This window comes from Haemaphysalis longicornis, unplaced genomic scaffold (genome assembly GCF_048455015.1).
Source record: "Haemaphysalis longicornis isolate Haplotype H1 unplaced genomic scaffold, Haemaphysalis longicornis Haplotype H1 scaffold_29, whole genome shotgun sequence".
NCBI classification, from domain to species: domain Eukaryota; kingdom Metazoa; phylum Arthropoda; class Arachnida; order Ixodida; family Ixodidae; genus Haemaphysalis; species Haemaphysalis longicornis.
The window spans coordinates 1,131,137-1,203,225 of NW_027526331.1; the positions used below are offsets into that span (position 1 = coordinate 1,131,137).

The window sequence follows — 72,089 nt, forward strand, 5'->3', positions numbered from 1 at the left end:
AACTGCATGGAATGCTGGGGCATCACATCGACTACATGTAATTCAAACAGACTGCTCACGTTGTACAACTGCTACTGTCACGATCACCATGAGTCCGCACAAACCAGGAGGTTACCTGTACCCTCCAGTGCAGAGGTCGTTCCCACGAAGTCGAAACCGACGAGCAAAAGCATGCAGCGAACCGGGCTTCGTCTTCCTCAAAACTGCCTCAACAATTGGCAGTAACGCTTGTATTCACAGAACCTTTAGTTGCCCTTATATTTTGAATGAAATCCCCCCCCTCCTCACCTCCGTTAGTGAGTTCTTTCTATGGGATATTCCTGCGGTCAGGCGCAACGTTTCGCCTTAAGGCTTAACGGGGCTAACAGGATAGCGGTAAATTGATGCAACAGTTTGACTTTGTGCTAGAACTTTATTTCCGAGAGAAAAAAAAAGTAATGGCACATGGTGGTTGAAGAGGGCGATGAGGAAGGATGGCGGCGGCCGACGAGTTCTGTCTGTACTTGAACGTAACTAGAGTTGTTTTCCCTTAACGAAGGCGTCGTGGTCGGGGCATAGCGGTGCCAAAATCCCGCAGGATAACTAACGATGGTATCTACTGAACGGTCTCGACCAATGCCCGAAAATAACTCGAACAGTCGTCATCATATGACCGAAGAACGCCTGGAACGTACTGGAGATCAACTGTACCGCAAACGAAGTGCTTAACGTGCTATTATAACAAGAGTGCTCGTGCAAGCGAACGCTACCATTTTGAGTGCGGAGACAACGACTGAAGGTATTAGCACCGTTACTGACGGCCTGAACTTCGAGTGTAATATCGAGGACGCCAGAAATGCTGATGGTTCGTGTTGTGTATTGAGTTAACCTCAACGAATTGTGCGGCCACCAAAGCAGACAGCCGGCAATTTATTTATTTTTTTTTTTTGGGGGGGTGACAGTTTCCGGGAAATCGTGATTTTCCTAAAGGGTCCTTCACGCGTACAAGCTTCTGCTTAGGCCTTTTCGTTGGCACATATGGCGCTAAAATTGCAGATGTGCCAACGAACAGGTTTAAGCAGAACGCTTTTCTGATGGAGCCGAAAAGCAAAAACGCCCGTGTGTACGAGATTTCTGCGCACCTTAAAGATCCCCAGGTAGTCAAAATTAACCCGGAGCCCTCGACTACGGCGCGGATCATCGCTTTCGTTGCGTCGGCGTGTTAAATCCTACATTCAATCAATCAATAAATCAAGGTTTAAGCAGAAGCTGGTATGCGGGAAGGACCTATTAGAGAAATAAATATTTTCCCCTGAGTTGTCTACAAAATACCGTGCAAGCGTTGCGACGCATCCTACATAGGTGAAACTGGAAATTTCAAAAGAATTCAACAGCACCTCAACTATGTCAAAAAAGGAAATGCAAGCTTGAATGCCTCGGTGTATCGTCACCTGACAACTAACCACGTCATCCATTGGGATTCTGCAAACATTATCGTATCAGATAAGCGCCTATCGACACTACTTCTTTTAGAATCGGTACATGATCAAGCAACGAAAAACACGATTAACAGGCCCAGGGGTAATCTCCCCGAGATATACATGCGCACTCAGCGCCACACAACGTACAAATAGTCGCGCCCTTTCACATCCCTCTTCATTGTGAACGAGGGACCCGTACGGGCCCTGAAACATCTGTATTTATTTATTTGTTTTCGACAAGGCGAGTGCCTCTTTGTGTTTAATCTTGTTTTTAGCTTCACAGCAGTCCAGCGATTTCGGGTTGTCTCAGGCGGCACTGTCCGATTGGCGTAAGCGATTGCGTTTTACTTGACCACATTTGTCGAGGGAACACCATGTTTCAGGAAACCATTACTTTCTACCTTAACAAAAACAAGCCAGGTGCGAATGCGGTCAAAAACAAACCAAAGGCAGAAAACTGCACGCTACAGTATGGTGGCTGCATTCAGGAGGAGTGACGGTAAGTATAGATCTGTAGCCGTATTCGCCTGCCGAGCACAATGGCGCACTAGGTTTTGCTTGAAGAACTGTTCTGTGATGTGATTGTACAGTTAAGAAAGCACACGATTTGGTGAGGTAATCAAAATTTTAACTTAAATTGATTAATTTATCTGTGAATAAAGCATCGCTTGCTTCCGGACAAGCGCTGGGACTACAAAACACAAAACCTTTCGAATAAAACAAACGTGTATTTCGTTTGCATGGCCGCTTGAAGACCCCACTACTTGGTTTTTACGTATGTTCTATGCGAACACCAACGAGAGCTTTACTATCAGCCAATAATATGCGCTTTATTCGTTAGATATTGTCCTTTTGAAAACGAGTTGTTCTTGCGCATCACTAGTCATCCTTTTCAGGTTGAGGCCACCCCGGTGCCCTTGAAAAAGGAGGCGCTTGTCTTTATTACATCACGAGGTAACTAACTTGTTTGATACCCTTGGGCATAACAAACAGAGCATCTTGCTTCTAAGCCCCTACGAGTCCGAGCCGCAGAACGACCAGACAAGTTACAGAAGCTTTTAGTATGGCATTGGTAAGCTATGGCGCATGGTTCACTAAGCCATCGGTTCTTCTCAGGAACATGGAAATTCGACTTATGCAGAAAGACGAGCCTCGTGTGGATGTGAGCTTGAAAGAGGAAAGTGGGAGCGCGAGTGACGAGCTATGAGCGGCAGCAAGAGAGGAGGAGGTGACGATTATAATTAGCAAGATTAGAACACGGACCAAGATATTGTGTGGTGGTTTTGAGTGTTTTATCTTTCTTTATTTACGTTTCCCAAATTTTTACACAACGGTTGGAAGATAGAGCCAGTTCATAGTCGCGCTTTCGTACGCGTGCATCTCGTGTCCCGCTGTCCTTCGTCCATGTCAACGTAACGCATTCTTTTCCAATTGAGTGAACGGTCTCGCGCGAAAACAGACTTTTGCATACGCTGGTCACTATTGTACTCTACGGGGTCTCAATGTGCAGGGTCTCCTTCGATACGTCGACGCGGCCCAATCGACGTCGAGTGCCCGTTCGCTGATCCCGCCACCTGCTGCGTTTACGCGCTCCAAGAACTGGTGGCTGTGGAAACTCATCATGTTGGCGACGTGTGTGCTCGCCATCTCTTGGGGTTTGGCGATGGCCACACGACGCATCAAGGCAAAGGCAGCCTGGAGGCAGCAGCAGCAGTTGAAAACTACCGCCGCTGAGGCCTCGGTTGAAAACGCGCCTGCACGTAACCAAAGCGACGACGCCACCGCCCTCAACGTCACCCACTATGGAAACGAAACGGCCGCCCGTCCAGCTGGGGTTGAAAATTCAACGTCGTTTTATACGTTTTCCTCCCCAAGTGGACCCAACTGATTGCATCCATGCGCCGCCCGTTTTTTCACCGTACTATAATATTGAACGTCGATTATGTCTCAATATTTGCGGTGAAATTTATTTTTTTGATTACATTATACTACGCCTCTTAGTGCCGCATTGCGGAAAATATGGCCATTAATTATGATAAGCGAAGTGTCCGTGGTAGCTGATACAGAATACAGCGTATAGGCCTGAGAATGTTACGTGTTCGTGAAGGGTGGCCACCCAAGAGCTGGAAGGTCAGAACGGAATAACAAGAGATGCGTCTTCGGCAGCGAGCTAAACTCGAAGTATGACATGGTTGGAGCATGTCAACAGATCTGCAGTGCACATAACAATAATGCGACATACTCAGCCTTCATCGTTTCTGGTTAGTAACAATTTCAACGTATTTTGTAGGGTAGAAAGTTTAACCACACGTATACAGTCGATGTTGCAAATAAAGCAGATGTTGTCGCCAGCCACTATGGATCTGCGGCTATGTACAAAAAAATTACCCGCATTTCCCCGAAGGGGAGCATGGGGAAGTGCGAATGCACGGGTGATGCTATGAGGGGGAGTTATGTTGACTGTGTTGGCATTCGCCCGTTAGTTGCATTTAACACCCCCGCGTGATCAAGTGGGGATTCACACACCCCGTTAGTCGTTCTCTGGAAATCTTGGTGAATTAAAGTGTATGTTCGAGGAGATCACACACACACGCAAGTAAAGTGAAACGACAGTATTCTTTATTCAGCACTTGTTGGTGTTGTCATTGTAGTTGACGGTCATTATGACCGCCTTGTGGTCACTGAAATGTACGGTCAAGAGTTGTTGCAAGACCGCGCGTATCAGACAGTTCCTCGCAAAGGCCAGGTCGCTGTAGCTGCCGTTGATGGTGGTGGGAGCCTCTAGCGGTAGGCACGTCGTGGAGTGGTTGGCGAGCATGTATTCCATCAACCACTCGCCGCCCTTTCGCACGTCCACGTTAAAGTCCCCAACAACCACGACCGGGTCCGAGGGCTTTACGCGCTTGCCACACTCTCCATCGCCGCGTCCACGTATTCGACGACGTCGTCGCGCGAGATGTTTGGCGCGAGGTAGAGGGTGACGACCACGATTCCGTCGCCCGAGTACGCGTCGGTGTAGACGGCACTGTACGGCGACTCGTCCCTGACCGGCGAGGTGGACACGGCGTGCGACACGAGGTTCGCGTAGACGTGACCGACGGGGTAGACGCCGCAGTACTCGCCCCGACTTCCGCTCCTAGCGAAGCAGCAGTCGTCGATGGGGAAGTGGGAATGCACGGGTGATGCGAAAGAATTCTTCTTGGCCAATCGCCCTAAGTGGGTATGTGCTAAAGAAATTAGGGACTCTTCTTGGCCAATCGCCCTAAGTGGGTATGTGGTGCGGATGGACGGACGGCGGTGGACGCGTGATTCAGGGTCGCTTAAGAAGTGCATTCGCACTTAAAAGTAATTTTCTCTGCGAATTCTGTGAAGAAACTGCCGTACCAATCACGGAGCAACCTATTGTACTGAGAAGTGCTACAACAGCTGCTGTCGGTGATACTTTCGAAAATTTCCAACTTCATTAGCAAACCTAGAAACTCTTCGTCACCCGGGACCAGTATTACGAATTCGGAAACGTTAAAAAAACGTTCCGCCTTCTTTTATATTTCATGCATGCACACTCACTGTTTTTGGACCAGATTCCGGCTTCATCGAATCATTGAAGGGATATTTTAGCCCATAAATCAGGTGAAAAACAAACGGATGTCTTTGGCAACACTGCAAAATTGCTTGACTGGGACTTTATGCATTGAAGATGCTCCTCTTCTATATAAGCGATTAATCAATTTGTGCTTTCCACATATTTAGCGCGGCAATTGTGCGAGAACCTAACTGGCCTTTAATAGTCATGGGGTCTGTGTAAACCTACGTTCTGCTTTAGTAACAAGCCTTTCTTGCTAGCTTCAGGACGCGTACGACAAGCGGTCTCCAGATACAAAGTTCTGATAGTTTCTGAGCAAAAAAAACGCGAAAACATACATTTTATTCAATAATTTGTAAGCATCCTCTCCCGGGCTGTTCTTGTCAACAGTAAAACACCTACTACGCTTAGAATAATACTGGGAGTACCCCACAAAAGGAAACTTAAGTATTTATTCACGGTGACGTCGACGGGCACTTCACACCGTGGATGCAAAGCTCACAAACTTTGGGTGTGATCAAACGAGACGATGTGTTCAAAGGTGGAAAGAAGGAGGCTCGGAACGCTGATCAAGATCTGGTGGACGGGCGCCCTGTCTGTCTACCAGGAACGAAGGTCAGGGGCCTCATTAGATCTGAGTTCAAGGCTAGTGGACTACGCGCTACCCATTCCCTGCTTTTACAGCAAATGTTCTACTACGCCACAAACATAATTAAAGGACACTCATCCCGCCGCGCGCTTTTCTGATAGCTTCGCTTGCTCAGACCTTCGCCGCTGTGGTAACACATGACCGGGCGAGGGTAGAACGCCTTCTTCGCCTGCCCCTTATCCCCCCAACGGTGGTTGCGTCTTCTGTGCATGTGATTTAGCGCAAGCGAACCACGCGGTTACACGAGGGTTTAACCCCTGATATATGAAAACAATGGGCTGTATGCGTTTACAGGAACTAAAGCTTAAAAACTAACTATGCACGTACACGAAAGCACAGCTTTGCAGGCGGCTTCGGCGGCACTTGGTTACTCAGTTTCGCCATCGTATGACACAACTCCTTAGCGACCCCGAAAAGGGGCCTCACGAAGCGTCCTTTCCGCCATTTCCTGCCATTCCTTTCCAAATACCTCCCTCGGCCATTCAGTTTTATGACAAGACTAATCCAGTGACACCCAAATCCGCCTGATTGCTCATTTGATTGAAAGTGTCATAAGCAAAGACAGCCATGCCAAAAAAACTAACTTCTAGAGAAATCCTTGTTGAAGTAAACAACAATTTGCACTCACATAAGCTCTACAAGAGGAAGCTCATCAGCGATGTACCAAGTATTATAAAAACAGCCCACTTCAACTGTCCTTTGAAACGCCATTGGTTTTCTAATTGAAGCAAAGTTGTTCTGATCCCGACGTCTTGTCTTTGCCTGAAAAGGCCTGATGATTTTTGATGATGTGTTGTCACCCAAACCTAATCTTCCTCGTCACTAGTGCCAGGTCCTGAAGCTATAAGTGGATCAAACTGGCGAGCGATAGCCATTTCAGCAGGCGATATTCCTGCAATGCGAAGTGCACAAACTTTTCTTGTATGGTTTACCCCTGTGAAGGCTAGGCGATAGAGGACATCAAGCCAGCCCGCAAAGAAACATCCAAACCCTAACGTCGTGATGCGACGGCGGCAAGTCTCCCGGCTGGCCCCTCACTCCACCAGGACGTCTCGCTGCCTGCTGACCCACCCGTTTTCACCAAACAATCTCTTTCAACACAGTACACGAAACCGTGTCTGATTAACCCCATTACCCATGTGGCGGACCTATCCGACAGCTCCCGTGCGGAGAGCAAACACGTATTATTAGCAACCGACTCGGTCGACACGGCAGACGTAAGTAAGAAGCTGTGTCGGCCTCTTTCTTATGCCAGTACAAACTTGCAATTGCAGGGGGCATCAATGGGTTTCGCGGTCTTTATTGACGTTCTTTTTCTACCAACGTCCCTGCTATTCGCGCCCAATGGTGATGAATCCGGAAACACCTGACCCGGAGATTATACTGAATTGCGTGTGCATACCGAGAGTCGAGACACTTCGGATATTAGAACTGAGTCTCCAAAGGGATGAAGCAGGAGCAGCCATCTACGCGAATGCTGTGGCGCTTAGCTTCAGAGGAGAGGTTACTTGGGCCTAGAGCGCGTCGACTCCTGGACAGCAGCAGGCCGATGCAGTGACTCATATACCTCCCAGGACGTATCCACTGCCCTTATTCCGAGTCGACGCAATTTAAATGTTTGTCACCGACAAAGAAGACCTTCGGCACTGCACACGCACACGTATTCCACTGTGTGAATCAAACCTCCCTGGTGGGCTCACCCGCCGTGAGGAAGTGGCGCTACGAAGGATTGGCGTCGGGGCTGCTCTCACACCAGCTGTCACGCACACCTGGCGCCCGGATCGACGGGCCCCGTTTGGCCGGAAATGTCCATTTTGTTCCACGTCGGCGTCGACTTCGGACATTCGGCATGCTCTGTGGACTTTCTGTGGGCTCTAATGTTCCCGACAGCAAGTACTAAATAGCGTGGGGCTCAACGCAGGCCGGCCGCCCGACTACCGATGCTGGCTCTCTGGGCCGTATCACGGGAGCCTTCTAGACTTCCTCAGGGAAACTTCCTGTCTACGTACATTAACACTCACCCGCCCCACCGTTTTATACGGCAGAGCAAACTTTCGCAATTAAAAAAAGCTACTCTGCAAGAACTACAGAGCACCATCACCCAAGCAACGCACCTAGTCAATAGGGTAACGAGCAGAAATCGTAGACTCAAGGAAGCGGATACAATTAGATTGCTACAACCATTAATTATCAACCGAGTTTCATACGGCACCCCATATTCAGGGCTTAAAAATGCCAAAAGAGAGAATGTGAACGTCATAATTTTGCAAACGTACAAATAGTCACTGGGTGTACCAGCCAAGACATCGACTGAGAAATTAACTAGTGGTGCATAACACGTGGGATGAACTTGCAGAGGCGCTCAAAGTAAGCCAAGTCGAGCGACTAAAGCTCAAGGAAACTGGTCGCGCTGCCTTGCGCCGTCTCGGGCACGCAGCAAACCTGGACACTCAAAGCGAGAAGAAGCGCATACCCCTGTGCCTGAGGGATCGCATTATGCATAGTGGCCAACGTACCGCGCAACGTGCATCCCGTCTACCACAAAGGACGGAGAGAGGCCAGGGTGAGGGCACTCAAAAAGGCCTACGGCAACGATAGCAGAAAGCGATACGTTGGCGCCGCAAAGTACTCAAGCAAGGGAAACCGAGGACACACGATATACGTGATTGACAGCAAGGGAGCAGAGCTGTACTCGGAAGCAATGAGGACGGACGACACCGGCGCAGCTGAAGTGGCAGCGATAGGCCTCTCCACTTCAACAATTGCTAAAACTGAAAATCGAATTATCATATTAACGTGTTCGCAAGCGGCCTGCAGAACTTACCAGAAGGGCTGCCATTCCGCAGCGGTGCTCAAAAAAATTACGCCCACCTCAAACCAAAGGAACATGCCAAATTAGACGCCCTTATTAGGAAATCATACAAAATCGCCCTCGGCCTCCCCGCCTTCGCGCCTACTGTCCGCCTTCTGCAATTAGGTATCCACAATTCCCTTTCTGAGCTCCTCGAAGCACAGCGGGTCCAGCAACTCACTCGCCTTGCCCTCACCCCTACGGGTCGCACGGTACTGCATAAACTAGGCTACCCCACTCCTCTTCCTTTAGACACGCCCCAGCGTATCCCTCCGTCACTCCGCGCTCACATCTTCGTGTCTCCCATCCCCAAACACATGTACCCTTCCTTTAATCAAGGCAGAAGACAGGCCCGCGTCGCCCGCCTCCGGGCCGAATACCACAACAAACCGGACACCCGATACACGGACGCCGCTCCGTATACATCCCGCCCTGCTCACGCACTGGTTGTCGTCGACTCCAAATCTGTCAATGTTACCTCCCTCAGCATTCTCCACGCAAGCACCCGACGGCTGAAGAGACAGCCATCGCTCTAGCAGCGACCACGGCTCCCTCTAACTACGTGGCAATCCTCACAGATTCGCAACAGGCTTGCCGCAACTACTGTACAGGCCGCATCTCTCCCTCAGCGCTGAAGATACTATCATCAATCAAGGATCCACCCCACATCCAGATTGTATGGACACCAGGCCATTCTTCCCTCGAGGGAAACGAGGCGGCACACGCCGCTGCCCGCGCTCTTACATTCCGGGCGTTTTCGTCGACGGAAGAGGACCTTTCCGAACCCTCCATCTATCCCCCGGTCCCTCCCCGATACACTGAAATCCTATATCATTATCGCCAACTGCGGCTTCAATACCCTCCTCCTCACCCATCCCTCAGCACACAGGCGGCTCGCATTTGGCGTCGACTGCAGACCAACACATTCTACAACACCACAATACTCCACCACATATCTCCCTCCATTTACCCCTACAACTACCCTTCTTGCTCCGTCCCAAACACTACCTACCACCTAGTCTGGGAATGCCCCTACGCGCCAAACCCCCTCCCTTCCCCATCCCCTGAGCAGTGGGAGCGCGAGCTGGCCAGCTCACGGTGCGAGGACCAAGAACGCCTCATCACTCGCGCCCAAGCAGCTGCGCTAGCTCGCGGCTATCTGCACTGAGAAAGCCACCCACTTTTATGCTCATTAAATGTTTTCCAATCAATCAAAATCACCTCCCCTCGCGGGAACCCTGGTGTGATGCGACGCTGAAGGGGGTTCCATTGGCGTCGCATCACGCAATCGTCGGGTACGGCAAGAGAGCAAGCGCAAGCGCAAGCGCGAACGACCGTCGACTGAGAGACCGGCCGGAGCGCGGCACTCCGCTTCTATGCGCAGTGTTCCCGAAGGAGAGGAGACCGTGGAGAGAGAGACTACTGCACATGCGCACAGTGCGCCGCCGCGGGCAACGCCGCGCGCAGCGCGACCGCAGATGTTAGGAGAGAATGTTCGCTATCGGAGAGAGGAGAGGCGGCGAGCGGAGGAGAGACGCAGCTGTGCGGACGCGGACGACGGACGTGCGCAGGACAGGGCCGCCGGCAAGATATGCTCCTCTCAGCGTCGCATCTAAAATCAGAGGACCAACTGGACATTTATATTGTGTGAACACGGGCACGAATTTCTGTAGGGTAACATGGCGGCTCATGCCGCCACCGGAGGCCATTCCCACCGGGCAACAACTAGTACCCTCACCACCATCGCAGGAGCTCATGCTCCTCCCCCATCGCTTTTCCAACCTATTCCACGAACAGCAGGGACATCTTGGAGCTGTACAGGTTAGCTTGAAGAAAATACCCACCTCCTCATTCGGGACTCACCAAAGACGAAGCAGTTTAACTCAGAAAACGTCAGAATAACTCTTTCCCTTACGCCACGCAACTGCATATGATTCATTCCAGTCTTATATGAACGAGTCAAATGGTCCAGAGAAGAGAGAGACGACGACGAAGTGAAGTGGTGTTCGGCCCGCTCTGCGCTCTCGGGAATATTTTGCGCGACCTGAAGTCTCTACACCGACAACGTGGTTAAGACAGTGTTCTCCAACGTTCGCGATGCAGCCCGCGGGCTCCGCGGAGCCCCCGGGGCTTCCCAATCCGCCCGCTACACATCTTGGCTCCATGGCTGCGGCTGCCCCTGGGGCGCTAGGCCTACCGTCCACTTCTGATGCTCCACAGAGGCTTGAGATGGCCACCGCCATGGAAGTGAGCGACGAGCCCTACCACGGGGATGAGGATTTAACGCCACAAGCAACCATCGTCGACCGATCAACTGGCCGCACCGTCGCCGCCGTGCCGGGAGAGACCCTCGCGGCCGACGACACCGCCGGCTGGGTGCTGCCGCGTCGACGCGTCGCCGCCAACGCCGCAGCCAAGCAGCTAGGGTCGACGACGAAGCAAGGATCGCTAACCAGCGAGTCCGCCGCCAAGGCCTCACCCAGTTACAACCCCCACTATGTCAAGAAAGTTAACGCTGCAATGACTAAGGCGGCACGCATGCCCGCAGGCATACCGAGGGATGAGCATAAGATTATAATTAGACCGCGGGGCGGACTCCACGCCGGGCGCGTCAGAGCGACAGACCTCATGGCAGCAATAAGAACGGCCACCGGTATCGCTAGGGACGAAGCCTTACGTGACACCATTTGCCCGAACACGCAGCAGAACATCATCGTTGTGAGCACGCCGTGCGAGGCCCGCGCAGCGAAGTACGCACACCTACAGTCGCTACGAGTGAGCGAGCAAGAATACGAGGTCTATGCATACCAAGCCGCCCCCGACGGCACTGCCAAGGGAGTGATACACGGTATAGACAAGGAAGACACCGCAGAGGAGATTAGAGAGAATGTAGTTAACGAATACAACCCGCTAGCGCTGGACGCGCATCGCATTGGCAATTCCACGGCGGTGATCGTCCTGTTTCAAGGCCTCAAAGTACCGTCCACAGTCAAGTACGGCGCAGTACTGCTAAGGTGTAACCTGTACAGACAACACCGAGAAGTGTGTACCACGTGTGGAAAGATTGGCCACAGAAGGGACGTATGTCCGCAACCGCACATACGGGTATGCCTCGCGTGTGGCAAACGAGACCCGGGAGAGGAACACGAATTAGAGTGCAAACCGCATTGCAAACTGTGCGGAGGGCCCCACACGACCGGAATGCAGGGCTGCACAAACAAATTCAAGATCCCATATATTGTGAAACGGCGGCAATGGGAGCGAAAGGAAAGCAGGGCCCCCGAGAGAAAAAACGACCGCAATTTCCCGCCATTAGGCATCACCACGGAGAAGCGAGGGCGCAGCCGCAATCGCGCGCGTGGCGACACCAGCGGTTCCGCCGATCGAGGGGCAAAGTGGAGGAGCCGTAGCAGAAGCGCGTCACGATCATGTGGACGCGTGGAGTGGGCTAACGTGGTCAAGGCAACACCTGCGCGCCGAGCCCGCTTCCGGTCTAGAACGCCGAGCAAAGCAGAACGTGAACGCGCGAGAGGAGGACCACAGATGAATCGCCGAACCACACCAGAAGAAAGGATACATGCGGAGAACACGTCGTTACGCAAAGAAAATGCGCAACTGAGGCTACAACTGGCCGACATAAACGAAAAGCTGCAGCGTCTCCTGGCCGCACGGGAAAAGCAGCAACCACAACAGCAACCGCAACAGCAATCGCAGCAGCAACCACAGCGGAAAGCGCCGGCCCAACCAGGATGGGAGCTGGGACGGGCTCCGCTCCCCCAATCGCTCTCGCCGCGAAACCAACCCCAGCCAACGACGCCCACAAAGCCAACGCCGCCGACAACACCGGCAAACCCACAGCCGAAGAAGAAAGCAAGGAGTCCAACACCATCACCACCACCTGGAGTGACCGAGGAAGACCACGTAGCCGATATGGAGGCCCAAGAAGAAGACGAAACAGCCCCTCAAACGGCAGAAGACGAACAAGAAATGCGAACTCAGGAAGGAATGCGTGCCGCCGACCGGATTCGACTGCGGCGCTGCGTCGATAGAATCGACAAATTAGAGAAGAGGGTCGACCGTCTAAGCGCGCGACTAGACGCTCGAATCGACGAGCTCGAACGCAGCGTGAACACACGGCTCGATGCGCTCCAAGAATTCTTATACAAAAAGCTCGGCCGCGACGAAGACGTGGTGGCAACAGGAGACCGCAATCACACCGATAACTCGAGAACATCAACACCATGAACAGACAACCCAAGAAGGCAAACTCGAAGATCACAATATGGCAGTGGAACGCCAACGGCTTCCACTGCCGCAAGGCAACGCTACTCCAAATCATTCAGAGTGCCGAGAAGCCCCCGGACGTCATCATGGTGCAAGAGACGCACGCGGAGGACGCCCCGTCCCTCTCGGGCTACAGGTCGCACGCGAGCCCTCCAAGCGCGCGAGCCTGCGGCCAGGGAGCGGCGCAAGGCGTCTGCACTTTCGTAAGGAAGGGGATCCCGTTCGTGAAGCACGAGGACCTCCTCGGACGGAGCGCGCTGGAATACTGCGCGACCGAGGTGGTGCTGGGAAAGAAAAAGGAATCCATCCTCCTGATGAACGTATACAGCAATCCCGCGCACCGCCAGCAAAAGTTCCGCACCATGCTGCACAAGACGCTAGCGGCGGCACCGAGAGACACGATAGCGATCTGCGGAGACTTTAACGCTCCTCACAAGGAGCTCGGATACACCCGCACAACGCTCAAGGGCAGGGAACTACTAGACGAGGCGGCCGACGCGGGGTTCACCTTACACACGGACCCCTCGGCTCCCACCCGAATCGGCACGTCGGTGACCAGGGACACGAACCCGGACCTCACGTTCGTCCGCGCGGCCAACACAACCAAAGGAGGCGTAAAGTGGCGAAACACGGGCCAGAATTGGGCAGCGACCACTTCGTGATAGAGATCGAGCTGCCGACGTCCGCACGACACCGAGACGAGCGCGATCGCCGCCGACAAAAGATTACGGATTGGAATCTCTTCCGCGCGCGAGTCGAAGAAGAAGGGCCCGCACGAGACATCACAGACATCGAGAACTGGACCAGCGACGTCGTTCGCCTAGCGAAGGACGCGACGACAGAACACGACGTAGGCGAGGACTGCCCCGGCATGGACAACCGCCTGGCGCACATGCTGGAAGCCCGCCGGTCGATGCAGAAGAGGTGGCGGGGAAGGCGCAACAACCACCGCCTCCGCAAGAGAATAGCGGCGCTCGGCCGCGAAATCGAGAAGTACAGCAGGGAGCTCTGCACCCAACGCTGGCACGCGGTGTGCAACGAAGCGGACGGCCAACTCCACAAGGGGAGAACGTGGAAGTTACTCCGCCACCTCCTGGACGAGACCGGCACCAAGGGCTACCAGCAACACCGCCTCGCGCAGGTCATACACGCGGCAACCAAAGCGCTGGGAGAAGAAGAGACGAAAAACCGCATAGATACCAAGTACCTCCCAAGCACCCCCGTTGAACGACACGGCGAATACGCGGGCGTTGACAACCCGGCTCTCGACCGCGACATCGAGGAGTGGGAGGTCCGGGCTGTGCTCCAGAGCATCAATTGCAAGTCGGCGGCCGGACCGGACGGGATAACGAACAAGGCCCTACGAAACCTCGGAGACGGAGCCATCGCGTCCTTGACGACATACTTCAACCGCTGTTGGCGTTCGGGAACACTACCGAAGCAGTGGAAGACGGCGAAGACGGTACTCATTCCGAAGCCGGGCAAACCGCCGAGCATAGAAAACCTGCGCCCAATCTCCCTAACGTCATGCGTGGGGAAGATCCTAGAACACATACTGAACGACAGGTGGCAACGATATCTAGAATCGGAGAGACTCTACCCGGACACCATGCTCGGCTTCCGGGAGAGACTGAGCACACAAGACGCAATGATTCAGTTACAACACGACATTCTGGACGCGTCCGTACGCACCCACGACAACAGGGCCGTGCTGGGGCTGGACCTCCAGAGTGCGTTTGACAAAGTCAAGCACTCCGCCATCCTCGCGCAGGTCAGCAGCCTCGGCATGGGCAGAAGGTCCTATGAATATATTCGGGACTTTCTTTCAGAACGAACCATCACAATACACGCGGGCGACCTACAGCTGCCGCCCAAGAAGCTAGGGAGCACGGGAACCCCCCAGGGCTCGGTGATATCACCGCTGCTCTTCAACCTAGTCCTGATAGGCGTTGCGCGCAGGCTCTCGGAGATCCCGCAGGTCCGCCACACCATCTACGCGGATGACATCACGCTGTGGGTCCCCGGGGGCAGCAACGGCCACATCGAGGACGCGTTGCAGACAGCGGTGAACGCCATCGAAGACCAGCTCATCGGCACGGGACTGCGGTGCTCGCCGCAGAAGTCGGAGCTGTTGATCATCCCACCGCCGGGCAGGTACCGCAAGAAAGAGGCAGAAGAATCGGCAAACATCCACATACGAACGAGGGACGGCACAGTCATCCCCAGGGTCGCCACTCTCCGGGTCCTCGGCATGCACATCGAGGCCAGCAGAAGCAACAAGACCGCGGTGGACCGCCTCGTCACCAAGATCGGCGCGGCGGCCCGACTCATCCGGAGGGTGTCGACGCGGCACAATGGAATGAAGGAGGCCAGCCTGCTCCGCCTGCTCCAGTCCGTCGCGATGAGCCACGTCGCCTACGTCGGGGCGTTCCACTTCTGGCTGCGCCAGGAGAGGGATCGCATCAACGCGGCCATCCGCAAGGCGTACAGGACGGCCCTGGGCTTGCTAAATAGCACCAGCACGGCCCGGCTGCTCGAGCTCGGGGTGCACAACACCCTCGAGGAGATCAGCGAGGCCCAACGAACGGCGCAACTCGAACGCCTCGCCACCACGAGCTCGGGCAGGCGTATCCTGGAACGCCTCGGTCTGGCGGGCACGTCGTCGCAGCAGAACGAGACAGCGCAGCAACAGCAGCGGCAGCAGCTCCAGCCGGAGGTGATGGGGCGACTCCGGATCCTCCCGCTGCCCCGCAACGTCCACCCCGACCGCAACCGTGGTCGCAGAGAGGCGAGGGCCCGCGCTCTCGCCGCAACGCACGCCAACGACACGGGCGCCCTGTACGTGGACGCCGCCCGGTACACTGACCGACCCGACGCCTACGTAGCGGTGGCGGTCCGCGCTACCACGGGAGAAATATACAGCGCCTGCAGCGTCCGCGTGCCGTCCGCCAGCCAGGCGGAGGAGACGGCGATCGCGCTGGCGCTGACCGATCCCCAGTGCACCACAGTGCTTAGTGACTCCCGGTCGGCCATCGCGAACTACGCTAAGAACAACGTATGTGTAAGTGCCGTGCGTGCGGTGAAGTGCAGTGCGGTGATCAGTGGAGCGGTGCCGGCCACCCACCTTCGGTGGTTCCCGGCGCACACCAACATCAGAGGCAACGTGGGCGACGGTCTCCCCAACCGCAACGAGACGGCGGACGCAGCCGCGCGAGGACTGACCAACCGCGCGGCGGCGGTCTCTTCCCCACTGCAGAGCTCCGCGACAGAGGGAGGCCAACGCGAAGACGACGACGAAGACAACGACGACGTGGAGTGGGACCCGGAGCCCCTCCTCACGTACGGGGAGGTGCTGGAGTGGTACCGGCTCGGCCGGCGCACCGCTCCGGCGCCCCACCCGGAACTAACACGACAGCAGGCAGTGCTACTACGCCAACTACAAACACAGTCAGTGATCACGCCGGCGCTCGCGCGTCACGTGTGCCCGGACGTGTACGCCAGTGACGTGTGTAGTGTGTGCGGGCAACATCGCGCAACTCTGGCCCACATTCTGTGGGACTGTGCAGTGCACCCCGTGGAAGCTGCCGACCTCTACGGCCGGCTGCCGGACACCATAACGAGTGCCGTATATTCGACGGACCTGGCCGCACAAACTCTAGCCGTCCAGCAGCTCGAGGCTGCTCTCGCCAGGCAGAAGCGGAGCGAGTCGCAGCCGGGGGGAAAGGGACGAACTCCCGAGTACCTTTCGCGCACCGCTCACGCCGACGCCGGCGGGGCCTAGTCCCGAAGACGTAGTGAACGTGGGTGGGATGTGGAGGCTCTGCGCATCCCGACCTCCCACTCCCTGCTGGCCATAAATAAAGTCTTTCTCTCTCTCTCTCTCTCAAATGGTCCATTACAGTTTTCATATGGTTTATTAGAGTGCGATTTCAAATGGTTTCATTAGAGTTTCAAATGGTTCATTACAGTGCAATATGTGTTTCTCTCTGTCTCTCTCTTCCCCAGAGGCTATTATTGGGTTTCTTTTGGTTGTTCCTCCCATGCGTGCTCGCGTGCCGTTCATGTCACGCACCAGTGTTTTGGTTCACTGGGTGCAGAGCACTTCAGGGGCTGGCCTTGTCGTCGAAGCTCGCTCTAACGCTCGATGTCAAACGACTACCGGAATCAGGCGGTGCCGCGAGATAACGTACCCAAGTAGAGCCTGGCGTTCGGTCGTAGGGTGTCACCAAGAGACTTCGAAAACCAAGCGGTTTAATAAATATTCAACACCATTCCAAACTCGTGAAGCGCTGGCGCTTGTAATGCATTTCCCCATTGTTTAGCGCAAAAAAAAGCTGCAGGTACATCTGACGCAAAATATGTATTTAACCGGCAGCACCCGCGTTCATTTAGTTCGCAACGCCCGTTGGGTTGGTTTTTGCGATAGTGAGCGAAAAAAGGTGGCAGCGCAACGCCGGCACGTGCGGGAGGAAAAGCAAGCGATAGAACTCCTGCTGGCGCTGTTTCGCAGGGAGCGCGAGAGCACTACAGAGGCGGGAAATTTGAATTGCTTTGGGTGGTAGCAGTGAGCGGATAACGGCGCTGCAGCCCGTTATGGTGAATCACTTTCTCTGCACTTCCTTCAGCTTTCACGTTGAGTGAAACGGCTTTAATTTTTTGGAATCGTGAGAGGCAGCGGGCCTGCACCTCACGAGGTGCGTTCGCTTCGCCAGGCCCAAGGGTCTCGTGGTATGTTTGGTATGCGAGTCGGATCACTGACCTCAGTGGCGAAGGAAACGAGCATCAACGCTAAATAGCGCCTTCACCTTTGATGCTATTGCACTTTCTTTTCTTGAACGCCCAAGGCATTCGAAACGAGGCTAAGGATTATGCACGTTGCTCGAGCGCGAAACGATGAAGTTCTTTTTTTTTTGCGGGAGTGCAATTTTCGCAGGCCTCGATACGTTTCGCTATTTAAAGAGCACTTCTGTGTTGGAACTTTTTTCAGATTGTCGAAATAACCTGCCTCAGGAGTTATCGTAATATTTTTGCGGGCCAGTTTGAGCCAAATCGCGCATGTCTCCTTCGGGTTTGATGCCGAACGATCGCGGTCCATTTTAACACGGAAGTGCTTTATTCCAGAAAACACCAAGATTTCCCAGACGTCATATCCGTCACGGAAATGACGCCAGTTTGATGAAGCAAGCGGCCTGTAATGGGTGAACCCATGCACAAAGGGTCGTTTAGTATTTTGTTACAGCAACCTTTTAGCACAGCAAACTCAAGTACTAAAGAGCATGTTATACTTAGGGTTCTTCATTTCCGGTTTTTACATTTTAACCCGAAAGTGGTTTATCCCGGTATACACCAAGATTTCACTGACGTAATATCCGTCACGGAAACGCCAGTACATGTTTGCCGAAGCGACCCGCCAGCAGGACGTCGCTCGCCAAGCACACCCCCCACACGACAGCCGCCGACCCGCAAATCATGCTCAGCTTCAGATTTCGCGGCACATTGGAGAGAGAGAGTAACTTTAATGAAGGCCAGCGATGTTAGCCGAGTCGTTGGGCTGGCTTGCTACGCTAGATGAGAGAAGAAAAACAAAAAGAAAAAAAGAGATAAAAATGTGAAAACCAAAAGATGTCATTTGATGCGCCCAATATTTTCAATCACAAAACTCTGTCAAGTTCTGTGCTCCGAAGAAACTCCAAAAGGGCTTTGATTGCACGTGCAGCCTGGCTGGGATTCGACCAATTGGACTTTCGTGTTATACCGATTCCTATGACAGAGGAACCAACCACAGTTCTTTTCCCTTTCTTCTCGCCGAGTAGGTGTTGTAAACGTGTACGGGCCAGCGCAGCGTCACTTTCTGCAAATGTCTTTGCATCACTGGTTGTGTACTTACTCGACAGTTTGTCACAAACGGCTGGCCAGGCCCTCAATTTTTTCATTCCGTTGGCCGGCATGACGACCTCCCCGGCAGGGGACGGCCATTTTTGGACGCGCTGCGGCACCTGAGTCACCCCATCCACTTGTCCCGCGTTTTTTTTTTCTTCTGCCTTTCGTTGTCACTGCTCCGAAGAGGGCACGTGGCGGAGTTGCGGCAGTTCAGCTCGCTCACGGCTATCCCGATTTCTTGAGAGGGGAGGCCAGTGCGCCAGGGGGAACTAGCGTCACTAAATAAAGGCTTTTAGAGTATCGGCACTGTTTTCTCTCATTGTTATGTGCCGCCAGGATTTTGACTGGTCGGTCGACACCACGTGATATTTGTTTACATATGGGCGCAACCATTTTGTTTCTAGGCGCATCTTCTCTCTCTCTCTCTCTCTCTCTCTCTCTCTCTCTCTCTCTCTGCTGCGCTCTCGCTAGAGCGGCCGGCACGGCCGCTCATACTCTACCCGTCACAACCGGGGCGGTTTCATTGGGGGAGATGGCAACACTGCAAGCCAGAAACAAAATGGCCCCCAGACGCTTCCGAGTGCATGAAGTAGCGGTACTCCTAAAGATGCTGGGAAGGGTCCGGGGGTGACGCGACTTTAGCGAAGTCCGTCGCTAGGCCCGCGGCGGAACGACCAGCGCCTCATCACGGGAGCGAGTTCGCCTAGTCGTCGCGGGTCTCAAGGCCGACCAGACTCCGCACCCCGGATCCCCGAAAAAATTCCCCGCATTTCCCCGAGGGGAAGAATGTGAAAGTGCGAATGCACGAGTTGAATTCGCGCTGTTCGGTAATGTTCGCGAAAGAGAGATCACACACACACACACACAACTACAAAGAAAGAAAGATGCATTTATTCACAGACACCTATTTGTGTTGTCGTTGTACTTGATTGCTAGAGCGGATCTCAGCTTTGAAATTTCGTGTCAGTACTCCTTTAAGCGGGTGCATTAGCCCTTCTCACGCCCGATTCCTGGCCAATCCCCCACGTGGGTATGTGCCATGTCAGCGGCCAGGCAGCACGCGCCCATCTCCCCCCGTTGCCAAGGAAGACTAGATTCCTGGCCAATCCCCCACGTGGGTATGTTATGCGGACATCGCCGGTGGACGCAGGTTCAGGGTCGCTTAAGAAGTGCATTCGCACTTAAAAACGTAAGCGGCTGGCCGGTGAAGCCAACTCGACTTCGCCGTGACTTTCCGTCATTGAGCTCGCGGTTACCCATAGCCACGCCTAGGATTAAGACGTATGCCTCCTCCTAGTTTTTCCTGTGTCGCGTACAGCTTTCGTGCCTGCTATGTTTTTTTTTCTTCAGGCTGTTGCCTACGGTTAAGATGTAAGCCTCCCCAGAGAGTGTGATTTTTATTCCCCCATTGTGTATTTGGTTTTCTTTAATTGTTGCTTGTCTAGTTAACGCCGGGCGTTAGCCACCCACCGCACGTGCGCACATTGTACGGCATCCCCCACTTAGTGCCTGCGCGCAAAAAGTCGATGTGTGCGTAAGTTTTTTTTCTTTCTTTTTTTGTCAAGCGCTGTCTGTCCCCATGTAATCTCATGTTGTTAATGCAGTAAAAACATTTAGTTTAAAACGTACTCGTGCACTCCTGTACCCTCTCATTAACTCCAGCAACTTCGGCACACGTGCATACGCACGGGCCGGCCGCCCAGCAAATATAAATAAGTGCTCTCGCGCCTCCATTGTTTGCGCGAGTGGGCAAGGGGGGTTCGCGACACAGTTACCGCATTGTTTCATTCGGTGATTTTACCTGCGTTTGAGATCCTGTTCGAGACCTTCGGGGGCCGGGTCAGGGAAGACCTGGAGACTTGGTCGATCAATATCGACTGCGTGACGCTTGGGTGGAGACCCACGGCGACGCCTTCGCTGCAACTTGGGCGAGAGGAGTGTCTACCAGCGGGCCGGACAAAGTCTATCTTCCCGCAGAACTCAGTCGATGACTTGAAAGCTGCGAGGAGCTGGCGTTTGCGCCTAGCTCGCATTTCCGATCATTCTACCATCTCCGTAAAGCTGGTGCAACGCACAGCCATTTCCAGCCATGACATCTGGCGTATGGAGATCCGCCTGCTAGCGGATCCTGATAGCGTTGCTTCTCTTATGAACCAGCTGAAACCCTGGCCGCAGAGAAACGAATGGGGTGACTTAAAGTCTAGTTGGCGCAATATAATTGGTGGCGGCCGGAAGGAAGCTTAAGTCGCAAATCTCATGAGAACTGGATGAGGCTTTGGGGAGGCTACGCATTATAAACAGCGGGCGAATGACATTTGCTATGCGTGACTGTTAGACCATTGATGGCGCGCTCCGAGAGGCTTTTGCATCAGTCGTCTAGCACAGCGGGACGCGCATTCGTGCAAGGCAGGCCTTTATCAGACCCGTCGGCACTAAGGTATGTTAGGGCAGATTAGGCATATGACGTCGGAATAGCGCGCGTACCCGACGTCATGTTGCAGGTCGGCGCCGCTAGCCCGCGTCCAACCGACATAAGTGAAATGTTCACTCACCACTTTCAGGAATTTTGTAGGGCGGCAGGAGAGCGGGAAACTTCCCCCTGATTTGAGGCCAATGCCCGTAAATTTTGCGGTGAACTTCCCCAAGTTCCTAGTACGTAGCTATGGATTGCAGTCAGAAGCATAAACCAGTCCTCCGCCCTGGGGCCAAACGGCATTCCCGTGAGTTCTCAAAAAGCCTTCTTTCGTGCGTCAAGGATCTGCGGTTAGAGATAGCGAAAGCCTTTTTCACCTATGGTGTGCGGCCACCTTCGGTAGGGCACCACAGTCCTTATAGCGAAAACGGGAGGGGAGCCGTCACACCCGCGAGCACTTTGCTGAATACGGACTATAACATCGTAGCGACATAACTTCAAGGCGCACTGCCAAAGAATTGCCGAACGTAATAAGCTCTGCCAAGACATGAAGAGCATCAGGGCGGTAGAGTTTTAAATGCAGAGCATTTCAGTAACTCACGATGTCACCCACGTTGACGTCGTAGTCGTAGTCCGCACCACTCCCCATACACTATATGAAATAATAATATCCTGCGCCTGGTTTCGATCCCTCGACCCTGCGGGCGGAACGCAATGTACATGGTGCTCTACCCACTGTGCCACAAAGCCGACATAGAATGGGAGGCTACGAACGCGCCTTATATCCTTGACTCATTCAAACTACGTCAAGAAGCTGTTGATACAACGCATTCACTACCACCAACTCCCCAAACACTAAACGTTTACGCAATACACCCACCCCCTATGCGAGGCATTTACTCGAGTCCCCCTCGCGGGGAGATGGGCCCAATTTTTTCGGCCTTGTCTCTCACCAGGGACTTGTCCGCATTCGCCACTCGAACAGGCATATTCTAGGCTGCTTTGGGTCGCTGGGTCAAGCCAAAGCATTTGATAGAGTGGAAAATCGCTACTTGATGGCCGCTCTTCGCAGGTTTGGCTTTCCAGTGGACCTCATCACGAGGTAAACGTTTTGTACTGTGGCGGCGCCGCAGTAGGGAGCTGCAAGAGCGATGGCTTTTGGGCTGAGCGACAAGCGATGAGTGCGGGCCACGCACCGCCGGTGCCCAAGCAGCCACGAACGGTACGAGCGTGAAATTAAACGGGGCCCCTGTTTCTGGGTGCACGGCATAGCGTTCAGACGTGTCTCAGCTCATCTTTCTGTCGCGTTCGCGGCATTGGTTACCCGGACGCTGCAGCTGAGTAAAGAAGCCAGAATGGACCTTCCTCGTGACACCGGCGGCAATACTGCATCCTCCGCTGCCTCTTCACATGGCACCTCTGCCCTCGCCGGTCGTTTGCCCCCCTTCAGCGCTCATCACCCCGACGTGTGGTTCCTACAAGCAGAGGCAAGTTTCTGAGTGAGCCACATCACGTCGCGAGAGACCCGCTTCAACCATCTCCAACAGTCACTACCTATTGAGATCGCGGTTGAAGTTCGCAACATCCTCGCAAACCCACCTACCACGAACCCTTACGACACATTAAAGGGTGCCATCGTGAGCCGTCCGAGGCCGTCGGAACGGCAGCGTTTCCAGCGGCTGCTTTCTGAGGCAGAGTTGGGTATTCGCCGGCCTTCGCAGCTCCTTCGCGAACTGCAAATCCTGCTCGGCGACACACATTCTGCCGCGGACTCCCGCTTGCTCAAGGAACTTTGCCTAAAACGGGTTCCCTTGTTGTCTGCGCAGATGATCCTCGCGACGGCTTCTGACCTCCCCTTGTCACAATTGGCCACGCACGCCGACAACGTAATGGAAGTCGCCACATTACATTCGCCTCCATCCAAGGTGGCATCCGCTCGATCTTCCGAACATGCCACCATGGTGGCACCTACCACGTTGCCCTCAGCAGTATTCGACGACGTCAACGCTCTGCAAGAGCGCATGCAAAACCTGGAGGACCTTGTCGCGTTTGCTGGCTACCGCTCGTCGCAAGGGTGCAACACTCGTTGGTTTCATCGTTCTGCCCGTCCCTCGTCGCTGCACGTTTACCGTCAGGAATACAGAACCCGCCAGCAGCCTCACCACACTGACTCCTTGTGCTCGTACCATCGCCGCGTCGGTGCGGCGGCGCAACGTTGCACCCGTCCTTGTGGCTGGTCGAGAAACGCGACGAGGGACCGTTAGCGGTGGCGACCTATTCCCCAGCCAGCGACAGCCGCCTCTTCTACATCACGGATGCAACGAGTGGCCAGCGTTCTCTAGTTGACACTGGCGCTGAAGTGAGTGTGCTCCCCGCTAATTCCTATGACCGCACTCAACCACCACTGTGCCATCTCCAGGCTATTAACAAGTCCAGCGTCCCCGTGTACAGAAAAAAAAATCCTGATGGTAAACATGGGCCTACGCCGTGCGTTCCGCTGGATTTTCTTCGTGGCCAACATGAGTCACGTCATTCTAGGAGCCGATTTCCTTTCGAACGTGGGCTTCCTTGTTGACATGGCCCGAAAAAGAATCCTGGAGGCCGCAACTGGTCTGCCTGTCACCGGCCAATCGTCTACCGTCGACCCGTTCGCGTTTACGTTTCTTTGCGACCTACCTTCTCCGTACCGGGAGTTGCTGAACGAGTTTCTTTCCTTGAGTGCACCTCCTGACTGGAAAAAGGCAGTGAAGCATGACGTTCATCAGATCATTACAACCGGTCCACCTACGCATGCCGTGGCGCGTCGCCTGGTTCCGGAGAAACATAAAATCGCGGAGCAGGAATATCATCACATGTTTGAAATTGGCATTTCTCGCTCTTCCTCGAGCAACGGGTCCTCGTCGTTACATATGGCCCCGAAAAAATCAGATAACTGGACACCCTGCGATGATTACGGCTCCTTAGATGTGGCCACTGTACCCGACAGGTACCCCCTATCTAATATACAGGACTTTACCAATAACCTCAGCGGATGTACCATATTTTCAAAGCTTGACCTCCAAAAAGCCTACCACCCAAACCCTGTAGCCTCAGATGACGTCAAGAAAACTGCCATCATTACACCCTTGCCTCTTGGAATTCAGCCGATGCCTTTCAGGTTGCGCAACGGAGCTCAGGCTTTTCAACACTTCATAGATGTTGTCCTCCGTGGCTTGCCTTTTGTTTTCGCTACATAGATGACGTTTTTGGCGCCAGTTCATCGTCATATGAGCATCTGCACTGTCTGCGGATAGTTTTCGAACGCCTAGCAGAGCATGGCCTCATCCTTAACAGCGAAAAGTGTGCATTCGGGTTGCCGTCATAGGAGTTTCTCGGTCACCTCATGGAACGCAATAGAATTTTCCTTCTACTAGACAAAGTAAATGCCATAATCGACTTCCCTCAGACTGAGTCCTTACGCCAACTGCGTCGTTTCCTAGGACTGGTAAATTCTTACCGACGGTTCATCCTAAGCTGGGCGGCCATTGCGCAACCTCACGAGGTTTCCCTTCAAGCTTCCAAGTTTCCCGAGTGCAGGCTTAAATGCTCTGAAACTGCTGATCGCGCATTCACTACCATCAAGGAGTGCCTGGCCTCTTCTCCTCTCATTGTGCACCCGCGCCACAACGCTCCCACAAACCTGATGGTAGACGCTTCCCATTGTGCGGTTAGAGGGGTACTTCAGCAACACATCTGCGGCACCTTGCACCCGCTCGATTTCTTTCCGAAGAAGCTGTCCCCAACTCAGCAACGTTACAGCACTTTCTGGTGGGAGCTCCTGGCGGCATACCTCGCTGTCAAACATTTCCGTTTTTTTCCTTTAGGCCCGCAGCTTCATGATCTTCACCGATCAGAAGCCTCTTACGAACGCCTTTAAGTCATCGAAGACTACATATTCTCCCCGAGAGACGCGACATTTGGCGTATCTTGCAGAGTTCCCGACGGACATTCAGCATGTAAAGGGAGTTAACATCCCAGCCGACGCTCTTAGCCTTATTTCGGCCATACAAGCCTACGGTTTCAGCAGTCAGGAGTTGGCTCAAGCCCAGCGGGATGACGAGGAGCTCCGAACTCTGCGCTCTTCAAACAGTTCCTCTCTGAACTTCAGGACATTATATGCCCTGATTCGGGAATCAGCATCATTGGTGACATTGACCCGGTGTCAGGCCCCAGAAGGCCGTACCTTCCCGCTTCTCTCAGTTGCATTGCTTTCAACTCAATACACCGGCTCTCTCATCCTGGACTTCTTGCCTCACGGCGTTCGGTTGCCGAGAAATACGTCTGGCCTGGCATGAATACGGAAATACGCGCATGGGCTCGTTCTTGCCTCGCCTGCCAGAAATGAAAGGTCTCTCGGCATACCACATCGCCCCTGGCCTTTTCTCCGTAGCCGGTCTGTAGGTTCTCCACAATTCACGTCGACCTTGTTGGCCCACTACCACCGCCTAAGGGCTGCCGTTACATCTTGAGTGATCGACCGCTTTACTCGCCGGCCGGAGGCGCTTCCAACCAACGATATTACGGCTGAGACTGTTGCTTCCACGCTTATGTCAACGTGGATCGCCCGTTTTGGGGTGCTGTGGGAGAGCAGACCGTGGCCGCCAATTTTAGTCTGCGCTCTTTCACCGTTTGACATGCCTGCTCGGTGTAACGCACCTAAAAACAACGGCCTACCATCCTCAAGCGAACGGCGTGGTCGAGAGGTTTCATCGTAAGCTAAAGGCCTCAGTGATGGCTGACGAATCACCTGAACAGTGGAAAGCTCACCTTCCTCTTGTGCTGCTAGGATTACTTGCTGTCATCAAAGAAGGTCTTGGTTGTGCCGCCTTTCAAATGGTCTATGGCACGTCTTTGCGCTTACCGGCAGACTTCCTGGTTCGTCCCCAGCCGCAAGATAACCTTACGACCACCAACTTCTCACGCTAAAGACAAGCTCAGTTTAATAAAGTTTTGTTTCTCTCTCTCTTCCCTTCCTGGCACGTCCTGCGTGAATGACTTAACCCGGTTTTTCAGCTATATCCGTCCCCAACCGCCAGGGTCGTATTTCACTAAGCACAATTTTATTCATCCAAACCTTTCGGACAGTCAATACGTTGATCTTGGTTGTGCCGCCTCTCAAATGGTCTATGGCACGTCTTTGCGCGTACCGGCAGACTTCCTGGTTTGTCCCCAGCCGCAAGATAACCTTACGAACACCAACTTCTCACGCTAAAGACAAGCTCAGTTTAATAAAGTTCTGTTTCTCTCTCTCTTCCCTTCCTGGCACGTCCTGCGTGAACGACTTAACCCGGTTTTTAAGCTATATCCGCCCCCAACCGCCAGGGTCGTATTTCACTAAGCACAATTTTATTCATCCAAACCTTTCGGACAGTCAATACGTTTTCATCCGTGTAGACAGTGCCCGCCGGCCACTTCAACCGCCCTACACCAGCCCGCATCTTGTCATTTTATGCTCTGACAAGACGTTTACAGTTCGCGTCAACGGCCGCGACACCGTTGTTTCCATCGATCGCCTCAAGCCCGCGTTCACCCAAGCTGCCTGCCTGCGTTCCACTCCAACTTCGACCATTCCACCCTCAACACCATCACTTTCCCTTCCGTCCGCACCACCACCCATGAACCTCGCAACGCAAAGACTGTGCGTTTTGCTGTGGCGTTTTCCACAAGGACTCCTCCTGCAGACTCCGCCTCAAGGGGAGGGGGCTATGTGACGGCACTGCAGTCGGGAGCAGCAAGACCGATGCCGCTGGGGCTGAGCGACAAGCACTGACTGCGGGCCACGCGCCGCCGGAGCTCAAGCAGCCACGAACGCCACGAGCGCGGAAATAAACGAGGCCCCAGTTTCTGGGAGCCCGGAATAGCGTTCAGACGTGTCTTGGCTCGTATCTGTCACGTTTGCGACAGTACCACTTACCTCACACTCTCGACTGCTCCTAAACAGACATTTAGCACCCCTTTCCCAGCTGAGTGCGGGATCAGGCAGGGGTGCCCACGCTCCCACTATTTTAGGGGTGAAGCTCCTCTTGCTTGGGCCCTGTCCCGTCCATCGTTGCGCCGTGTACATACCGCTGATAATGATTGTGGCAGGATGCCCCTACGGATTGGCCAACCAAAGATTGGACGAAGAGGTCAAAGCGTATACGCGTTCGTTGCTACCCAACAGGGAGGAGAGGAAGAAGAAGAGGTTGTAGTTCGTCGTCTGCGAGCTCAACACGCGTAAAGGGGGTACGCGACACAAGACGCTCTGCAGAAGGCGACGGCCAAGGTGGATAAAATGTCGCACACCGAATTTGCCAACTTATACATGGAGATTCTCATCGTCCCAAACAAGCCCTACATGATCCCCACGAACATTTACGTCGTCGACGGGCTTGTCAACGGAGCGGTGGGAAGTCTCAAGCTTTGCGAGCGAGGAGTAGTGGTCTTGACGCGGCGCCGTCCGGTTTCGATCCCACGACTCTCTGGCCGCGACGGGAGGTACGCGGCCCTTTTCCCACTGCGCTACAAACCGAGACGCGAGCATGGCTACGAACGCGCCCTATGTCCTTCACTCATTCAGATGGTGCGCGCAGTCAAGAAGACCTATAACAACGTGTGGAGTCATTATATGATGTGTGGGCGAATGTTTCACGGTTTTACCTATAAGCATTTTAACTTCGCCCCTCTCATCATCATTCACTTCGTGGAGATGGCGGGATTTTTTTGTACTAGCCATCGACCCTCAACCTACACGTGTGGAGAACTCCCCATGACCCCTCACATACGCGCCTTTCTCGTTCCCCGACAGGCCCTGGTAAAAGTGCCGGCGTACGCAAACGACGTGTCCCTGTTTTTGCGGGACGACAGGGGCTTTGCCGCACTCTCACGCCTCTATTCCATCTACAGCGAGCTGCCTGGCGCGCAGGCACTGCGATTCGGAGAATTCACGTTAGTCCTTCGGGGAGAAGTGGAGTGGATCGCCGCCCTAAAAGTCATTGGTGTTACATCCCACGCCTCGGGTGAGGTGGTGCGTGAGACATGGACGCAAATTGCGAAGGCCACAAAAGCACCTGTTGGCAGCTGCGCAATTTAAACAGTCCTTCACGGAGGGAAGCTTCGTAATTAAAGCATACGTTTCTTCCTCGCTTTATCACGTTGTGCGCATAGCTCGTACCCCCAAAATGTAGTGCAGAAGCTGAATACAGAGTTCTTCTCTTTCTTTTGAAGAGGGAAGACAGAGAGGGTAGCGCGAGCTTCCATGCGGCTCACAAGCTGAATGGGGGGATACAGTTTCCTAAGCATATCGACAGTGTGCGGCGTTCTGGCGTTGTGTACGTACGTAGATCTGACGCGAAGCCTGGACTACATTGAAAGCAGCTTTTTGAACTACTACCTGGGAACATCGCGAGTCGTGTTTTACACTGAGCAGCACATCGGCCCTCTGGCAGAGGAACCACCGCCGTTCTACTTTTATGTCAGGAAAACCGTTTGTGAACTGTTAGCTCAGATTCCACACGTGGACATTTCGGACATTGCCCCAAGCAAATTTTGCTAACTTGCTGTGGCGCAACTCACTGTAGCGCAAAAAAAAAAAATCACCATCTTCCCGTAGGGGAACCCTGAGTAGTGAGCGAAGCAGCCATGGGGTCGACTCAAGTTTCCATGAGTTTTCAGTTCGACCGCAGCGTTGCGGGAGGAGTGTGGTGGGAGCGGAGCGCGCGCGCGCGTCATTTATACCTCGGAGCTACAGTGGCGCCCCCAGCGGAGTATGCAGCGGCTACCGTCAGGTCTCTAACCCTAAGTTGTTTCGCATTATCGCGCGCGGAGCCGCAGGTGTTTCCATTCGTTGCGCAATCCTGGAGAGGAGAGGAACTTCGTAGAGGAGAGGAGTGTCGGAGAGGAGAAGAGGAATGCTTCGCATACTACTCAGGGTTCTCCTACGGGAAGATGACGACGGTGGGTGAACGCGAAGCTATGTCGTGATGGATTCTTTGGTTGGCCAATCCCTAGGGGCATCCTGCCACCATCATCATCAGCGGTGCCTGGCGCCAGGCATGCGCAGCGGGTGTGCGGACGGCGGACAACAACGACAAGGGAGAGAGGGACACAGCCCCGAGCATGAGATGCTTCTCATCTAAAAAATGCGCCCTAAAAAGGAGCGCTAGAGAAAGCTTACTTCTTCGGTGCTCCCAGCGAACGTTAGAGATTTAGGGTGGGAGCGTGGTTTGGGTGTTTTGCCCATAACATACACAACATTGTAAATTGGTTTTGTGTGCTTACATAATCTAGCGCAGCCCTGATACTTTACAGCACGCCATGGAGTTACGCTCCATGTCTCAGATATTGATCACTACCTTGAACAATCCAATGTGGCATAAATTTCACGGACATTCCACGCAGTAAGTGCGATGGTTAATGAAAAATTATATGAGTCGCGACAGCAAACATTAATCTCCTACATATATATCCTCCGCTTATACCGGGGTCCGCTACTAAACCCTTCTTCGAAAGATCGTTATATATTACAGGGAGCCTGCAGAATCTAGCACAAAAGTGAAATCAGAGGGCCTTATACCACACTCTTCCAACGACACCTTTTATCGCTTGTGAACTTACTGCAAGCTTTGAAAAATTCATCGGCCGTGTGATCAGCTGTCCGTTCATGTCGGAAATACAAAATAAAAGCGAACGCGCAACTTGTGTGCGTGATTACTAAAACGGTCATTCCTTGATGTCGCTCCGTATTTGCACACGCGATAGTTAAGCGCCTCCCTCACCTTCTTCCCCCTCTCTTGGGAAATATCAGCGAATTTCGCATTTAGTTGGTATAGTGAGTCCTATCTTGCTTAAGTTAAAACGAACGTCTCTAGCATCTCCGAAGTGGACAAAGCGGCCGCCTCCGAGTGAGGCACTTAGTGTCAACCCCACGAGGCGGCGCTGGGGTGCCCCGCCCGAGCGCTTTTTCGCCTCGGGAAGCGGCGGGAGGCGTGCGTCGGGCAGTCTCCGAGGAGCTACAGTTCTTTTTTCGGGTCAAAATAGTAGAGAATGCTGTTAATGTACCAAGGTTTTTTTTTTTTGGGGGGGGGGAAGTTCCTGCGTTGTGCATTTACTGTTTGCTCCTTTTTTCATCACATTTGGCCAACCCAGCAGACCGCGCACGTCGTGGTCAATCTAGGCTAGCGTGCGGATACTTTTTTTTTCGTTGTTTGATGGTTTTTATATCGTTTTGTGTCAACTGAGGAATGAGCGGGGTGCTTAAGGCTTTCTGCTTAAAGGGACACTGAAGTGATATGTACACATTGCGGGATTACTTGCGCAAATTGTAGTCCGGAGTCCCCAGGCCATGTTACGACTACTCTGGGCGCGTTTACGCGATTTTATTTAGTAGAAAAATTTATTCGAAAATGCTGTCCTCCTCTCTTTACGCTCGCCCATTTTCTGCGGCGTTTTCGTGTGACGTCGAGAGGAGCCGAGCTCGCAATTGGCTGCTCTACTGCGCGGCTCCCCGGCCTTCAGACAGATCTAGTCAGTCGGCCCAGCGTTTCGTCCGCCGGCCGCCGACGGGTCGTCGCAATTCGTTCGCTCAGTTGAAACGAAGCCAGGACACGTTTGTGAATGGAAGAATGGGCCTTTCTTTACTTGGTTAGTTTGTACACTGTATCTAGCTCCAAGTGAAGGTCGCTTCAAACAAGCGCTGCACAAGCGCACATGCGACGCTTCGCTGACTGGTACGCCAGTAGGAAAATATAAGGCCTCTTGAAGGCGGGAGAAGAGTCAGCGAAGTCAATATAGGTACTAAGGAAATAAAATCAACTGATATTTTTACCGTACAGCGTAAAAATAGGGTGCGGGAAGCACTTTTTTGCGCTGGGCGAACAAGCACAGCGGTCAGCTGCACGACTACGCATCTGCGAACGCTTTTCCGTCTACGAAATGCAATTGCTAGACCTGAGCTATTGTGGAAACTCGGGGGACGCTTACTGCACGAGCGCAATACAAGAAATAGTCACCTAAGCTGCTTGAAATGCCAAAACTAAATAAAAGTGTAAACTTGTTGTACAATATATACCTTATATTAGGGAGGTCAGAAGAGCCCGTTCCGTGGCCTAGTGCTCTGAGGCGCTAGGTATGTTGCCGCAAGTGTTTTGCAAGTCACGAGTTCGAGTCCCCGTGGGTACGTGCTTTTTTTCTTTGTAAGTTAACTTTTTTGTTTTCTGTCGATGTTTTCTACATTGAGTTCACCTTTTTTTGGGCCGCAACGTTCATGGCTCCACGTACTAGTTCACAGAACGCGCGCAGGCTGGCACTGGCGCGCTAGCGAGTTCTCGTTGGCGTGCTGTTGCCATAAGCACCGACTGCTTGCGGGCAGTGGGCACAGGCCAGAATGAACAGACCCTTGGCCTGGTGCGAACACGCTTTTTACGGTACATTCATGAGTGAGGCAAGCTCCAAATATGGGGGAAAAGCGCATGACATTTGGGCGTCTGCGGGTACGCGGAGGGCGTCCATGCACTGCGTAGGCCTCGGCTAGTGAATGCTACGATTCCAAGCCGTCCTGGGAGGCTTATCTTTATGCATTTTTACAGGTGACAACATGGCAGAAGCGCGGTACGATGATTACTGAGTTATTGAGAATGCCCATCCAACAACGCCACCGGTTGTGTTTTACAGAACCGAAACCGAAACCGAAACTTGTTTGGTTGCTCACCTTGGGCATCGTCCAATCACGGTGCGGCTCCTCCTAACGTCACAGCTTTAGTTGGTGCGGCCGCCGCAAACCGCGCATGGTAGTTTTTCTTCTTTCGAGCTTTGTAAAATAATTACCGATTTGTCAACCGGATAAACGATGAAAAGTGTGCTAATTTGAGCCAGTCTACGCAGTGCAAGCAAAAACGGGAGCTTGACAAATTCACTTCAGTGTCCCTTTAAGGTCAATGTTTCTGCGTTTTTTCTTCAGTTTTTTTGCTGATTTTTTATCAAGTTCTGCATACCGAGCAAACAGCATCGTGCGTGCGCAAACATTTACGTTGTTTTTTTCCAAATTGTACCCACGAAGCACACATGACAGATGTCTTAAAACTTCAGTCAAGTCAACGGAAAGCGTGCAAATACAGGATTCGCGATCGCAATTCTCAGAAAAGCACCAAGCCAAACAGCATCATTTTACTGCGGGATCATTTTAAAACTGCATACTGTTTCCCACTGTACACCGATAAACATAAAATAATTACACCTTATTTACATTTAATTATTTACATCCACGTAACAAACAATTAAAACAAAGAACCTAGAACATTTAAACAAGTGTGGTTCCTGCTAGGCTCCTTTTACAATTTCCCAAACGAAGATCATGGGCAGCGGCTAGCTGGTGCTGTTTTCCTATAAGGATCATGTGCATCGACTCAACAGTGGAGAGATAATGCCATTGTGTCATCTGTTAATTGTTCGCTTTCCATACTGTAAATATTTACCGCATGTGTGCGCTCACCCACGCATGTCCAACGAACGTGTGGAGCTAACACGAAGGGAAAAGCAAAACCGAAGCCGTGCACATGTGAGTCGAAATGCAAGTGCGAAATAGAAGCTCGGTGCGCTTGAAGCAAGAACAGGTACGAATCAGTACCCCACGAAAGCATCAACTCGCCAGAGCGCGCGAGCAACGCCAAACAAGTCCCGGTAATGCGCGCAAACGCAGCGCGTGTGAAAAAACACACAAAACAACGGAGAACAGAAGCAAATAAAATAACGCAACCCGCAGCGTTCATTTCCGACTGTATTCGGGGGGCATCAGTTCTATTGCAGTGTAAATTCATCCCATGGTGCGCGAATACGCGTTGCAATAGCTTTGCGAATGCTATCAAGGTTCTTGTGAGGAAAGTACAGCTATGCCGTACGCATATATGTACTATTTGTTTGTTTTTTCAACCCATTTGGCCAACCAAGCAGGCCGCGTGTGTCGTGCTTTATTGATCGAGACTGGCGTGTGGATACTGTTTCTTCATTGTTTGCTAATGTTTCTGTCGCATTTTGTCAGCCGCGGAAACAGCATGGTGCGTTAGGCAGGCCGACTTACGCACATTTCAGTATTTTTTTTAATATTATCACGCTAGAGCCCTGCACAAACCACAATTCCTAGGCCCGGCCTGAACCCGACACATTTTTAAATATACGCCGTACCCGGCAAAATTTAATAAAATAAACCCGAGCCCGTGGGACTGTTTGGAAATATCAGTCCGCGTTCTAAAGACTATAAACATGAGTCGGAAAAAATTTGGCCTTTTCAACCCTTTTTGATCTACAATGTAGATCAAAGCTCCATGAGTTCAGGTGCCCTTCCCCCGATTTTACCCGCTATTTTCAGCATCTCAAATGATTTTACAACGTTGTCGATAAGAGCATCAAGCACTTTTATTAAGTGGCCCCGTAATAGGCTCGGTAAATATTGCTGCTGTAGCCAGATTAAAACCACCCATAATATTTTCTATCTTTCCTGTTACTCTTCGAAGTATGCGCGTTGCTTAGCTTTTTGACGGATTTCACGCAAGAAATATGTTTTCCATTGGCCCGCTTTCTTTCAGTTGCGCTAATAAGGACATTCGATAGCCGCATTAAAGGAACTGGCAATCACAGCAAACCGGAAACTGAACGAGGTGTCGGTAGCGGCAAACTAATAAGGAGAGCCCCTTCGTGTAAGAGATAACTGTTTAGCTTTGTGCATGCCTGCTTCAGGCGTGTAGAAAAAGGGGAAGGCGTGTATCTGCCTATTAGTGAGAACGGCACGGGCTGAAGTACGTTTCAATGCTATTTAAAACCTTGGTACAGAAATTGAGAAAATGAAGTTAACAAAAAGACGAACGCCCAATGTTATCAACAGGGTGATAAAAAACAGCTACGAATGTTATAGGGAGAAATGATAAGGAACCGCTGCGCGTGAGACAATCGCTCTACAAAGAGAAGGGTGTCTGCCGTACCAGGTCGAACGTTTTAGTACCATAGGTAAGCGAAGCCAGCCACCTCGAGTATCAGTTCTACTGTAACCGCGTATTCCGTCATGGGGAAAATGTCAAACATTCACGCATGGTCCGAATACTCTTTCAGGACAGGTTGAGGACATGTCCAATTACATTTTGGCCTGTGACTTGCAGTGTGCAGCGTTGAAATCTCAAACTCATCCACGTCCTAGTCCGGCCGAATTGAACCTTCGCGCTAGCCTTGTGAATGGAGTATATTAGCAACAAGCATATATATTTGATATTGCCTCGCAGCTGGCACGAACCTGCAATTGAGAACGAATTGAAAACACAGAAAATTCGAAGGACGGCGGCTCGAGAATCTACAAAAAACTATTTTTAAATGGGATTGCAGATTCTGCGGATTGAACATTCTGTACTCACGGTTACTGAGGCTAAACATTTATTCAGTGGTCACCGGGACCAGACAATGCGATCACTTAGTTCAAATGTTTTGTATATTTTTTTATTGGTTGTGTACGTATACAAAAACAAATCGCAAATTCTTCACTGGTGCAAATCCGTTGAAAAAGTCGTAAAGTAAAAAGTAGTAATGACTACACGGGAGTTTTTACCTCTGTGTTCCGCAGTAGCACTTACCGAATTTTGAATACCAAGGAATGATCAATGGCTATTGTGAAAATGTCGCCAGCCATCTAACTATTCACATAAATTATAAATAAGGTGTATGTGGGTTATTTGGGGGTTTATTACTCCAAATATACTCTTATTGCGTGAACACTAGCGAATGCAGGCGGTTTAGGGGCGAAGCCAATTAAGGGCCGGGGCTGTTAGCGTCTCCTGTCGTCGCGTCGTAATCGTTGTTCGTCTCATGTAGTCACGGTACTCGAACGCCGGGAACTCGTTTACGCCTCGCGCTAGAACGTAACGCATACTAAAAAAATCACCGGGACAGTCGTTTGCGCCTCGCGAAGAGAACTTCGTGCTTCAAAGACAAAAGACCTTCACAGCTACTCTGTATACTTCTGCCTCCCAATAATTTGTTCTCCGTTTGTAAAAACACGTAGGCGCCAAGAACACAGTTATACAATGCATGCTTCGTCCCTGCCCTGGTTTCATGTTGGTGAAAATGGCCCGGAAATTTTTTTCGCGTCTATCAGCGTTGGTATATAACAGAGTGACTAACAGGAAGAACATAACCACAGAGTGTAGAAATCTCTTTTCGAGAGTGAAGAGAGCGGCCGACGCTCGGAAGACAATGCGCGGCGTCTTGACGGCTACCGTGAATTTCTTCAGAGCTTGTACGCGTTGCAGAGAATGTAGTGTGATACCTGTCTCTGACCTCGGACGTTCTATCGCCACGGGGTACGGACGTGGGCGTATAGGCGTTTCTTAGTCAGCACAGCCAAGCGGCGCATGGCGCCATCTAGGGTCATGTTTGAGGCTATGTCCACGTGCTTGTGGCCCTCAGTTTAATCGCTCAGAACCGCTTGGTGTCGTAGTGTAATAGTTCCGCTCCTGCGAAGCAAATGTCGTAACCCGGGTTCAAATCCTGTTGCCGCATTTTTTTCATTTTCAAGGGTTTGGTATATGTGAATATTAACACTGGTTATCACGCGTATAATCTATTCATGACGTCTTTATGCATTATAAAGGTGATTTCGAGTATTTTCGTTGCCTTTTTGTCAGTTTCAGCTACTGCTTCTTGTACGTTTTTGCGGGTTTGCCCCCTTAAGGTCGTATTCGGCTTTTTTTGTTGAATATGTTTCTGCACCGAGGTTTTCTACACTGCAAGTTCATTTTAGCTATTATTTACTTCAGTTGGGGTGGTTTTGTATCCTTTATGCACGTTTATGCTGTGCTATAACCCTCATAAGCAAGCTCAGGTGACGGCTTGCTGTACTGACTAAAACAATTCACCATCTTCCCGAAGGGGAACCCTGAGTAGTATGCGAAGCAGCCTTGCGGTCGACTCAAGTTCCCATTAGTTTTCAGTTCGATCGCGGCGTTGCGGGAGGAGAATGAGGGGAGCGGAGCGCGCGCGTAATTTATACCGCGGCGATACAGTGGCGCCCCCAGCGGAGTATACAGCGGCTACCGTCGCGTCTCTAACCGTAAGCTGCTTCGCATTATCGCGCGCGGAGCCGCAGGTGTTCCCATTCATTGCGCAATCCCGGAGAGGAGAGGAGCTTCGGAGAGGAGATGAGGAATGCCAGAGAGGAGAGGAGTGTCGCAGAGGAGAGGAGGAATGCCTCGCATACGACTCAGGGTTCCCCTACGGGAAGACAACGACGGTGGTTGAACACGAAGCTATGTCGTGATGGATTCTTTGGTTGGCCAAGCCCTAGGGGCATCCTGCCACAATCATCATGAGCGGTGCCTGGCTAGGCATGCGCTGTGGGGGTGTGGTACTGAGGGTTCCCCTACGGAAATATGACGACGGTGGTTGAACGCGACGATATCTCGTGATGGATTCTTTGGTTGGCGAATCCCTAGGGACATCCTGCCACAATCATCATCAGCGGTGCGTGGCCAGGCATGCGCTGTAGGGGTATGGTACTCAGGGTTCCTCTACGGGAAGATGACGACGGTGGTTGAACGCGAAGCTATCTCGTGATGGATTCTTTGGTTGGCCAATCGCTAGGGGCATCCTTCCACAATCATCATCAGCGGTGCCTGGCCAGGCATGCGCAGTGGGTGTGTGGACAGCGGACAACGACAACGACAAGGAAGGAGGGACACAGCCCCGAGCATGAGATGCTTTGCATCTAATCCAATCCTTAGGGGCATCCTGCCGCAATCATCATCAGCGGTGCCTGGCCACGTATGCGCGGTGGGGGTGTGGTACTCAGGGTTCATCTAAGGGAAGATGACGACGGCAGTTGAACGCGAAGCTATCTCGTGATGGATTCTTTGGTTGGTCAATCCCTAGGGGCATCCTGCAACAATAATCATCTGCGGTGACTGGCCAGGCATGCGCAGTGGGTGTGCGGACGGCGAACAACGACAAGAGAGGGAGAGATATAGCCCCGAGCATGAGATGCTCCGCATCTAAAAACTCATATACGCATGTTACCAGCGCCTTGGGCGTGACTACGGAGCATATGCGAACGACTACGAAGGAGGAGCGTTTTCGGGGTCACCATCATTGTGAGATTTGTTTTCTCACTTCTTGAAGTGAGCGCTCGAGCTCCTTCAGAACTTCCCGGGGGGTTCACCCATCTTGTAATGCGCGACAATATAGGGAACATGGAGGTACGAGTAGCAGTCGTTTACTATTACGGGCTCCTTGAGCGCCACTTCTTGGTTGCCCAAATGCCCAAATGCGGACTTAAAACATCTTCGACGAGGAGGGAAAAAAGATAAGAATTAGAAAGCGGAACTCTTGTACTCTTGTGAGGATGGGAGACCATTAAAGCTGCATTGGTAGATTACGATGTTGAGTTTTGTATGTTGACGAACTCTATTAATCGAATTTAGGTGCACACGCATAAAGTGGTTTTGTGCCGTCACAGAGGAATTGCCAGAACGGAAGCACGGGCTAGTTGGGCAAGTTGGTGCGGGTTCATGGTATGACCACTGGTCGGCAACATTGGCTAGTTTTGATTTCGATAATTGGGGCAATCCTAGCGGCAGGGTGCTGTGGCGTGGCCCTCCTTCTCTTTCCCTCGGCGTTTCTTTCTTTCCATACGGTCCGTGCTCGTGCGCCTCCTGACATTTATTTTGTAACAATATCCGGTGCATTTGTACTGAAAAGAATTGGCCTCACCATCATTACAAAAGTTTTTATGCATCAGTGATATTTCAGGATCACTCACGGTGGATATATAAAGAAAAAAAGGCAATTTTTTGTCAACTTTATAACCTCCCAAATATGATCTCTACTAGTGAGCTGAGACGCCAGAAAAAAGGATTCTGGAAAACACGATTCAAGAAACTAATTTTAATATTGTGGTTTGTTCAGTTCATTCGAAGCGAGACGGGTCCGTTTTTTGCAGCGATAATAGATGCCGCGAAAGTTGCACACAAGACCCAGCTGGGTCGGCTGATACGCCTCTAATAACTCTACCGGAACGTGGCGACACGATTCGTCGAGAGCCATGCTCAGCACGATTTTCTCATCGAGCCAGCAGCCGCTGAACCGCGGTTCTTAGGAGATTCGTGCTGCCAATGAACCGCCGGGAGCCGAGAACCGCAGCTGAACTAAGCGGCTCAGGAGATCCGGCTCGTTCCTGACTCGGACAACAGCTGAACGCACAAATGTAACTGTGGTGAATCATATGGTCACAGGAGTTTATTTTCCCATTACTTTGTAAACACAGACGCAGTTCGTTCCCTGCTGCGATTGCGGCCTCCCCATCTGTCTTTCACCGCCGCCGCCGCGGTCTCTCAACCGCTGTTCCCAAATGGCGCCTCAGAAGATCTGCTTCGCGAAGAGCAGCTGTCGAAAAGAGCGGGTCAGAAAAGCCGAAGAACGGCTCAAAAGAACCGGCTGTCCTGACTCGGACTGTCTGCTCACACGACAGGAGGCGCTGGAGGAATTTGGAAAAGTTGACCCAACTTACCCAGCAGTGCAGTTGCTTTCTCGCACCGATAATAGATGGCGCAGACAGACGGCTTATTTGACCGGGCTCTTCGGCTCTTTGGCTCAGTAACTGAGCGGAAGAGCCGGAAGTGCCGAAGAGCCGCTCTAAACTACATTCGGTTTTCCTGGCTCGAGTTGTCTGCTCCCACGACAGGGGGCGCTGGAGGAATTTGGAAAATTAGCCCCAGTTGGCCCGGAAGTGCAGTTGCTTTCTCGCGCCGGCATAGCTGGCGCAGAGAGCCGACTTAGGGCTTTAGCTCATTTCACCCGGCTCTTCGGCTCCGTTGGCTCTTGGTCCATGGTTTGCTTTGCTGTGGCTCGCCCCATTAGACACGGATCCCTGAGCGGGCTAGAAGGGGCTCCCTCTCTCCAAAAGAACCGCCGTTCACTTTTACTGAGCCACCGCTCACCCGTCCTTCAAAAAGAGCGGCTCAAAAGGTCTGGCTCGCTCCTGAGCGACGCAACTCCACAGTTCGGTGCTAGCGCGAGCGATCCGGCATGCGAGCGAGCCGGTTGCCTAGACGTCTCCGCGGACTGAGTTTCGCTGCATTATAAAATATATTCGAATGCATTCTAAACGTGCGGCCACGGAGGAAGGAGCGTCACCAGTCCTGTGATTCTCCTGGTGCAGCAACACAGGGCGAAACAGTTCGTCCAAGTTTTTCGTGTTCCCCAAGATGACAGGCAAGCAAATTAGCTTTGTACATGTTATGGTGAATTCAAAAAAAGAAAAAGCCGACAACGCTACTTTTCTGTTTTCAAAATACTTAGGGCATATACCGTATAAACCGGAATATAGGTCGAGTTTTTTTCCAAAAAATTCCGCACAAAAGTCCCCCCTCGTCTTATATAGCGGTCATCGGCAGAATGTAAATCGTTGTCTGGCAACAATGTGCAAGCGTAGTCCGTCGCCATTGCCATTTGTGTCGGACTACTCTCTCGCACTATCAGGCCTTTATTTGATTTCGCTTTTCTCTAGTTTTTCGTCTTTTACTCGTCTATTGTGCGTGCGCGCGTGCGTACATTTCTGTACGTCTCTGTTCCGAGATGAGTGGCGGCAGTCGACGCCAGTTCACCGCGGCGTTTAAGCTGACGGCGATTGAGTCACCGAGCAGAATGGAAATATGGCGATATGGCGGTGCGACGCCAGTTAGGCGTTTCGGAGAAAAGTGTGCGGTACTGGCGGAGCCAGAAAGCTAAGCTGTGCGCGTACAACCCCCGAAACCGATCATTCCGTGGACGTCAAGCGGTGTACACCGAGTTGGAGAACAAAGTGGCGGACTTCGTCCGGGAACTTCGCTCACGATCGCTCCGGAGGCCATGCGCGGACCGGCTCCGCGAACTGTACAATGAGTGGATAGCCGGCGACAACAAAAAGACCTATACGGGCCGGTTGCGACCGTGTCAAGCTGGGTGTCCTTCTCTGGGCAGTCGCTGCCCGACGACATGGTTACACGAGCGTTCAGGAAGTGCTCCATCAGCAATGCGCCTGATGGCATGGAAGATGACAGTGCGAAGCAGTCATCCTCGGACGACTCTGATAGCTCGGACGAGTGACTTCGGCAGGCATAGTTAATGGCAGTGACGGACGGGCGTCGAAAATAAATATAGACATTGTGAGTGCGCTTCTGTGCCGAATTATTTTTTTTGTCAACTTTTCCCACCTCAAGGTAGGGGGTCGACCTATATACCGGGTCGACCTATAATCCGGTTTATACGGTAACATGAAGTAATGAAACGTTCAGTTGTCTTGGAGTGGAAGCTACTGTGCAAATATATCACAGCTTTAGGGACCGGGCGTCCGTTGTATAGCGCCACCATCGCTTCATCTAACAGCGCCGCCCGTGGCAAACCGCTCGTCAGTGGAATGCCGGTTGCGGTAAGTGCGGCGTAGTTGTGCACGGCTTTTTGCCGTTCTGCTGCGGTGCGGTTTGCAAAGCGTAAATAACCACAATGACTTCGTTCAGATTGGTAAATCTTGAAAATAGAGGCGACCTTCACGAGGCGTGCCATGTGTGTGATTCACGCCCATACTCAGTAATTACGAATAGCAAGCGACTCTCAATGCGCCAAGCTGGAAGTCAAGCTGGAAGTGCAAGTCCGTTCATGCGTGCAACCTTCTCATGCCTGCATGCAGTTTTACGTATTGAGGAATATATTGCAGCTAAGAGCTCCTACAACGCCGGTCTGTGCACCGGACGGAGGAATTCTGTGGCGTTGGCCTTTGGCAGTTGATGACGAAATGGCATCGTGCAAAAGCGAAAGACAAAGTTGGGGAGTGCCTTCTAAGATTTACCCCAGAACAGAAATGGTGATAGACGACGCTGCGTAACTTCCTTGACTACGGTAGAAACGTGTTTACTTTCACAGAGATACGTTTACAACAGCCATCGGGAATCGTTTGCAGAATAAATACCGCATGAATAAATGCTTGTCAATAAAAATCATTGTTTATAGGACTTACAATGGTTGCTTGCTAGATGGTTGATGGTTTTTCAAAAAGCAATACCTGCGTGGCTAGAGGGCAAGAGACAGGAGGGCGCCAAAAACCTGCCCTTAGTTTCACAACTGAATGCTGCGGTTGAGTTTTGCAAGCTAATTGATTGAGTGATTGTAGGGTTTAACGCATCGACACTGCACAGGCGATGAGGCGCGCCGTAGTAAAGGGCTCCGGATTCATTTTGACCACCAGGTGATCTTTAACGTGCGCCGATATCTCGAACACACGGGCGTTTTGCTTTTCGCCTCCATCAGAAAAGCGGCCACCGCTGCTGGGAATCAAAACTGCGACCTCGTGCGAGTTTTACAAGCTGCCACCTACGATTCAAAAATCATGCACTCCTCTGTCTAACAATGATGAGGGTTTATCGCAAAGCTTTTTTGCGAGGGGTTTTCATGGTTGCTTTCTGGATTTAAACTTTGACTATATTTGAGCTTGTAATTGACCAACACGCAGTGTGGTCTTTTGATCGCAGCATTTTTTACTTTGACCCTTTCCCATTCTATTTTGCACGACGAAAGCTGCCTGTTGAGTCCTTGTCGTCGTTGGGCTGAAACGTGCATAATTTTGGTGTTTAAGTTTGCATTTCCATGCACCCCTCTCTATATCCTAACTGCTTCCAGCGTGTCGGAAGTGCGTCCTTGCTGGAGGACTCGGGCTGATGCACCCCCCCTTTGGGGCAACTAGACGCGCGTTTTTGGTTTCTTCACAAGGCATTGCACAATTTTTTAGGTACTCCGCCTAAAATACATAAGTAATAAAAACCACGAACGGAAGTAAACACTGCAACATTTTTTTTAACTATCGGCGCCAGCCTTTATTCCACGCGGGTGGTAACATGGTAAGCGGAGGGGGATGGTTTGTAGCTTGGGCTGTGGGGTGGCTGAATCACTTTGGCTCTTGATAAAATGACCACTACAAACGTGGGAGTTCTGCTTCAGCTCTCGGTCTCCCATGCTGCCACACAAGAAAACCGAAGGCACAAAGCTCACGAATAAAGAAAGACAGTATAAACTGGCGTAACGTTTCCACGGCCACACGGTAATCGATCTCGTACGTAATTAAGTGCCTTTCTCTCCAAATCACACGTATCGAGGTATCCCAGCGTCAAGGCTGGCGTGGAAACGGTAGTCATTGAAACTAGTGAAGATAATTTAAAGTGGTAGAAATGAATACTAATTATAGTAGTTTTATTCCTACACAGATAGCGCGGAGTCAGGCGCAGTGCGCCGCAAAAAGGGCTGTGTTAATGTAGCCCGTTCCAAAACTTAGCAGCCGTAAGTGAATTTAGGAAGAAATGAATACTAATAATAGTAGTTTTATTTGCACTCAGATCAGCTGGAGCCAAGCGTAGATCGCTGCAAAGAGCTCTCATGTCATTGTAGCCCATACCCAACTTTAGAAGGGTCCGACAAGTTCACGCAGCCGTTGCTGCAGTTAAAAACCCAACATATCTGTCTAGATTTCGTTTCACTGCACATATCCGCTCACAACGCCCCCAAAATATTCAAATGACCGAAGCAAACATGGCAAAAACAAAGGAAGGCTGCGTAGTCCAATACACCCGCTCATTCCACTAACGAGGGGAGCGCCGAGTGGTGGCTCCACCCGTCCAGCTCAACTCCTTAAACGTCGATTCACGTTTTTATCAATGTATTTTTATGAGTTTCGTGCAGGATGTTTGAGGCTTGGTTAGGGTCCCAAGTCGAGGACGGTTTGAAACTTCATTGCACGTTTCCTCCGGTGACTCTCGTCAACCTCTCCAAAGTCATCACGGCGCACCTGCTCACAAAAAAGGCAAGCTACGCCCTTCTTGCCGTTCACTGGGTACCTACTGCCACGCCGTATGGTGACGTAGAGGTGCTGCGCCCTAACCAATTTTTCAGGCACATCTTGCTCCAATACGTATATTTGTGGCGAAACTGTTGCCAAGCGATGCATTGAAAAGTGTGACGCAATACCGCTTTGTTCAATGCGAATCGATTTGCACGGGTAGCTGGGGAAGGCCAACCTGAAATGCATGCATTGTCTGCAGCCGCAACGGCAATAGTTTCGCTCATTAAAAAAAAACAAAGTAGCATGGCCGGCTTTGCTGTTTAATCAAACTTGCGCGCCCGGAACATGTCTTCTTATCGCGACTGTGCTTGCGGTTCCCTAGTTTTAAATTTCGAATCGTCGTGCCGTATCGGACAGGATGAGATAGCAGGCGCTGCCCAGACACGAGCTAGAGGGCAGCTTGTCACAACCTAGCCGAAATCTGCAAGTAATGAGCTCGGTAGATGCGGCTTAGCCCTGATTCACACAGCCGTCACTTTTTCCGTCACAGCACTGTCAAGTTAAGAAACCACGATGGAGACGTAAATGGAGTAGCGTTCGTACTGGAGCTCTCCGTCAGTGATGATTGATTGTAAGGTTTAACGCGCCGACGCAACGCAGGCGATGAGGCACGCCGTAGTGGAGGGCTCCGGATTAATTTTGACCACCTGGGGATCTTTAACGTGCGCCGAAATCTCGCACACACGGGCGCTTTTGCTTTTCGCCTCCAACAGAAAAGCGGCCGCCGCGGCCGGGAATCGAACCCGCGACCTGGTGCTCAGCAGCACAACTTAGCCACCGCGGCGGGTCTCTCCGTCAGTGTACAGGGTCATCTGCCTAATGATCAGTTTAGCCTATAATTGGCGTGCTTCATCTGAAAAAGTAAAGAAAACGCCTTGTGCTCACACTTCGATAAATTTAGCTGTAAAAATGTGTTTTCTGATTATCTGTTTTACCACGGGGCAGGGTTCCGTCGTGTTGACGGGACGGAAACGTAAAGCTCGGCCTCCCGTCACCGTCGCACCGTTTTCGACGAGAAATCGCCCGAAAAACCGTCGCCCATGACGGAAGACGGTGACGTTACGGTGAGTGACGGGGTAAAAAATGGCTGTGTGAATGAGGGCTTACAATGCAGGAACGCTTTTTTTTCTGCTGGTGTTCTCCCCCAGTCCCCCTCGGTAAGCAAACTGCTCACGTGCCATTGAAAAAAACACGGGTATGTTCGATTTGCATGCCGGGAAAATAAGGCGTGGTTGCGCATTATATTTGTAGGTAGATAGAATATAGCAATGAGTGGTTAATAGTACGGGTATTGTGTAGCACTACTTTTAAAGCAAAGCTTTTTACCTCTACCCCCGAAGGGTTCTTTCGCTACCGTTGGTGTCAACAGAAAACTCCCGCTAACAAATAAAAGAATCTACTGGCACCACAAGGAATCGAACGTGGAACTAATAGAATAACAAAGCGAGAGCGCGTTGTCTTACCGATTTGGCTACGAGCACACGTGGAGACGGAGAAGAAAGGGAGTGCACTCACCAAGAACATCTACGGGTTTACCTTCTGCATACTCGCTGAATTTCACGTGATAGCGCCACGCGACCTCTCACGCCGCTGTGCGGTCCTTCCGCGACACGTCTAGCGGCCCTGTTCACGCCTTGCGCATGTGCAAAGGGTTACAAAAATTAAAGGACGCTCACACCAACGAATGGCATCTCAATTGTAGTACGCCAATGTGCTAAAGCCTGTGGCCACCAGTGTTCACGTAAAAAACTACAGCTCCTTGTCCGCCCTAACGCCAAACGACACATCAAGGAACACTTTCAAATACTCCTTGACGCCCAGGCCATCACTCCAAGCCCCAGCCTCAAGATCCTGCGCCTACATCTCCAGGCCGACACCAAGAGTGAAGTATACTTGCAGCGACTCAAACACAGATTCAATAAAATCATACACATGATCAGGCGAGTTGCCACCAAGGAGCGAGGCCTCTAGGAATCCTATACCTTTCGATTACTTCAAGCTATTGTTCTCGGCAAGGAGGACATAAAGATGCTTATATAATTATTAAAAAGGTGGTTGAGCAGGCCATTGGTCTTCACATGAGTGCGTCCACAGAGAGGCTGCATGCTTAGCACGGGGTTTCACAACACGGTGGAATAGCTGATACAGCCCCATCTTTCCAACTTGAAGCTCCGATTGAGCAGAACTGCGGCGGGTCGCCGCATACTTCACTAGATTGGCTGGGCAGCCACAGCGTGTCACTCCACTTGATGTACTCTCGGAATCTTGGCGACAAGAACTAAAGATGCTCCCTTTTCTTAGAAATATGAACCCCGCACATGACGAGCGTCACCGACAAACATGGGATCAAGCGCTGAACAGCACCCTCGGTGCGGCTCCTGCATTCATCTACACAGACGCCTCCCAACATCGAGGGCAGCAATACGCCATCATCGTGGCTACCTCCAGAACCAACCTCCTTGCGTGTACCTCACTCGAGACCCAAGACATTACGGCAGCAGAAGAGAAAGCCATCGCCTTGGCTCTCACTCAAAAAGGGGTTCGGAAGGTAGCCACCGATTCCTAACAAGCCTACCGGAATTACCAGTCGGGTTGTTTGCCCCGACCTGCACTGCATGTGCTAAAAACCCACTCCCCAAACGGTTCCATTCAGCTTATCTGGACATCCGCTTACGCTTCCATGGAGGGCAACAAATACGCCCACGACAAGCCTGCGGTTTTAACCCAAGGCAATAAAGCTGCATGAGGACAGTCACCCACTTGTCACGTTCAGGGACATAACCCAGCATTATCGCCTGCAGAGCTAGACAGACCCTACCTTCGCCTTACCCTGACCTTTCCACAGAACAACTACCCTACGGCTCATACAATCCGGCTCCTTTCCACACCCAACATGTTTTCACCTAATGTACCTGAGTCGCTACGACGCTGAATGTAAATTTTGCTCGCAAGTAGGAGCACTCCTTCACATAATCGGGGTGTGCGACTTTAGTCCTGAGCACCCCCCTTCTCTTTCCGTCAATTACCCAACAAGAACAACGGGGGATGCTGCTGTCCAGCCCCTCTCTGCCTACCCAGCTTCAGCTGGTGGACAGAGCACAGGCGGCGCGGACTGCATATGGGCTCCAGTGAAGAAGGATCCACTCGCCTGGAAGGAAGGAAGGAATAGTACAGGAAAGGCAGGGAGGTTAACCAGAATACTGTCCGGTTGGCTACCCTACTCAGGGGGGAGGGGATACGGGAAATGAAAGGGAAAGAAAGGACAGCGGTACATATTAAAGGAGAAAATGAGAGAAAGAAAAGTAGAAAAAACACAAGGCGTGACCAGGCAACTATAAAGGCGGTACAAACAACGCACACAACCAGAAAATGCACAAAACTAATACGGTCCACTGATAAAATGGGCGAACTAAGGGCACTGCACTATAGTAATGTCCCTACAATCGTTCAGACAGGCCCGTGTCCTTCAAAAAGAGCAGTAGGGCTTTTATAGCCTTTTCGGCCTGTGTCGGACAGCGCCTATGGCACAAAATTGTCTGCGCCGTAAAGGGGAGGTCGTCGAGTCGGCGAAGTGTGGTGGAGAGCTGTTGCCTCGGCGTTATGAAGCGGTCACAATGGCACAGAAGGTGTTCAATCGTCTCGTCGGTGGCGCACGCATCACAAGCAGGGCTGTTGGCCATTCCAATGGTGTAGGAGTAAGCACCGGTGAAGGGAACACCTTGCCACAGGCGACAAAGTAAGGTGACGTCCGAGCGGGGCACGTTATTAGGTAGGTGGCGCTGCAAATCTGGGTCGAGCGAGTAAAGACGAGCGTTAGAGAACTCGGGTGTATTCCACTTAGCGAGAGTGATTTCCCGGGCAATGGACCGCAGCGACCTTGCAGCATCAGTGCGTGACAGAGGGACGCGGGTCAATCTTGCACTTGTGTGGGCGCCATGAGCCGCTCTATCCGCCTGTTCGTTCCCAGTAATGCCGCAGTGGCTTGGGAGCCACTGGAAAACGATATCATGTCTATGCCTGACTAATGTGTCATATAAGCACCGGATTTCAGCCACAAGTTGTTCGTATGGGCCGCGGCGGAGGGCAGATTGGATGCACTGAAGAGCGGACCTCGAGTCGCATAGCACAACCCATTTTTCTGGCGATTCCTGCTGGATGAATAGAAGGGCCTCCCGAATAGCTGCCAATTCAGAAGCGGTTGACGTCGTAGAGTTTGAAAGCTTAAAATAAATTTCGGTCGACTTCTGTGGTATCAAAACAGCGCCGGCAGAACTGGACGTGGTGACCGACCCATCCGTGTAGACATGGACCCGGTCTCTGTATGCCTCATGTAGAAAGAGTAGGGATAGCTGTTGAAGACCGCTAGGTGGGCCGCACACTGGGCCGTTTAGAATTCTGAATAGAAGTATTTCCTCCTCACCCTTCTCCTTCGTCTTTGCCGCCGACCTCGTCGCCTCCGTCCGCGGCGGCAGAGACGGCGAAGAAAGATCGTCTAACCACGGGTTTGAGCTTCCTTAAGTTACAAAAAGAGTTTTCACTCATATGCTACACCAATACAACTCCAATCACCATTCAGGCGCAGGTTAAAAAGATATTCTTGGTAAGGTTAAATCAAAGCATGATGCATGAATGCATCATGCTTTGATTTAACCTTACCAAGAATATCTCTTTGAAGTAATAAATGGTGTGTTTAAGTGCATTTCACTTCTCTCTGGTTTCACTGTTAGTAGAGCGACGTGAATGAATTTAAGTATCGTCGATGGGTAATCGTTGTGGGTGCCGTTTACAGCTTTGCTTTCCAACCACATTCACAGAGTGGATTGGCGCGAATTTTTTCTCGCTGCATTTTGTCGGTGTGAACTTGGTTTCTCTGAAGTGTATGCAGGTTAAATGGTCAAATCAATGCTTTCTTTGGGTTTGCGTAAACTGGCCCAATTACCCGGTCTTGAAGAATACCTCTGCATGCTTTTTTGATTATAGGTTCCCGATTATTGTGTGTCTGAACTGAAACAAATTTTTTTGAACATCTAAGAAACATTCCCGCCTCAAGGCGTTCCCAAGAAACAAGAAACCCAGCGTTCCCTCGAGGCGTTCCCAAGAAACATTGAGCGGAACTTTCAAGTTCTTTTATTCTTCATTCGAGGCGTGCGCGGGCAGAAATCGGTGTAGTGACTGGAACTTTCGAAGTTCTTCTTTCGTAATTAATTAGTGCACCTCAATGCTATGTAGCATGTTTTCCTATTGTATGGCGAAATTTGCATACGTCATAACTTTGCTGAGAGTTCTATAGGGTGTACAGAAAATGTATGCGCAATATATGAGTGTAGTACATGTGTTTTCATGACTTTGAATCAAAGACGTCTTCATACGAATTTTGAATAAATGAAAAGCAAAAAAAAATTTTTGGTTAGCACTCCAATTAGTACCGCGGCAAAGACAACAGCTAGGCGCTAGAAAAAACACAATTACCTGCATGTATTTTTCGTTTATTATTAAACACGTTAGTGAATACACATACAAAACGACGGGCGGCGGCTATTCCGAGACGTTAGCTGCAGCTCGCCAAATTTCGCTCGTGGTGCCATTCCCTAGCAGCCCATGCGACTGGCGGAAAGTTGCGCCAGGGCCGCTCAATCAAGCGGCCGTGTCCGAGACATGTACGAGGAATGTGAAAACAATGCGCGAGAAGCTACCTCGGCAGGGCAACCACAGTCAGTAGAAGACTGTCCTCCATAAAGCATAGTCTACCAGACATACTCGACGAGAGGAGGCATGGCCGGCCATCCACGGCCGAAAACAACTGTCGACGATGCTCCGTCGTCAACCACTGTACGGCAGCCGAGTGTTATCCCGGCTAGACACTCAAGCATGACGACCACCCGGCAAACGACCAAGGCGCAGCTGAATGGGGCGAGCAACAACACGGGACAGTAGACTCGGAAATCTACTCACATCAAGCGCCCAACATCAAAACTTTTATACACAAAGGACTTAAGGCAATTTGTGTATCTTTTCATTTTGCCGCTACTTCTGTTGCACTTTTTTTTTACTTACTCCTTCCATTTACCCGACGATGGGATGATTGTAGCATCATGTGGTCAAGGAGTTCTGTGCCAGACCACTCATTATTAAAAGGAGCAATGGCCAATAAAATCCAGTTTTGCCATGTCAGCCTCTCGCTGCGTGTCAATCGAAAGAGTTGTTCTGTAAGACACACGTTGCAAAGGTTTCAATTGAGCTGCCCATCGTCGCATAATTTTTAGATGCGACGCTGAGAGGAGCATCTCTTGCCGGCGGCCCTGTCCTTCCTGCGTCGTTGTCGTCCGCGTCTGCACAGGTGCGTCTCTCCTCCCCTCGCCTCCTCTGCTCTATCCGAAAGCGCCGATAGCGAACACTCTCTCCCAACAACTGCGCGCGGCCCTGCGCGCGGCGCAAGCGTGCTGTGCGCATGTGCAGCGCCCTCTCTCTCCGCGGTCTCCTCTTCTTCGGGCGCGCTGCACTCCGCTGCGCGCCCGAGTGCGCTGAACTCGGCAGCGCGCTGCACTCCGGCAGCTGCGCTGCGCTGCCGGAGTGCCGCGCTCCGGCCGGTCTCTCATTCGACGGTCGTCCGCGCTACGCTTGCTCTCTCTCTCTCTCTCGCATTACCCGACGATTGCTCACGCAATTCGGGTAATCGACCCAACGGAAACGCACAATGGAACCCCCTTCAGCGTCGCATCACACCAGGGTTCCAGCGAGGGGAGGTGGGCGTAATTTTTTTTTTACCATTTCCGGTAAAACCAGAGTTCCAGCCGCTAAACGTCTCCGGAAGGCGTATCTGAGAAACCTGGCGGCCTACATGCACTACACATGCGTCTTTTTTTCAGGTCGTAATACTTCACGAAAGCTCATGTATTGACAGCAGACAGATATTCTTAATTGCCTAAAACTCCACGTCGAAGAAACTCCTTATGACAAGCAACCAATACTCGACATATGTTATATCTCTTGGTATACTGCCCTATCCGGACTTCGCCGGATGTACGGCAACTTCGCTAAAATTGCATTCAGTGCATTGTTAAACGCGCTCCAGGGAGAAACACAGGAAGGGATTGTTTTGGATTGAGAATAAGAGATTTTATTCTTCAAGAAATTATTTTCTCATTCGTATTGTTGCAGTAAACAACGCCTATCATCAAGTCCAGGCGTTATGTGTGAGTTTCATCTTTTCAAACAAAAATACGACTCGTATTGATTAGAGCATACGACAAAACCCACATGACCAACGTACACAACACTGGAACTATGCCGCGGTCACTTCGTGCATCTCTAAGGTGGTTATCAGCAGTGGCAATTTGCACAGTGCGAGTGGCGAAACGTCGAAACCAGCACTTTGTAGTCGCAGCACATGTTTTCTCATCATGGCGAGATTTTACACTTTTTCTTGCTTCACAGACTTTCAGAGTAATCAAACGAAGCACGAACACCCTGTTCCTAATGTCACAATATATACATGGTTAGGTTCTCAAAAGTCGCCTAAAAATGATGAAGAAGCAGTTTCGCAGTACTTTGTGTAACCACCAGCGCAATTTGGCCACAAATTCATAACTCCGTCACTGCGCATTGAAGACATTCCGTACAGGGCGCTAAAACGCAATAAACGTTCTGCACGCTGTGGATGGAACAATTTTACCAGGGTATGGCGGAACAAAAACGCAAAAAGGAGCAGTAAAAAAGTAATCACAGAAGCGATTTGTCTGGTGGCGTTGTGGGAGGGACAACTAGACAACTACTTATCAAGGCTAAGGGGTTATGGCAGGAGGAAACAAACTGTTTTCAAACGGTCGTCGCTTCCATGATTTCCGAGGTGTTTTCGACGTCGTTTCAGACACTGAGGGCACTGCCGATGGCGTTCGCACAGTAGCCTCTTTCTGCCTAGAGGATGGCCCGGTGCTTAGTTGGAGCGAAGGAGTTCTTTTTGGAGTTCCCAGTGACGCCACAAGGGCTTCCTTTCTCTCCTGCTCGCTCTTCAAGACTGGGTCTCTTTTCGGGGACTTCTCCATGAATACTTCCGGGAGCCACTGAATGGCCGCAATGCTGAGCGAAACCATCAACGCAGCAAACAAGCTGAGCACCAGTTTCGCGTGCTCACCGCTAAGCGTCTTCACAAAAATGGCGCACAGTGTTCCGGAGGAGCCAAAGAAGAGAGCCATGCTGATGCCTACGCTGCGCCCATCCGTAGGGAAGATTTCTGCCGTGTAGAACAGAACCACGCTCCCCGCCGCAGACACGGCAATCTTCGTACCGGCCTGCAGGATGGACTGCACATCCTGACTGGCCAACACAATGGCAAGGGTCTTTGACGCAGCGAGCATGAAGACCACGCCCAGGGCGATCAGAGCCGCATTTTTCGGGCCGTACTTGTTTACGGCCAAGCAGATAGCGCCATAGAAGGCTGTCGTCACGAAAACATCGACAAGGTGCCAACTCATACCAGAGACCTCTTCAGTGGCCACCATACCAAAGTAGATCGCATTGAGAGTAAATCTGGTAAAAAAGGCAGCAGCCGCTTTGCGGCGAGTAGTGTTCAATTTAAAAGTTCGCTCCAGGGCGAGGGATGAACCCGTAGTTGATGTCTGACCCAGCGCAATCTTCTGCATCTGGTTGGCGATAGCCAAGAACGTGGCCTTGGCCTTAGGCAGGCTTACCCCGTTCACAAGGGCCGCTTCCAGGGCGCCAGCCTGTGCTCGCTCTAGATCCCATGTGACAAGAAGCCAGGCGGGGGATTCGCTGAGAAGACAGCACCAGAGGACCGTTAGCACTGATGGAACGAGGAGAACGCCCTGGCTCAACTCCCAACGCGGCTCCAGGCCGGACATGACGTGCACGAACGGTGGACCGAACGTCCCAGCCACGGCCGTGTCGAGGATGGTAAAGAGCCAGCGCCTCGCGTTTCCGGTGACCTCGTACAAAAGTATAAAAATCAGTGTAAAGGTCGAGTTGCAAGCCGTGTAGGCGAGCACTCGGGTGGTGACGAACATTGCGTACGTCTCAGCGACACTGTTGCCGATGGCAGCGATGAGCCACGTGAAAGAGCAAACTATGATCACGGGCTTCCTGCCGAAACGATCGGAGACGAAGCCCGCCACAGGCGACAACACTGCGTTTGCCAAGATGGCGGCCACGAAGGACAGCCCGTATAGGTACTGGCGATCGCAGACCAGGTTGAACCTGCTAACGATGCTGTCTCTTCGGTCGGCGATGTCGTAGTCCCACCGGTCACAGGATACCACTGTGCTGCCGTTCCGCTTACCTTCCTGCGTGAAAAGGCGGAATCAAACCACCCGCATAAGCATTCCGGAATCTTCTCGTTTTCCTTTTCTCGCCAATGAAATAGCTATAACGTAGAAAAAACGTAGCAGTAACCAGTACATCCAATTCTCACGAGCCATTCCGAATTTATTCGGGTTATTTCTGTGACTGGTATCAATTCACAAGCCGGATTTACAAAGTACTTGTGACAAATGCTTGTTTGGAAAAGAGTTAAAACATTCCTCACTTGTTACTTTAGCCAGCACAATCATTCATATGGGTAGTGCATACCGAAATGCGCAGGCTGCAATCAGCAGAGCTGGTTCGACGGACAGTGCGAGTAACTCTCAGTGTTTTGTGCCGCATTCTATTCGTGTAGCAATGCACATACACAATGGGTTCAATTAGGAATGTAATTTGCCATATTTAGGACATTAGAATATTAATTGGACTGTTTATTATTATAACTAATTAATAATGTGATTAACATAATAATAAAATGAAATGTAATAGATTATTTAAGACAACATTTTATTTGTAAATAAGCTGACCACTTTTACAAATAAGCTCACCTGGTCCGAGCACATATCTGATATCTCAATACCCGCCCTTCAAAAGCTTTGGTTCCTAAAGATAAGATTAAAAAATGGCCCAGAAAGAACAAAGCTTCTCGTATATAACGTATGTATACGTGCAAAACTTGAATATGCCGCAGTTGACTGGTACACTATTACTAAAAAAGATTCCAACCAGATAGAAAATATACAAAAAAGGCGGTAAGATTTTTTTTCAAAATATAAGAGGTGTGATTCTCGAACATCTTTGATGACACCTAATATATCAACATTAGAAGCACACAGGAAAATGAGTGCAATCTCATTTGTACATAATTGTGTAACTGGCAAGTTGAAAATAGTCCTCCCCCTAATTGTGACACCCCTGACTGCCGAGACCTCAAGACACACAGTCATAAGAGCGCTCTAACACCAATTTTCGGTCGCACAACTGCTTTTAGAAACAGCTTTTTCCCACGCGCAGTGTCAGTGTGGAACTCGCTACCGCCAGGTGGGTGTGAATCCGGCAAAGTTTTTTGCTTAGGACTGTAGTAGGGTTATGAAGTGATTTGCCGCCTTTTCTTGTATTATGCGATGTATTTTCATGAATCCTAATGTATTTGATGTGCCTCCTGCATTGTCTATAACGATGCTACTCTGGTTTGCTTAGTCTTTTTCGTATTGTTGCCCCTCCTGCCTTTGCCTAAATATTGGCCTGCAGTACCAATTAATAAAATACACCCTCCGCAGAGCTCGAGCGCCCCGTGAATAAAACTGCGCCAGCTGGATTTGTTCTTTTTGTGCTTGCTCTCATTTCGTATCGTGGAGCTGTTTTGCGTCATTGCGAACGCGTACTATTTTTCTTGAACGGCTACAGCCATTCTGCGTCATTTCGAAAGCGCCATTTCTGCCTCGCGCGGCTCAAGCCTTTATGCACCATTTCGACAGTGCCATTTTTTTCTTGCCCGGCCGCTTTTTCCGCTTACTATCGTAAAAACCAACCCAACGAGCGTTCCTAACTAAATGAATGCGAGGGTGCCGGTTATATACACAGATTTTGCTCGAAATGTGCTAGCAGTTTTTTTTTTTTTTTGCACTGAAAAACGGAGAGATGTATGGCAAGCTCCAGGGGTTCACGAGATTCGAATGGTTACAACTATTTAAACCGCTTGATTTTCGAAGTATCAACGGGACACCCTAATAACGATGCATAAGGCTCTTCTTGGGTCCGTTATCTCACAGCGCCGCCTGATTCCGGCAGTCGTTGACATCGTCTGTTACCGAGCCACGAGGACAAGGCGAGCCCATTAAGTGCTCTGCACTTGAAAATTGTTCCGACACCGCGCGTACACGGCCATCAATTGACAGCCGATAAGTTTTCTGTAACGTTTGCAACTTCACTGTTAGTAAATATAACAAGTCAATTAAACTCGTCGTAATGGTAGGGTCGTTCTAGCCGCCACTTATTTACTCCCCCTAGAGGCCAATGCAGCCGCAGCAGGCGGCCATTCCACAATATTGCTACGGGCGTAACGGATGCGGATGTCTTTATTTACCAGGTCTACAGGCCAGTCATTCAGTCGGAACGGGGCAGGTCAGCAGTCAGCTAGTGGCACACATGATTTTTTTTTCTGTTCCTGCCAGTCAACCGCAGATTTCACCGTTCCCTCGCACATACGCTATGCAGGTGATTGGACAATTACCATTGCTTGTAGTAACTAGTGTAACAATATTTACACTTCACTGTTAAATGCGTAATAATAAACAGTATATCAAACTGGGCGGAATATAGGGCCGCCTTAGTGGCCAATTGTGTTATAGTTCGTTTCAGGATACCTAAGATAAAACAAGAATTACAGCCATTTCTTGTAACTACACTCCCTCCGTAGAAGCCGTGTATTGACAGCAGATAGGGATACAGTAACGTTTACAACTTCACTGAAATCTATGACAGGCAAATTAAACTCTGCTTAATAATACAGCCGTCCTAATGGTGAATTTCATTATATTTGTTTCGAGATATACTTAATACATTGTGTGGGAATCATTGAGAACCGCGACCCGCGATCCCGCGCCGGCGCGCGCTTCGGGAGAGATTTGTGCTCGGAAACCGGTCCGGCGCTCCGCTGGTTCGTCGGCGTCCCCTGAGAGATGGCACCACCGATCTTTAGTGCGGGTATAGGCACGCGGGTGCGGGCTGCGCGAGCGTGTGCGCGCGGGAGTAGGGAGAGTCTCGTCGGAGACCCGGTCGGGGCTGGTTCGGCGGAACATCGCGGCGGTTGCGGATACCATGTCTCTCAGGTGGAAACTTGTTTGTGAGTGCCTGCCTCCCGTTCGCGGTCATGACCCGGACGGCGTGATTCGTGAACGCCGTCGAGCCTTGTGCTCGCATGCTTTGGGATTCCCCAAATAAACGGCTGTGCTTCGGCACTACTGTCTATTGTGTTCTCGTATCGGCGAACCTCGCTGGGCTGCCGTAGGCATGGGAACCCGCGTGGTTGACACGCAGGGAGCTAGCGTGGGGGCCTACCCCAGAGTGCTGGCAAGGTCCCCGGAGAACACCACATATCCCACAATTGAGAGCTACGGAAAATTGGCTGTGCCGCAAGATTCACTTTCTTGAAGCTACTTTTTTCTACACGCCCTGTGGACACACGCAGTTTTCAACGGAACCTAGGTTAGCAGAGCTCCGCTTTAAAGCTTTCGCAAACCAATCTGTTTTCTCACATTTAGTCAATGATGTCAATACATGTATAAACGATTTCACACCTAGTATTTATAAACGATTTCACACCTAGTAAAAAGACTACTCCGGTATAGTTTGTGTCTAGTAAAGGCAGTGGAGATATTATTACCATGAATGGTGGGCCGTACATGGTGCACTTGCTGAAGCTCGCGTCCTCCTGGAGTGGAATGGAGCGGTTCTTCCACTGGGCAGCGGACAGTGCAGCCAAGTAGTCGGGAGGACTGCACCAGTGGTCTACCTCCCGGCCGAGCAAAAGATACGACATGGCGTACAGCAGCACACCGAACGAGGACAGCACGCCGCACGTAAGGACACGGCGCTGGTAAGGGCCATGGTGAAGGATAACGTACAGGCTGTCCTGGATGGCGGACCAAGAGTCCTGGACTGCGAAGCCAGGAAGGACGGCTGGCGGTGCAGAGGGCGGACCTGGTACCCCGGGTAGCGGAGCAGCGGGTGATGGCTTCAGTGGCTCTGCAGCGGTATTCGGGGAGCGGTCCATGTTTTCGTATGTCAGCGGTGTTGAGTGGGCTAGATTCTGAGCGGTTGGCCCGGTACCGTAGAGCTCGAGCGTTCCAGAAAACGTCTTCGCGGGGACACGCGCAATGGTGATAATGATGATGATGGCGCTGGTAGCGATATTTTCGGGCTTGCTGGGGCTCGGAAACAGAAGAGTAGTTTTTGCATGCCGGGCTGCGCGCACGAGAGTGTACCTACAATGGGCCATTACTGCCGTCGGCAGGAATATATCAGATTAGAGAACGTCAGGACAATAATAAAATTTCCGATTTCAACAAGGTGTATAGAGATGAAATAGACAGAACCTATGAGAAACTAATGCAGTAGACTTGTGTATTATTACTCATATTTTAGCCCTGGTCGCTACTCTGGAACACAGGCTATAAGAGCGGAACAACAGTGAGCTCAATAGACTTGAGGGTTTCGGTAGTAGACAGGTATGCATAATTATAACTCTCTGCTTTATGCGTTTACCACATTTAGCGATAAATTTACGAAACTTACTGAGCTGGTTGCTATTTGTTTCACTCGACCCGAAAATCTCAACGTCAGCCGAAAGGGGACTTTGGTTTAATGGGAAGCCTGACTCTACCATAAGTGTTTTTATATATTCTGTGCGTTCCAAATCATCGCCGCCTGTATGTTTACAATGTCAAACGCATCAGCCCGAACCGGCCGACCAAGCCCTCTTCTACTCCGGCCAATGTCCTCTAATCGGTAGCCTTCCCAATGCTTTAGTCACGTCACCGGTTCATCTTGGGCGACGCGTGGTGGAAAGCGGCAACGTTGGCAAAACGTGCTCCGCCGCGGCTGTGAGTTTTCTAACGCTGTTGAGAGCGCCATTACCTGGCAATCTCAAACATTGGTTGCCTTGGCAACCTGGCAGAAGCGTCTCTCGAATTCAGTTACGGTTGGGTTATACCGATTCAGATCGGGCCCCCCCCCCCCCTTACGACATGTGAGCACTGCAAGCGTACCACTCACTCCCATAGGGAAGCGCGCGATGCGTTTGGCATTGTAAAATACAGGAGGCGATGTCCAAATACATTGCCACTGAGTAATACGCTAGAGCCGGGGTCGGCAACCTTCCGAAGTGGAGGATCCAGTCGCATGAAGCCTACAAGGCAAGGGCCGGACGGAAAACCAGGATGAGGGGGGATTTTCAGGACCGTTGAAGAGAAAGAAAGTAAAGACGTTATGTGGCTTAGTGTGAAGATGGGGGTGAATGCCCACTGAAAACGATTTTACTTTGTTCCTGCCTAATACCTTTCGAGGGTAAAATTGTCATATTATCCTTCAGAAGGAGGAGACATGGGGAAGGAGATGGTGACTTCGTGCCGGCGGGCATGGGTAGTGTTGGCTGGCCCGTGGGGCACAAGTTTCCGACCCAACATAAACGGGAGAGTGCGAAATGCGGGCAGAGATAAACAGCCGAACCACCAGCACCACTAATTGCACTTGGCAACACTGGTTTACAATCGTTACTTACCTTTCATTACAGAAAAAAAAAAGCTCGCCCCTCAGGAGAGGTAAAAGGAAAAATTTTATTCATCGTGAGCATTGATTAGGGTTATCCCTAAGCAGGACACATACATGCACATGCACCTTAAATAAGTACCTGCAAATGGTAATTCACTCCAGAGGGGATATGCAAATGATTTACCATCCAACGACTTAACATTTATTTATTTATTTATTTGTGTTACCCTCAGGGCCTGAGGGCGTTACAGAGGGGAGTGGGAAATACACAATAATACAGACAAAAGCAGCAACATGTCAATGATGTCAAGCAGCAACATTCTGTGGCTCTTGCTGTTGCCGAATAAGCTTTTTGCTGAACTCTGCGTGATTTACCGTATTAAAGACCATAAAGCTTTCAAAACTGGCCTGCAGTATCAATGCGTGACGCTCATCTTCACTAATGAGCCTAAAGAAGTCTAAATCTTAGTACATGTCCTTCACAAACTACACCTCCCGAACACACCTCCTATGTTCTTGATAATGCTACCATTGGCCTCGTCTCCACTTATAAATATTTTGTAATTCACTTTCAACCTGACCTGTCATGGCATTATCACAGACAACATGCCCTGGCTTCTGCGAACGGTCCTGAGGTTCTCTCAAGCGTAACTCTTACACACGGTCCACGCTCCGAGTAACATAGGGATTTATCAACCACTTGGGGTCTCAATCGAGCATACAGGATAGCTGATATTGCCGCCCTGCAAAACCGCGCAGCTCACTTCATACATTCAGACTATTCACGTGATTCTGCCATCACAGCTCGTAAACGTCGCACCGAACTACCGGATCTAGCTCACTGCCGTGAATTTTTCCACATATCACTGTTTCATTAGCTTCACCGCCACGTTTGACTCCACGATGATTTCTTTGAGCCACCTGCCGAGATTTTCTTCACGCCGCGACCTTCCGTACGACCATCCCTGAAGCGGGACCGCACGGGGAGCGTGTCTGTCCAATGTCGTCGCCCTGTTCTTCCACGCAGGTATTTCCCGGAAGCTCCTACTGCTGTCCTGGCTTCCGCTGGCCATGGTGCTGCGAAAAGCTGGCATGCAGTGCTCCTCCGAGCGTGAGGCCGTGCGGTACAAAGACGAGAAGCGCTTCGCGTCGTCAATGGATACCTGGCTGCACGACACCGATTTTAACTTCCGTGCCACCGACAGAGTGCGCTCTGTCGAGCCCTGCCTCACGGTTGGGCTGCTCGGCCAGCTCATCATAAAGCATCCTTCAAAGGTATGTGATCAAGGCGGGTATGTCTCGCGCCGTATGTCGCCATACAAAAATATTGTATGGTTGGCTATAGAAAATCCTTTTTATGGTCGTCTTTAGCTATTTGGCCCGATAATCTTTAGCCGTTTCTATGCCTGTTTTAAGCGATTCGTATCGCCATTTCTATGGGTGTCTTTAGCTTCTTCTATAACCGGTTCTTCGGCTGTCTCTAGCTATGCGTATCGACATTCCTATGAGTGTCTTTCGCTTCTTTAATAGCCGGTTATATGGTTGTCTTTAGCTATTTGTATCGGCATTCCTATGGGTGTCTTGAGCTTTTTCTATAACGGTTCTACGGCTGTCTTTAGCTTCTTTTATAGCCGTTTCTATGATTGTCTTCAGCGATTAGTATCGCCGTTACTATGGGTGTCTTTAGCTTCTTCTATAGCCGGTTCTATGTCTGTCTCTAGCTATTCGTATCGGCATTGGGTGTCTTTAGCGTCTTCTATAGCCGGTTCTATGGCTGTCTTTAGCTCTTCTTTCGATATAGCTATGGCTATGGAACAAGCTAAAAACACCCATGGGAGTGTCGATAGGAATGGCAAAAAACAGCCATAGAATCTTCTAAAGATAATTGGGCCAAATAGCTAAAGACGATCATAAGAACGGTTTTACATAGCCGACCATAAGATATTTTTGCATAGGCTGCAGCCAGAAGTGAATCACCACTACTTGAAACACAGCGACAGCAGCAGCCCCTGAGAAATTATTAGCACGCTGCCATGCCGGCATACAGCCTCCAGGATCTCTAGGGGGCGCTGCGAACGCGCGGAGCGAGCGGTCACGCTTCACATCGGCTCCGTATGAAATGCTAATTTTCGGCGGACCATCGACCCCTACTGGACTAATTTTGGTACGTGAGTGATCAGCTCGGTGAGTGGACCACGTTGATACCAAATTTGGGCCATTTCACCAAATTTTGGGAGTTTTAGAGCGATTTTCATGTGCGAAGCGGGCGCGGCCCCACTAAGCCTAACGACGGCTACCTGCGCTCCGAACATGTGCTCGGTCGGCGTGGCACCCGGGGCGGCCTTGGACGCCTCACCTGAGCTCGCCGGGCTTCGGCACGACGAGAACGACCAAATTTACGAAGAATTCCAAGCCATGGACACCTCGGCTGCGGATATAAGTGCGGATTCTGATCGCAAGAGACGGCATGGTCAGCTAGGCCTAACCGCTGCGAAGAAGAAAGCCGCTGAACAACCGACGGGATTGCAACTCGACACCGGCGAGGACTGCTCGACGACGATCGGCGACGGTTTCCCAACCGCCAGCGGCATCGGACAGTGTGTTACCGCGGTGAACAGTGACTGTGATCCAACGAACTCGTGCGCGGGTTGGACTGTAGTGGTCTCTCGACGCGAGAAAAAACGACAGGAAGCGGGAAGCCCATCGCAGCGGGATATCCAAACCGCAGGTAAGCCGAGTAAGACTCTCTCGGCTTCGAACGCTAAATTGAAGGAAGAACGTAGGCGCGAACAGAAAGCGCAATACGTTGCTAAAGTGAACGCCACCATGGCAAAGTCAGCTCGCATGCCCACTTTCGCCAAGAAAGATGAGCACCGCGTGGTAGTTAGGCCTCGCGGGGGGCTCGTAGTGAGTGCTACCAAGATGTCCGTACTGCGAGCAGCCATAATCGCGGCGGCCAACATTAAGATCGAAGAGGCGGAGGACGGTTCGTTTGCGCCGAACGTCGCCCAAAATATCATCGTGCTAAGCACCCCTAGCGAAACGAGATCATTCCGATACGGATCGATCCGCAACATCACAGCGGAAGAACGCACGTACGAAACGTTTGCGTATAAGAGCACCCCAGACAACACCTCGCGAGGTGTAATAAGCGGAGTTGGCAGAGAGGAGCCCGAGGAACAAATCACTCGGTTCCTAGTGAACAAGCATAGCCCCACCATCATGGCCGCCCACCGGCTCGGAAACTCTGAGTCGCTGGTAATACTGTTTGAAGGAAACAAAGTCCCGCGCTACGTAAAGTACGGTGGCTTTGTCACTAAATGCACATTGTATAGGCAGCACCGAGAGGTCTGCACTACATGTGGCCAGATCGGACACAGGAGAGACGTATGTCCGACTCCGAATGCAAGGGTGTGCTTTGCTTGCGGGAGAAACAATCCCGGAGAAGACCATGCCGAATACGGCAAACCGAGATGCAAGTTCTGCGGCGGCTCCCACGTCACGGGCGCGGGTAGCTGCAAGAACAAATTCAAAACGCCGCTACAAATCAAGCAGCGACAGTGGGCGAAACAACACGCCGAAATTTTCGCAAAGATGGCGCCCATCGAGATGGCGCCCGCGCCCGTGAAAGCCGCCGAGAAGGTCGCGCTTTCTAGAAGATTCGACTTCCCGGAGCTGGGAGCCGGCGAGGAACGTCACGAGCAGGGCAGCGTGGCGAACCGTGATAGGAGCAGAGCAGCACCGGAGGAAGTGACATGGGCTGACGTCACCTCCGGAAGACCGAAAAAAGCGCGCCCGCCAAGGCCTGCGCCGCAGGTGCACGCGCACCCGCAGCCGCGGGCGAGCGAAAGCCTGACAAGGAAGTCTGACGTCAATCGCGCAGCGATGACGCAAAAGAGAGAGCCCGTCGTCAAGACAACGAACGGGGCCCCGAGCGGGGCAGCTGCGGCGCCGAAGGAGCCTGGCAAGATGCCAAGCGGTGGCGGCTGCAGCGAACAGTGCAAGAAAGAGACGCGGGAGCTGAAAGCCACCGTGAAGAGAATGGAGAAAGCGATGGAAGAGCTTCAAACGGCGATGGCCGCGATGCAGCTAACCATCAAACAACAACGGGGAGTCATCAACCAACAACGAGACGCCATTAGAAGACTCCAAGAGGGCGAAACGAAGAATGAAGCCAACGACGTCAAGATGTCGACAGAAGCCGACGAAGAAGATGACAGTGCCCGAGCGAACACCCCGGCCAACACCGTCATCAACACTACAGTTCCCAAGACCTTCCAATTCACCGCCGGCACGAAGATCCCGACCAGGGCGTCCATCGTGGCAACGGCGAGAGGATTGAAAGAACAACCCGAAGAGGAACTCGAAAGCGCTAGTAAAAGCGACGAAGAAGAAGACGACAGCGCCTCGGTCATCTCGGTGGCTGCCACGAATAATGGAGACAAAGCGAAACCGTTAGGCTATGCAAGTCTCAACAGGAAGATCAACCAGATCTCGAACACCATGAACAAGTGGGGCAAGAACCTCGAGGTCCTCGAACAGAGGATTCTCACGAAATGCACCCAAGTAATCCAACAACAGCTAGCGCAAACAATCCAGCTCCAAATGGAGCAGGCGCTAGAGAGGGCCCTGAGCCCCGAGAAGCTGCAACCACTCATCGACAGGTCGGTGCAGCAATACTGCAACGCACCGAGAGCTCTCCCCCACAATGGACAGCAACAATAAAATCAAGATCTGGCACTGGAACGCCAACGGATTCCGGTGCCGCAAAGCAGTCCTTCAACAGCACCTGAGATCGCTAGAACCATCGGTTCGCCCGGACGTTATAGCGATCCAAGAAACCCACTCAGAAGACACGCCGACGCTGCCCGGATATAGTGCGCATGCCTGCCCCCCGTCCGCTCGCACCTGCGGGAAGGGCGCGGCGCAGGGGGTGTGCACGTTCATTCGGAAAGGCATCGCCCACGCGAAACACCAGCAGTTCCTGGGCAACAGGGACACCGCCATCGAACTGTGCGTTACCGAGCTAGTAATCAACGGCAAGGGACACGGAGCCCGAGGCGGAAGGAAGAAGAAGAAGACGTCGACTACCGTCTTCCTCGCGAACATTTACAGTAACCCCAGACATGGAAAGCAGAAGTTCAAGACTCTGTTCCATAAGATTAAGAACGCCACGACCCAAGCACAGAAGGACATGGCCAACAGAGGAGACGCCGCCGCGATAGTGTGCGGTGACTTCAACGCCCAACATCGAGAGCTCGGCTACACGACCACCACGTCCAAAGGGAGGGATCTCCTCGAAGACGCGAGTGAAGCCGAGTTCACGTTGCTAACCAACCCGACCCAACCATCAAGGATCGGCACGTCGGCTGCCAGGGACACAAACCCGGACCTCGCCTTTGCGATGCTGCCTGACGGCGGCACCGCGAGGTGGAGGAACACGGGAGTCAACCTAGGCAGCGATCGCTTCATACTAGAAATAGAACTGCCGCTGGCTCATCTCAACGGAGACCCGAACCGCGGTAGACCAATGAAACACAAGCTCGTCGACTGGAGCAAGTTCCGCAACACAGTACTTGGCGAAGTTGACAATATCGACGAGTGGTCGGCGAAACTGCTGGCCGCAACCGAAGACGCCACAGAAGAAATCGAGGCACCCGAAGAGATTGAAGATATGGACCCGAGATTAGCCCACCTTCTCGAGGCCAGGCGCTCGATCCAAAAGCGTTGGAGACGGCAACGTCACAACAGAAAGCTACGCAAGAAGATCGCAGAACTAGGCCGAGAGATCGAGCGACACAGTTGGCAGCTATGCTCGCAGCAATGGTTTGCACTCTGCAGCCAGGCTGACAGGCAACTACACCACGGCGGCACTTGGAAACTCCTCAGGAAACTGATGGACGAGACCAAGAGCTGCGAATATCAACGAACGCGCATGGCCCAAATCCTGCACGCCACAGCACGCCAACTGGGAGAAGAGGAGATGTACAAGCGACTCAACGAGCGCTACCTCCCCATCACCAGTCGCGAAGACCACCCCGACTACGCTGGCCAGCCGAACCCCTACCTCGACCGAGACATAGAGTAATGGGAAGTGAGGCAGGCCGCGCAGGACCTGAACTGTCGGTCGGCAGCCGGACCCGACAGAGTTACCAACAAAGCACTACGCAACCTGAGCGACTCAGCCATCGCATCGCTGACACGCTACTACAACGATTGCTGGCGCGGCGGCAAGCTGCCCAAGGCCTGGAAGACAGCAAAGACCATCCTGCTGCCAAAGCCAAACAAGCCACCGGGGATAGAGGGCCTGCGTCCCATCTCGCTTACGTCCTGCGTGGGCAAGGTGCTGGAGCACGTCCTCAACACCCGGTGGAACCGCTACCTGGAGGCGCACAACGTCTACCCGGACTCAATGCTGGGCTTTCGGGCCAAGCTGGGAACGCAAGACGCCATGCTCCTGATCCAACGAGAAATCCTCGACCCTCCGGGCGGGATTCCGAAGAACGACAATCGAGCGATCTTGGGCTTGGACCTGCAGAGTGCCTTCGACAACGTTCGGCACTCGGCGGTCCTGGCTCAGGTGTCCCGCCTGGGGCTGGGCGCAAGATCATACAACTACATCAGAGCCTTCCTCTCCCGCCGAACGGCCAGGCTGGAGGTGGGCGGCACGAAGCTCGAAGAACGGGAGCTGGGCAGTGTCGGGACCCCTCAGGGCTCGGTGATCTCCCCGTTCCGGTTCAACATCGTCATGATCGAGGTGGCCAGGCGTCTGGAGGCGCTGGGCCCGGGGATCCGACACTGCCTCTACGCCGACGACGTAACCATCTGGGCCACGGGTGGAAGCGATGGAGACATTGAGGCAGGCCTGCAGGCGGCGGTGGACGCCGTGGAATCCGCGCTCTCGGGCACGGGTCTCCGGTGTTCGCCGCAAAAGTCGCAGCTGCTCATCCTGCCGCCACCTGGAAGACACAGGAAGAAAGCGAGTCAGGAAGCAATCGAAAACATCGTCGTGCGCACGAGCGACGGCGTGCCGATCCCACACGTTCCGGGGCTGCGAGTCCTGGGGATGTTCGTGGACGGCACCCAGACCAACGCCACGGCGGTCAAGAACATCACAACCAAGATGGGCGTAGCAGCACGCCTAGTCAAGCGGGTCTCGTCCCGATACCGGGGCATGAACGAGAGGGGGCTCCTGCGTCTGCTGCAGGCTTTCGTCGTAAGCCATGCAGCATATGCGGGAGCCTTCCACCGCTGGACGAGTGCGGAGCGAGCCAAGATCGACGCCGCCATCCGGAAAGCCTACACAGGGGCTCTCGGGCTCCTGCCGGGCACGAAGACCACGGCCTTGCTGTCTCTGGGAGCACACAACACGCTCTCGGAGATTAGCGAGGCCCAAAGAGCATCGCAGCTGAGCCGCCTAAGCAGCACGGCAGCGGGCAGAAGACTACTAGACCGGGTGGGATTACTACCTCCAGGCGAACGTGTGGGTACAGGACCGGACGGCGAACTGGAAGAGCAAGTCCCCCTGAGCGACGAGGCGGCGAGGAAGATTATTGTCTACCCGCTGCCCAAGAACACCGACCCAGAGAGAGACGAGGGCAGGCGAGCGGCACGAGCGGTGGCGCTGGCCCGTCAGCATCAACGAGACGAGGGTGCAGTCTACGTGGATGCCGCAAGGTATCCGGGGAGACGCAACGCCTTTGCAGTGGTGGTGGTCCGAGCTACTACCGGTGAACTGCTAACAGCAAGCACCGTGCGCGCCCGAACAGCCGGCCAGGCAGAGGAGGTGGCGATTGCTTTGGCCATGGGCCTGCCGGGTACACGCATGGTGCTAAGCGACTCGAAGGCGGCGATCAATAACTTCGCCCGAGGCACGGTCTGGCAGGGCACGGAGCGGCTAGTGAGGTCCATCGAGACCACGCGGGCCGCCCGAGGTGCCGCTCTAGCACCCGACATCGAGAACCGCAACGAAGAGGCGGACGCCGCGGCCCGTGGTCTCATCACGTGCCGGACCGCGGCAGTCCGTCCCTCCGAGACCAGCGGAGAAGACCGAAAAGAGGACTTCGAGCCACTCACCGACTACGGTGGGATCCTGGCAGCTTACAGAGAAGTCAGGAGAGCCTTCCCGCCCCCGCACCGAGAACTCTCGCGTGCGGAGGCAGTAAAGTTCCGACAGTTGCAGACCGAGTGCGTGCTGACGCCGGCTCTGGCCCGGCACGTGTGCCCCGACATGTTCGTGGACGCAAAGTGCAGTGTGTGCGAACGTGAACTAGCTACTCTCCGCCACATCATGTGGGGAGGGTGTAACAGTGCTGTGGACAATGGGAACGGGCAGTGCCAGGACGCCACGTATCCCGAAGAGATGGGAGCGTGGATACGCTCCGAAGACCCGAAGACGCAAAGAAGGGCCATCCAGCGGCTTGAGGAAGCTTTGGCGAAGCAGCGGAGAAAGGGAGGCGACGACCCGTCTAACGGGCGCGGAGGCACCCGAGTACCTGTCGCCTAGTTGGAGCACAACATCCTCGAGGTCTAGGCTCTGGGACTATCGGACTCTAATAGCCGTAGTCTTAAGATAGGGAACATCCGCGCCCTGCGAGGCCGGGGACTTCCCACACGCCGGATGTGTAAATAAATGTCATTTCTCTCTCTCTCTTCAGGATCTCTAGAACTTTTCCTGTCGCACCTAGGTTTTGTGTCTAGCTGCATTCTGTAATATATGCTCCGTGAACACTTCAGTGATATAGGGGGAGTGCGAGGTTGCGACTGCAAACACTTCGCCAGTTTTCATTCACAAAAGGCCTAAACATAGGCATTCAAGGAAAGCAAAACCAAAGGGTTTATTCATCCGATTCATTACATAAAGGGCTACTATCTACGCTACGTCGCCGCCTGTAAACAGTTGTTCCCATAAGCCGATCGAAACACACAGCACACGCATTCCAACACTCTGGCTCACGCTTACGTTACTCGCTCGACAGCCACACTGCGCGGCACATTCCCCGCGAACGAACACCGAGACACAAATAGCTAAAGGTGCTGGGTAGTCCACAGAAAAGAGAGCACTCAGAAGTCGTTCATTACACTCAGTTCTCAACGCAGACAGCTGGAAGTATGGTGGCTAAAATGGAAATGCACTCTTAAAAAAATAATGAAGACGGTCGCACACAATGCAATAATAAAAAACGTTTTTCAAGTCCGCTCAATTATTTCCTTGTATGTTTTCTCAGTTCGCGAAAAAATAATTATCTTTCTGACATCAACGCGGCCAAATCTTCACTTATGTGTACTTTGCAATGCCCACGTGGAGCAGGGTAGTTTGGAAACGTATTCTTGAACACCAAAAAAAGTCCTGCGTTTCTCGCACTATACAGCCTCTTCAGCTCGTAAGATCACTCATCGTGGAGTTTTGCGTACGATGAAATTCCTGTCGCGGTGTCGCAGGTATCCATTTTCTTCTGACTTCCTGTTTAATTAATCGTAACACTGTCACCATAAACACCGAAATTTACTAAAGCAAAAAGCGACACATTTTCTTGGCGTCACACCACCTACACGAACACATTGCGGTCGACTAGTAAATTCCCAGCACCAGGCAACAGGTGCCATGCCCGCGCACATGAGCAAGGAGACGAGATGTGGCTGACTGAGTACATCCTGGTATAAGCAGGTCCAACGGACTAGAAAATAGTGCGGAGATACGTCCCCATCTTTCGTCATTTTTCTAACTTGTTCGCTGGTAATTATTTTATTTGATAAGTACAACATCGCTCAACGTTTTGTTTTCTTCATCAGAAAAAACTATATCTCTTCTCAGTACTCAGGGAAAATTGTCTGTCGCTAACATTGCTGTCCGCATGAATACTAAAACAGCGCGGAACGCCTCACCCTTCTTTTCAACGAAAACGCTGACCCTCCAGCCCGGCCGTGTCCTTCGGTACCCATCGCCAAAAGGAGTGTGCCAAACAAACAACCGAAAATAAAACAGGAAGCAAGGGTGTCCCCTGTACCTTTGCATCGCTGCCCAGAATTACCGTTCTGTGCCTCCTTCGGTCCAGCATGGGTCGCTTTCCCCCTTTCTGAATGACTAATCTCAAAGTGGACTCCGCGGGAGAAGGAATGCGGTTGTTCCCAGCTGCCACCATATCCCTGACCATGTCCGCACATACCGCGGACTGCGAAAGTTCTTTCCTGTTTGCTTCGACGCTGAGAGGGCCGTTTTTAGAGAAGCCCGCTTTTTTACTTGACCGCGGAAACGAAGGGCCGCAGAGGGAGAAGTCTCCCAACTTATACGTCTTTTGGTCAATGTTCACTTGCAAGCTTTGCCGACGCGCAGTATCCAAAGTTGCAACCTGAATTTGAGCGTTAATCAGTAGCTCCCACCTCATCATCATTATCCAATTTGTGTTGTAGATGTAGCTAGGTAAATCATGAGTACATGAATTTTGCTTCATAAGTCATATGAAACCAGCGGAATAGGATTTAATGTTTGTTCGAATTATACCTTTATAGGCTAACACTTTTCTATTAGCGGCTGGAAACTTGGAGCCTTATATGACTATGTATTTAGCTAGGGAAGTTTTTATGAATGCAGGCCTGAAAATTCTGCGCCAAACGCTTTCCTAATGCCGGCTAAATGTTGCTTAATTGTCACACGTGTAAAGGCTTACAGTTCTATATTGCACTGTAGCCAACCGCAGAAGCTTTTATGGCTGCCTCTTTTTAGCTTTAGGGCACATTCTCTCCAATAGCTGGCAGAAGATAGCTGAATGGTTCCAAGTATGTAGACTTAGAGCTAGACAACGGCCTATATCCAGCCAAATGAGCTTTTATGGCTTTCTCTCTTTAGCGTTAGGACAAATTCTTTTCAATAGCTGGCAAACGATAGCTGAGTGGTTATGAGTCAGTAGAGTTAGAGCTAAATAACGGCCCATAGCCAGCCGAATGAGCTTTTATGGCTGTCTTCCTTTAGCTATAGCCCAGATTCCTTCCTATACCTGGCAAAGGCCAGCTGAATGGTTTTAAGTCTCTAGGCATAGAGCGAAACAATGGCCTATAGCCAGCCAAATGAGTTTTTACGGCGGCCTCCTTTTAGATTTAGGGCAAATTCTCTCCAATAGCTGGCAGAAGACAGCTGAATAGTTTAGAGTCTGTTGAGATAAAATAACAGCCCATACCCAGCCAAAAGAGCTTTTGTGGTTGTCTGTCTTTTGCTTTAGGACAAATTTTTTCCAATAGCTGGCAAAAGACAGCTGAATGGTTTCAAGTCTATAGACTTAAAGCTAAACAACGGTCTATAGCCAGCCAAAAGAGCTTTGTCGCGGCTGTTCCATAGAACTAAAGCCATACATATTTCTTTGGCTGGCTACAGTAACCTGAATAGCTGTGACTCTACAGACTAAACACACTAGGGTGTTCTATAATCGTCTAAAGAGGATTGTATGGTTTACATTATTTAGTGCAGGATGCATAAAAACTTCAATAGCTAGCTAAAGCCTAATTTATGCCCTTTTATGGGTGACCATAGGGACCATAGGCGGCCGTATCTCACCATACATTTTTCCATAGACGCGCATAAGGAATTTTTGTATGGGTCATGCACGCGTCGCTGCGGGATTAGATCATCGTGTAAGACAGCTGTGCAGTAAGCAGTAAGCAGCTGAGCACTAAGCTAGCGCTTGCATAAACACTGCTTTTACAAGCTTATCTGTTTTGTGCTGTGGGTGGGAAGTCTGTAACTCTTAGGGATGCTATGCAAGCATGATTTTTATAAGGAGCAAGTTGTGTAGAAGGATTTCAAGCTTAAGCTTACAGAAAAGGGGAGGAATAGGCCAAGCCCCGTTTCAAGCGGGGAACACATTGGTCCATGCATCGCTGTAAGAAAAGGGCTAGATATAAGACGAAGCATAAAGCAGAAGCAGGGAGAACACAAAGAAGGGCGAGATAAGTCAATTTAGAGACAAGGAGTGAGGTTGGTGAAGTACCAAACCAGTGTTCCAAAATCTCCGCGAGGCGTACGGACTACATTGGACGTCAGACAAATGAATATGATGGTGATGACGCAAACACCAAAAAAGGTGGGGTGTCCAAGAGAAAATCGGCGATCTTCTGCCACAGCTACAGCATTACATATCCAATTCAGAAAGGAAAACTCTTACCTGGGAAGTTTTGAATAGAACAAAACTGAATTGTTGTTCTCTCAGGAGACAGATTGGAAACAGGAGACAAACCGGCGGTTGAATAGTAGAAGCGGCTGGACACAAAAACCATTCTTGCATAGAGCTGCATTTATTAATTCTCACACGCTTGCATACGCTATATACATAAAGCTACTTGGGACTAAGACCCGAGCTAGGACGCACGAATCTAACATGGTGTTTCATTGCGAAAGGACTCTGTACACAAAGTAAAATCACTTAGAAGGAGCGCTGGTGTTGACGACGAATTACAAGTTCGTTTCTTTACCGCTTGTTGGCGCACAGCATTAAAAATTGTGTGGAGTAGCAGGGTACCCATATCACGTCTTTTCCTATCTTTTAGAAAATGGACGTTAATGATTGCGTTCATGCTCGACTTTGTTGCACAGTGGCTTTCGACGATCGGGCGTACACGATGACTCTGTGCAACATCTCCCCTGAAGTGTGGTGCTTCCTTGCCCTCCCAGTGTCTTTTCTTTGTCTTTTCCTATCTTCTAGAAAATGGACGTTAATGATTGCGTTCATGCTCGACAGATAGAGTGCGTTTCCACTTGATGTGCGTGTACAGATGAGACTCACAAACCTGCACGTATTCAACAATGATGACGCAAGGTTGATACAAACTGAGTGGTTCTGCCCGTCCTTATCTCGCTGAAAATAGCCGTTCAGGATTTAGCGCGCACTTCTTAATAGATTAGGCTCAACGTACACATACATGATTGTAAGGAGAGAGAGCGACAGAGCAGGCGAGATAGAAAAAGAGACGTTTATTGGAGCTTCCTGAAGTGGGAGTGGTTCCCTAGTCCGGGGATCCATGAGGTGAGCAGAAAAAATTCCCTCTGCTCCGCTCTAATTGCGATAGACGCAGAAAAGTGCACTATTCGCCGCGAGAACAACATGTAGGTGGCGACAGCGTAGCACTGCTGGTGTGGATGCTCCGCTGTGCGGCCAGGGAGAATGCACACTGTGGGCTCGCTTCGTGCCTTTCTCGCGCCGTATGTGGAAACCAAAGACGGATACATGAGTGGCATGGTATAGTTCGGTTCCTCAGCGTTCAATGGAAGCGGCAATAAGTTTTCATTATAACGCAAAAACGCGGCGACCCCTCGGGTATCTCAGAAGGGCCGCAATGATTACAAAAAACATTTACGCTATGAAACGCTCGATCTTTCCAGACTATGGCTTTGAGTCTTCAATAAAATCCCAAATGGAAACAAATCAGGAAGCCTCAATCTCCGGAATTCAGTTTACCACAGATGTTTCCATCGCTTTCACTGGTAGCATGAGACATTCTTGCTTTTGTGGGATGCCCTGAAATGATAACCCCACTTAACCGCCCTCACATTTTTTCTAAGAGCTTACAATATTTTTTGTGTGTACGAAAGGCACCAAAAAATTACTTACATTTAACCAGCGCAGAGATAAAAATGCAACCGTTCTAACAGGATTTGCACGCAGCTTCAGTTAAATTAAATCCTAGCAACTCTCAAGAAAGGTTAGATGAATAACGGGGATTACTTATTTAAGGCTTTCGTCCCAAATAACTTGCGAATTAAATTGCTAACGCGCGCAGTTCAATCAGCATCTCATGTTTAGCTAGTGTGTAAACTAAGCTTCTGGGACCTCACAGTGAGCGCAGATGTTTCTGTTACGGGTGCACTGTTGACCACTTCCGTTCCTTTTATAATCTAACAGGTGCCTAGAACAGCCAGGTGTGTTTGCATTCTTGCGTAATGTCGCTTACGAACCATAATAATCTCAAATGACGTTGCGCTATTGCAGATGTAGTAAAACGTTCCCTTTTTATTTTCTCTCTACGAAACAGCGCAACGGGTTCCCGGCAACTACTTTGTGTTGTAAATTGAACCTCGCTTTTGTCTTAGCGCCTGATAGAGAAATTTCTTACATCTTCAGGAGCATGCCTTTTTAACAAAAAACAGCGTACATACCATAAGTTAGGACACAATACATACTCATATCTTCACTTGGCGATTGGTTCTGAAATTCTCTTTCCATGAATTGAGTGGGGAGTGGGCACGGACCCGTATGGTAGTGACCACTTCCCCACTTCACTAACGTATATAGGTAGAGGCCCAAGCAGTCCATCTCCCCATAACAGGTTTAATGAATCACAAGCACACTGGAGCACATGCACAGAAACATCTAAACTACACCACACATCCATAAAACCCCTACACGTGGAGGAAGCCGCCCAACTCATCACGGCGCACATCCTCGACGCCTGCCAAAAGTCCATTCCCCAGACCTCCAGTGCGTCC

General features: G+C 51.4%; 1 protein-coding gene across 1 annotated transcript; it reads right to left on the minus strand.

Moving 5' to 3' along the window:
- Window positions 1-42,131: 42,131 nt before the first annotated feature.
- On the minus strand, window positions 42,132-56,120 carry LOC144173131 (solute carrier family 22 member 7-like). The gene is made up of 3 exons (XM_077701647.1): window positions 55,731-56,120; window positions 51,162-52,326; window positions 42,132-42,151 (listed from the first exon to the last, which is right to left on the minus strand). Exons 1-3 carry the CDS (start codon window positions 56,118-56,120, stop codon window positions 42,132-42,134), a joined length of 1,575 nt encoding a protein of 524 aa, XP_077557773.1.
- Between the last annotated feature and the right edge of the window lie 15,969 nt (window positions 56,121-72,089).

What these genes read in the sequence shown, in the direction of transcription:
- LOC144173131 (XM_077701647.1), bottom strand. Translation starts at nt 56,120, where the DNA reads ATGGACCGCTCCCCGAATACCGCTGCAGAGCCACTGAAGCCATCACCC. An exon ending in TGTACGGCCCACCATTCATG is followed by an intron (nt 52,327 to 55,730) that starts GTAATAATATCT and finishes CTTTTCACGCAG; the next exon opens with GAAGGTAAGCGGAACGGCAG. An exon ending in TTTTGTGAAGACGCTTAGCG is followed by an intron (nt 42,152 to 51,161) that starts GTGAGCACGCGA and finishes CTTGTGTGGCAG; the next exon opens with CATGGGAGACCGAGAGCTGA.